This window comes from Sabethes cyaneus, chromosome 1 (assembly GCF_943734655.1).
Source record: "Sabethes cyaneus chromosome 1, idSabCyanKW18_F2, whole genome shotgun sequence".
NCBI lineage: Eukaryota > Metazoa > Arthropoda > Insecta > Diptera > Culicidae > Sabethes > Sabethes cyaneus.
The window spans coordinates 123,715,072-123,787,160 of record NC_071353.1 but is presented as its reverse complement, the minus strand read 5'-3'; the positions used below and the strand labels follow the sequence as shown (position 1 = coordinate 123,787,160).

The following is a 72,089-nucleotide window of genomic DNA, read 5'->3' as shown; positions in this document are numbered from 1 at the left end:
TTGAAGTTTATAAATAAATACGTTTGCAACTGCTAGTCTTTTGCTATTGACTTTCTCAAATATTACCACTCTGTAGCAAAACATTAATGCAGCGATCGTTGGCGTGCAAAAACATTTCTGATATAAACATGCCATTTTGGCAAGAATGGCACATTCTGGATTTGACATTCGCCGAAGAAGGACTGCGATATCGTCTCATCTCGTCGTTAACTATTCCTACTCGATCTAAGTAAGACCCTTCCAGTAGTAATCCGGCTTAGATATTGTTGCTTGGAAGGCATTCGTAAAAGCTCATTATAAATCACACAACCAAAATTATACCCACATTTAAGCCTAAATCAAAAACTTAATTCATGCTCAAGTTGAAGTTCAATTTTGAGCTCTAGCCTTAGCCCAAGCTCAAATCCAAGCCCTGGTGCAGCCCAAATGCCAGCCTTCCCTACGTACCAATAAGCATTATCATAAGCAGTAAATCAACCGCTTATTAGCATATCTGGCTTTTTTTACAGCATGTCGCAGTATATTAACTTTTTAATTGAATGTAAATACTACTACTAATAAATACTACTGTAAATTGGCATCTAGAACTCTATTTCAATTCTTCTTGTTAGTATAATCAGCTGCGAATAAGCATTATCAGCGCTATAAGAAGTTTAACAGTAAAGTAGTCGTACATTTTGCCAAAATAGTTTTTAAGTAGCATTTAAGGTGATCTAGGTGCTCATTGGCTCGCATTTAAATAGCATTGGTAATGCTTATTGGTTACATGGGTTCAGGGATGGCACAATCACCTTGACTCAATTCACATTCATTTGACAGTACCGTCTCAGTCATGCAGAATTTGTAAAAGTTATATATGGGACGATTGAAAAACTAGTTATTATCTACAACTTTTCTGAATGAAGTATTGCTGTATCCATTGTATTTACGGTGCTACAATGCTAGTACCTCTTTAGTGACTAAGTGAACGTTCATTTAGTCATTAACGAGTTACTAGCATTGTAGCACCGTAACTACGAAAGATACAGCAAAACTTTATTCAACAAAACTGTAGATAATAGCTAATTCTACAAATGTCCCATATAAAAGTTTGTGAAATTTTGCCTGGTAGAGACGCTACTGTCAAATGAATGTAAATTGAGTCAAAGTGATCGTGCCATCCCTGCCTGGGTTGTAGGGCCCAACCCAAGTTTAAGTTCAAAACCATATCCAAAACTAAATCCAAGACCAAGCTCCAACCCAAGCCTAGGCCTAATCGTAAAAAGCCTACAATTAAGTCCAAGTTCAAATTTAATTTCAAGGCCAAGGTTGAGCCTAATCCCAAAAAGAGCAAACACAAGCCAATGCCCAAGTCCAAATCTCAGTAATCCCCAAGCCCCAGCTCAATTTCTGGTCTAAACCTAATTCAAGCCCAAGCCTAAGTCCAGAAAGTCCAAGCATAAATTTATAAAGAGTTTAATCGACTCAGCTGATTCTCATCCAACTTCAACTTTCCAGCTAACGGTAAATGCAAATTAAAGTTCCAGCAGTCACAATTGAAAGGATGCAAAAGGTTCTCATTTATTTTAGTTTATTCTCAATCTTGACTGAAAACCTTTAAACTAGGTTGTCAAATTTTATTTTTGGTAAACTCCCCCCTGCGGATGTTTTCTGGCTACGCCATTATTTCCGCTGCTAACGTTTCCCCCGGTGTCTCCTTTTAGCTATTTAACCGTCTTGGCATCACTCGTTGCTCTAGTGATTCACAGTTGTAGCCGGGTGTAACCCAGTAAGCATTCAGGCGCTAAGCAGACGTTAGGCATAATGAATGATAGGCATAATGGACGTTAGATATAATGGGTGGCCCCATTTAGTTGCGTTGTAACGAAGCGATAATTTGCTCAAGTGATTATCTAGAAGAAGGCGAAGCGTTGGAAATTATGCTTAACGTCCATTATGCCTACCGTTCATTGTGCTTATCGTCCATTATGGCAAACAACCTCAATATTGCGTAGATCTGATCCATTTCCCATAAGCCCATCGCGACCATTTAAATTGCATGGAATTTAAATTGAAATAAGAAAAGATAATCTAAAATGGAAGAGCACATGCTATATAAAACTTCTTCGCGGGAAGTTGTTCGAATGGTCGTCCGCTGATGGTTGCTATCGGCGATTGTAGATCCAATACATTGAATGAACACCTTTTCAATGTAGCTCTACTTGTTTGCTTCTTGTGATCGGCGATTTCCGACTAAAATAGAATAAATTCAAGTGCCAATTTATCCGCACGTTTCGGAATACTTACTGCCTTTCACTCATCATCTGCGGACTCTAAAACACTATGTTAAACAATATTAAATGCTCTGATTAGTCTCCCCAGCTAGCATTTTCATATGTTTAAAAAAGGTAAAAATAAGCATTACGTATAGATATACATGCTAAATAAACCGTATTTCATGCGCAAAATTGGCATATCCGTACTATTTTGGAGGCGATATACGTGATTACGCATAATTTTGAGCGATACGACTATATAAGTATTTATATACGATAATATCCGATTAAGCGCGAGTCGCTCCGTACTACTCTACGATTTTGTGCTGAAAATCGTATGTATGTCAGTCATTATCATTATATACGACAGAAAATCAACTTGATCCCACTTTATCCAGTTTTAGTTACGATTTAGAGTTTTATAGGAGATATTTACGATAGTTTTCGTACATTGATATACGAGTTGGTGCTAGTTGGGTCGTCAGTTCGTCCGGCAAATCGTGTTCGTGCATTATCTGTCGTAGCAGGTCTTGAGCGTCTGAATCGTGTGCTGCTTTGAAGTCAATAAAGATGTAATGCGTGGGCAAGTTCTATTCTCGAAATTTCTGCATCGGTCGGTCATCAAGCGTTCTCGATCCAGATTTTCGAGAGCAGCCTTCACTCCTACCAATGACGTTGCGCAAAGCCAAAACGCAAGAACTATCAGACGAGTGACGAGTGGTGTTGGCCCGGTAGGATGATAGGATTGACTGCGTCGTAATCGATCGATGGGCATGCACCGGTCCGGCCACGGACTCTCAACTGCTCATTTTCATCAAGGAAAGGACTAAAGTAGGCAATAGAGCTGCTCTTTGGGATGGACTTCACCGCAGTTCCAGTCAGGCGATTACCGTAACGAATGGTGATTTCGTCAACGTATTCGCTCTGCTGGGCGAGACGATGAAGAAAAGTTTCGGCTCTAATTAATTCTTGCTGCGTCAGCGTTCGGCCTTTTCCTTTATTCGTGCTGATCATCTACTTTGAGTTGCATATGTAACGAAAAACGTGCTTCGGCGTATAGTTGTCCATTTTGAGAAGTTCTGCGGGTCAATGACAGGTTCTGTTGCGGGAACGTGCGTTAACAGGTGAGCTCAGTAGCGCTCTGATATCTTCATAGATTGGCGATTGGCCAACGCTGTTTGATAAACGAAGTCCTAAGATGCTGGCTTGCAGCTCTGAACGTGGAATGGAGAGGAATTTTAACGGGGCAACTCTCGTTTTCGTGCTGACAAATGCGGTTTCTACCAAGTCCCCTTCTTCGAAGCGGAGATACACGATAGCTGCAAAGCCACTCTCACTCGCGTCAACAAACGAGTGCATTTGAACGTTACCTCCTAGGGACGGAGACAGCCTGGACGTTGGTCACTTTCGGCAGAACCTTCAACCACATCAGCCACTTCTGGAACTGTGGCTCTTCGATTGACGTTTCCCATTCAACCGAGGTTCTCCAGATCTCCTGCAGTAATACCTTCAAGTAGATTAGCGAAATGCGAAATGAAGCCAAGTGGGTCGAGTATCATCATGAGCCTCCGAATTACCTCACGTTTAGTAGGTTGCCGACGTCCCGATCCATTCCTCCGGTAACTTCTCTTCCTTTCAGACCTTGTAAATAACTCAGTGTAGAGCCGTTACCGTTGCTAATTTGTATGCCGCTGAATAGATCAAAGTTATGTATTAGTATATCGGGTGACCTAACGCAATCGTTAACCTGCTACCCAACATTGCCTTGGAAGGGGTAACACGATGAACAAACATGGAAAGGAACGGGACTATTACCACGAGATCTCACATCAATCTCTGGTCTTGCGGATGACATGGACATCAAACCAGAGATAGTGAAGAATTAAAACAGTTGTTTCGAGCTAATGACACGCGCAAGTTTTACAAGAAGGTGAACCAAACTCGTAAGGGCTACACACCGAATCCTGACATGTGTAGGGACGAGGGATAGAATCTAATTACAACGCGCGAGCGCGAGGTTGTCGACACGTGGAAGCAGTTCTTCGTTGAGCACCCCTACTGCCAAGTTGGCGAAGGGGAAGTTAACCTAGGAATTCCCATGGAAGATAGTGATGTCCCAGCACCTGATCTCTAAAAAATCAAACCGAGAAATCGGGTTGCTAAAGATCAAAGCCGCTGGTAAGGACCGTTTACCGGTATAGCTTTACAAACATGCCCGAGAAACGCTGGCAACGGCTCTACACTGGGTAATTTCCAACATTAGAGAGGAGGAGGAGCTACGGGAGGAATGGATGGAAGAAGTGGTTGGTCCCATTTACAAAAAGGGTGATCGGTTCGACTACTGTCACTATCGCGGCATAACGCTGGTAAACGCCGCCTATCAGGTACTCCATTAGATTCTGTTACGCCGGCTGTCACCGATAGCACAGGTTTTGTAGGGAAATATCAAGCAGGCTTCACGGCTTAATTTGTTTCGAGGTACTTTGCTGGTATAACAAGCCAGTCGTCGTAAGTTCTAATCTCGGCTAGGCGGTGCCGCTAGATAGAGTCAATAGGATTGTTGCACTAGCCCCGTAATCGTTCTGTACTCTAATAGCCGGTTGTGTAGTCTGTCGATAAAGAAGGGTTAAGTCTTGGAAAAAATTTAAGCTGAAGGCTTTGCTTTTTCTATGGGGGCTCGCGTAACTACAGACCACATTTTCATCATCCAATAGCTCTTGCAGAAGTGTCGGGAGTACAACGTGCCCTCACATCACATCTTTACTGATTTCAAAGCAGCATATGATACAATCGAACGAGTTAGTTAGGGTAGATCATGCAGGAACACGAGCTTTGTGACGGCGAAGGCAATCTATGTCAGACTGAAAGCGGAGTCTATGAGGATTGGAATTTGGCTATGTTAATCAAATGCCCTCGACTCTCGTATGCAGATGACCTTAAAATGTTCTTCCAGATCCGGTCGACTGACGATTGTCACTTTCTCCAAAATCAATTCGAGGCCTTTGCCACTTGGTGCGATGTGAACCGCATGTTAGTGAACCCGAAAAAGTGTTCAATAATCAGATTCTCCAGAAAAAAAGGTCCGATCCTGTTTTGTTATGAGCTCAATGGCACACCAATCGAACGTGTTTCGCATATTAAAGACCTGGAAGTTATCTTGGATCCGCCGTTAACGTACAAGGAGCATATCTCGTACATTGTCGCTAAACCCTCGAGGTCTTTAGGCTTCATTTTCAGGATTGCAACAAATTTCTCCGATATATATTGCCTTAAGTCGCTGTATTGTTCGCTGATGCGGTCCATGGAGCAGATTAGCATAAATGTGCAACCACAAACACTGTGTAATACCGTAATGCTGAGACTACCAGTTCGTCGCACTAATTACTCTATGAATGGCGCTATCGGTGGCCTGCAGCGGGTTTGACTGTATTTTTATGTAACCATCAACAATCATTGGGGCTATTTCGAGAACGTTGATTTAATAATAATAATAATTGGGCTATAAATAAATATGTCGAAAACCAAATATATGAAAGGAAGAGGCTCAAACAGGAAACAAACGCGCGCTTCCCACGGACGGTAACCGTAGACGGTGAAGAAATAGAAGTGGTAGATGAATTCGTGTATCTGTGATCGCTGATGACCGCGGACAACAACACTAATAAGGAGATCCAGCGGCTCATTCAAGAGCGAAATACGACCTTCTCTGCCCTTCGCAAAACGCTACTATCAAGAAGCAGATGCCGCCGTACCAAACTATGTACAAACCCCAAGACAATGTACAAAACCCTTATCGGACCGGTAGTTCTTTATGCACTTGTGCTCGCTGTGATGCTATCCCTGTGATGCTGCTCACCGTGGACATACGCGTTTTTGCTGTGATCGAGCGGAAGGTGCTGCGAATGATATTTGGCGGAGTACAAACTGAAAGCGGAGAGTGGCGTAGGCGCGTGATTCGCGGGCTGTAGGCATCGTAAGGACGCCGGACTACTGTACCACGAAAGCAGTTCTCTTCAACAACTCCACCAGCACCAGGGACAGGAGGACTCAACATGGAAAATGATTTGCGACTTCTGAAATGACTGGGAAATTGGCGACGAACGGCCCATGATCGAGTTGGATGGAGACGGGTGCTTGAAAAAACACGTGCCACTCCGGCTCTATGCTGCTGGTGATGATGGTGATCGATATCAACCGTAAAGCAGCGATAGGAACCTTTTAGACCTTTTAAGTTGTATGCAGCGATATTGGGACTCACTATCAAACTGCCAAAAGGAAATACATGGTTGCTGACAGGGAACATGCCATAACTACGTACTGCAAATATTCTTATAAAGTGAAGGTTGTACAACGTGCTTGCCTACGACGGGCTGGGCATGTGGATAGAATGCCCGACGAAAGAGTAGACAAAACTATTTTCAGTGGAGAACCAAGAAAAGGTTGTAGATGCCGGAGCAGATCCTACACCGCCAGATGCGGTAAGCCATCGAGGTGTACGTACGTTCAGTTGTTAATCGTGAGGATTAAAGTCCGGCATCCAAGGGCCACTAGTACTGAAAGATCATAATTCGTTCGGCACACATAATTCGATAACGGACCACTATCACTGAAGGTAAAAATTTAAAAGATTATTATTGCTTGTTCTAACATTTGGAGCTTCCATGACACTAAACTCAGTGCGTTTGTGACATAACAAAACCTGCGAGAGAAAAGAGCTGACAAATTCTCGTTGCCAAACCTGTACTCTTAACCGCAAAGCTAATAGCATTGACAAAAGGCACGCAAACAGATAAAGTAAACTCGCATGAAATCATTTCAGCTGTGACAATCTGCATTGTCACATTATTATGAAATGAGGAGAGAGTGTATACACTCTGCACAAGTCATAAGCAATAAAGGGTCAATCCCGGTGTAGTGGGTAGCATTCAAACAAAGCAATAGCCATTCAATACTCCAGAACCAGACTTCAAACCAGTAAAGGTCTCGGTTTGTGTGAAGACCAAGCTCGCACTTTTTATCACACCTACGTTCTCTAAGTGTTACCGTATAAGTATTTATTAAATATTGTGACCGTGCTATTTAGTCAAACCACAGTTATTGATATTATGGCTACCTCATGTCACATCTTAACTGATGCGGTCTCGTAGCTTCAAAATTCCCCAACCGCAAAAAAATAACAAATGATATGCCTATTCCCAACTAATTCCCAACTAATGAGTAATTTACAAAACCCACTTTTCTTGAATTCAATGAATCAACAACAAAAATACAAGGTCAATACCTTGTAGTCATCATTACTCTGTGTTAAAATTTGGAACTGTTCGGACATGCTAAATAAAATTGGCAATGGGGTGGATAGATTTACGGTGTTAGCAGCAAATGATTTGCTTTCTGTTTCATGTTCATCACACTACCTGCATAAAGAAACATGCAGTACTAACACAAACCTGCGGGTTTGATAATTTCGCTACCTGTTGATGAATTTTTTGCCTACCTCTTTACTACCCTTTCTCAACATGTCAAAATGATTTGAATAGGGCTTTTGCATTTACCAGATTAGAGAGAGCTTTATTACTTTACAACATTCAACATCATTGCACTGTTTGTTTTTGAAAGAGAGATTTTTTACCCTACATTTTCATAGTAATTAGGTTCAATTTCAAAACTTTGTCTAATTGCATTCACGTGTAAAGTCCCGTTTAATAGGTCAAAAAAGTCTAACCATAATTGTATGCCTGTTGGAGTTCCGCCCACTGGTTAAGCTTTCCATGCCGTTTTAGCTGTGCTTTATTGCCCCACAAGAAACCGCCCCTTAATTTTAGTCAACAAACCAGGTATTGTTTGCCCATTTAGGACTGGTAAATACATATGATCTGTTAATAATATATTTCGATAGCTTTGTAGCTACCTGGTTACAACCACAAATCTGGAAGTGACGTACCACAAAGAATATTCAACACGAAGCAATAAAAAAGAAATTAAAAATTTTTACTTTATAATTATCATATATTCCTTTGCTCATTTGTGTTTCCATTACAAAACACACAATCAATCTGAAAACAATCCAATTTTGAATGCGTCATATATCAAATGACTCCTCGCACAGTAGCTGATGAAGCTCAACTTTCAATCCTCCAGGGAGAGGACAGCCTGTATCACATTCAAATCACGCAATTCCATTTGGAAACCTGTAACATAAAGTAAAACCATCACGATTTGGTTTGATGATAATGACGAAGGCGAACGCTTTATTTGCTGGTTGCCTTGCAACCTCTGAGCATCCTTTCTGCAGAAACCAATTTACTAAAATTGCTTTACCCTCATTATCAACAGCAGTACTTCTTCGGTGGTAAAACACACGTACCTACAATCCTAAAGGATAGGGTATAGCTTTGTCAATCTAATGTTTTGTCGACAGGGTAGAACAATTTCGGACCGTGATATCCGAAGGTGCGATTTCCTACGAACCGCTTTGAATGTTACATTTCGAAACGAAAATGAGAAATCGAGTTTTAAAGCGAGCACTAAGGAAAACAAGGGAAACATCTGAAAAACTCGACACGTTAGTCCCTTTACATGTGACAGCCGTGATTTCCCACCCACGATTCCGGGCACGACGTGTGGACGATAAAAATCCTAATCAGCTTCACTTTGACCTGACCGCTTCTATACGGTCGGAAAAAGGGGTTTTCTCTGTCGGCCAGCAGCACCAGCAGCAGCATGCATTGACGGTGGACTAAGTTTTTCATTTCGACCAGCGCAACGCCTGTGATGGGCGGGAAACGGAAACATCGGCAGCAAAACACCGCCAGCAAAAGAAAATTAATTTTCCATCGGTCCGTTTCAACCGGCCACCAAACGCTGTGGCTAGCAGCAGCAGCCGTGTGTGGAGTGACGGTCGAAACCGGGGGCGATTTTTCATCATTTCATTCAAGAATCAGATTAAAAGTGAAAAATAATTTCCGTCCACATAATAAAATTCCCAACGAATCTCCCACTGCATCGGGCAAATTGCGGACAAAATCCAGAATGAAGTCGGAAAGGGCTAATAAAGATTATAAAAGGATTTTCTTGATAAATACAAGAGCTTTGGACTGGGAAGATAATACCTAGTTGAGTGTGTCGTTCTGTGTCTAATTTGACCAGTTGACCATGGGGAACAATTTGATGCTTTAAAATTGTAGTCAAATAATTTAGTTTATTGATTCAATTTAAGGCTCTTATTTCAAAGAGGTATCAAAAAGATAAATTTTAACGGTATTTTATGCTTTCTGTATTTGGTATTTTATTTACACAGTCCCTGCAGCCAATTCATTATATAACAAACATAAAAATCCAGAGTTAAACAATGCAAAGACCAATTTTCACAAAGCCAAAAATCATAAAACAACACCGGTTCCCTCATCGCGTGCCACATCCTCTCAATAATGAAACATTAAAACCAAACACTTTTTCTGTCGGCGGAGGCAAATCAAGCGCTACGAAAAAAAAGTATATTTTATTATTTATGTTAAACTCCATCACCAGATCAACAACACGACGTTTTCCCACTGCATGCATCAAAGCCATCCGGCACCGACGGCGATGGTTTTCCGCGACAGACTGCAACCGCCGCTCCACTGCTGCGCTGGCTGCCCTGCCCTGTCCACGGAGGTTTGGAATCCCGGAATGTGTGTGCCACTCGTTGGGATAAACGACACGTAATAAATAAAGATAAACATTAGTTTTTTTTTTCATCTCTCCCAACGACTACCAAGTGCTATACTACTGGCCAAATGAATCTGTCGTTGAGGGAGTCAACATTCAGCCTCCCATTGGCTCTGCGACTGACGCAAAATGGGTGGGGTTTTGATGAAACCCCAGAAATGCGGAAAAATCTCCGCTCCGTTCGGCTATCATTGGACATCTGAAGCAAAAAGTGCAAGTGTAGAAAACCAGCAGCTCTGTGGATTTCCTCTTCCCATCACGGTTGGTTGGAATTTTTCACCAACCTTCGCTTCCACCCGGTTTGCCGGTTTGGCATGGCCGGATTACTCGCACACCCACCGAACGAGTGTTGGCTCGTTATATTTTCCAGCAGGGCGAGAGGAAAAAAAGTCACCAACCACATCGTTCGTGGTATTGGTGATTGTGTATTGGTGGCCACCACACCGCCATCGCAGCTTCTGGGAGCATGTACCCCGGCGCTGCTGCTCCATCGCACTTTATACTTGGACGGTTGCCCCGTCGAATGGTAGATACTGAATATGGATGACACCACAAACAGTAGCCCACTGCTGACTGTTGCGCTACTGCTGCTGAAGTTGTTGGTGTTGCTGCAGCCACAGCGAACGAAGTGTAAGGCTCTGCTGAATTTGCAAAGTTGCATTTTTTTTTGCTTCCATGACCATTCCACTTAGCTCCATGAAATGAAATATGAAATTTCAACATACAATATTTATTACTATTGGAAAATCCAATCCAAATTGGATCAAAAACTATATATTTTGTCCCCTTCAGATATTTATTTTTTGTTTAAAATACAACATAAATGCCATTTGACACTCGAAGTTTTTCATAAAAAAGTTGCTTTAGCTTGGATACTCATAAAATTAAAAAAAAACTTTAAATACTAACGGATTTGGTGTATTGTCGATTCGGATTTCAGAGATTTCCAATAATATTTTAATGATGTCAGGAATTTTGGCAAATTTTATTAAAATATATATTTAGATTTGAAGGAAAAACGGTTTTAGGTCAAATGATGGCAGTAACTATTATTTCCGAATGCTTTTTCTCTAAGCCTTTTATAGATTACAGTAATCCTCCCAATAAGGACGCTAATAGGGACCGCGTTAATGGAAACCGTGTTAATGGAGTCTATGTAGCATATGGGAATTGACTTAATTGGTTCCAACATGGAATAACTCGTGATCGTGACCATATAGACGGTTGGTGTCTTCGACAAAGTTGTTCAGTACATCAGCGGGTTTTCAGTAGATTATAGTATGGCGGAATTGTCTCACTACGTGGCGCTAGCGTATACGTAATATTTTTGTATGGGCTGTATCTCGCACTGCAGGCTATCTAGAAAGTTGCGGCCTTCGGGAAGGTTGCTCAAATGACTGCCACCTTCAAGATGGCATGGAAAAAAGCGCAGAACTGACTCACTACGTGGCGCTAGTGTATATGTAATCCCCTTATGCAGGCTGTATCTCACGCTGCTGACTATCTAGCAAGTTGCGGTCTTCGAGAAGGTTATTCATATGACTGAGACCTTCAAGAAGGATGGACAATATTGCAGAATTATCTCATTACGTGGCGCTAGCATATATGTAACATTCTTGTATAGGCTGTATCTTGCGCTGTTGACTGTCTGGAAAGTTGCGGTCTTCGAGAAGGTTATTCATATGACTGCCACCTTCAATATGGTATTGAAAATATTGCAGAATTGTCTCATTAGGTGGCGCTAGTGTATATGTAATATTCTTATACAGACTGTATTTTGCGATGATGACTATCTGGAAAGTTGTGGTCTTCGGGAAGGTTATTCATATGACTGCCACCTTAAATATGGTATGGAAAATATTGCAGAATTGTCTCACTACGTGGCGCTAGTGTACAATTAATCCGCTTAGGCAGGCTGTATCTCGCGCTGCTGGCTATCTAGTAAGTTACGGCCTTCGAGAAAGTTATTGCAGAATTGTCTCACTACGTGGCGCTAGTGTATATGTAATCTTCTTGTGAAGGCTTTATATTGCACTGCAGTAAATACAAAATATCTGTTAAAACCATGCAACCAATTCACATTCTAATAATAATTTTAATAAAGCTTATACAAATTTGTAAAAAAGTTTATGCCCTACTAGCACAGTTGTTATAAACTAGTTGTGGTAACCGATTAATGACTGATTTCAGTCATAAATAGGTTGCAGCAACCAGAAGTGACAAAAGTGTGCTACTTGCGTGTCCTGGTCTGGAAATTTTTTTGAAGAGGGGGCAAGAAAAAGATAATAACATCAGACCTTCAATAGCTAAACAAAAAAGAAAAAAACCAGTGTTTATTTTTCCATATATTAAAAATTAAATACAAAAATTTTGTACAATACTTAAATTTTTGTTGAAACCTAACAAACCAAAATTTTTCGACTCATCCTGGTAAGCATCCTGGTAGAGATGAACCAGTTTGATAATAGTAGTTCAACGGTAACCACGAAATAGTATCATGATCTAATCATCTTTTGAAAATGGCAGTTTAGGTCCCTACAACTTTTTTACATGGAACGCATCTGCTCACCGACGTGCCCAGAGGTGGGGCTCCACACTTGCAAATCAATGCTGACCTTTATGTTTATGCTATTATGTTCAGCATGCGTGTTTTTCGAAGAAACTCGTATATCCCCCACCAGGGCTGTCATTCGCTCACACTATGCGCCCAATGTTCCAATATTATGCCTTGTCGCACAGAGCGATTCGGCAACACACCTCTACAGCTAATATGCACACAGCGTACGAGCGAAAGCGGAGTGGGAGCGAACGACAGCACTCGGTGAAAATCGCCCAGTGACTGATCATCCAACCAACACTTGGTGCTGCCCTTTGCCACACTCCGTGCGGAATTAACGCAAAAAAATTGTTTTATATTTACAAATTTTCTGCCCTTTTAAAAGTCAAAATATACGCTGCACTGAACAACTAATATGGTCTATGTTAAGTTAGTACGGATCAGGCGACGCAACAGTAAAAATGTTTTTTTCAATCACACCACTTCAACTAACCCAGCGCAGGGTGTACAATCCAGCCGCGCAGAGTGCGGCTCTTGGTGTGGTAAAGCACGCAGCAAATTTATCACACTGCGTTTGCGACTGCCTTTTCTTGGTGCGCGTAAAACACGAAAGAGCGTGTTTAGCAAAAGAGACACTGAAGGGAATTTGTGGGCGAACACACGCTGCATGGCGAGTGTTGTGTTGTTTAAGAATGTGTGTCTTTTGGTCTGCGCTGCGGTTTATGCCACCTCTGTCCCCCACAGTCCTCACAAAAATAATCCATCGGATTAGCCTACCATTTATCCGTAAATGCTACTTCCTAAATGGCCAGAAAAATCCCAGCGTCATTTGAATAATCTTCTCGAAGACCGCAACTTGGTATACAGTCAGCAGCGCGTGATACAGCCTGCTTAAGAAGATTACATATATGCTAGCGCCACGTAGTGAGGTAATTCTGTAATATTTTCCATCGCTTCTTGAAGGTCTCAGTCATACGAATAACCTTCTCGAAGACCGCAGCTTGCTATATAGTCAGCAGCGCGTGATTCAGCCTGCTTAAGAAGATTACATATATGCTAGCGCTATGTAGTGAGGCAATTCTACACTTTTTTCCATCTCTTAAAGGTTTCAGTCATATGGATGACCTTCTCGAAGACCGCAGCTTGCTATATAGTTTGCAGCGCGAGATACAGCCTCCATAAAAAGATTGCAAATATGCTAGCGCCACATAGTGAGGCAATTCTGCAATATTTTCTATGCCTTCTTGAAGGTCGCAGTCATGAATAACCTTCCCGAAGACCGCAGCTTGCTATATAGTCAGCAGCGCGAGATACAGCCTGCTTAAGAAGATTACATATATGCTAGCGCCACGTAGTGAGGCAATTCTGCAATATTTTCCATCCCTTCTTGAAGGTCGCAGTCATATGAATAACCTTCTCGAAGACCGCAACTTGCTAGATAGTCAGCAGCGTGAGATACAGCCTGCTGAAGAGGATTACATATACACTAGCGCCACGTAGTGAGTCAGTTCTGCGCTTTTTCCGTGCCATCTTGAAGGTGGCAGTCATTTGAGCAACCTTCCCGAAGGCCGCAACTTTCTAGATAGCCTGCAGCGCGAGATACAGCCTATACAAAAATATTACATATACGCTAGCGCCACGTTGTGAGACAATTCCGCAATACTATAATCCAATGAAAACCCGTTGATGTACTGAACAACTTTGTCGAAGACACCAACCGTCTATTAGGTCAGGATCACGAGTTATTCCATGTTGGAACCAATTAGGTCATTTCCCATATGCTACGTAGACTCCAATAAGGACGTTCGACCGCGTTAATGGAATCACTCGAGACCGTCCTTAATGGAAACGTCCTTATTCGAAACCGCGTTATTCGGGGGACTGCTGTAACTTTCTATTTATTAGTGTATATTTTCAGTACTCATGTGACATCCATTTTACGCTACAATAGTAATCAACCAATAAACTTACTTGTCATACTCACTTTTACTCTTCACGATTTCTTATTCGTTTTATTAATCAATTCCTCCCTCCCTACCTGAAAAGAGGCGTGACAACTGGCTTCTTTGTCTTCTTTTCACCAATATTTTACAATATATTTGTCGACTGTTGGTAACTAATACTTGGATATGTCGGCTTGATCCGTCTCAAAAAATATCTAAAATGAGTGTCGATGATGAAAAGATGAAATAAATCATCGAAACTGTCGGATGTAGAGATCAAACTCGTTTCTGATAATTTTTGAGACTGATCAAACCGAAAAAAAAATCCAAGAAGCAATACTTTTATATAGTTCCCACCTTGCCGAGAAATGTTACCAATAATATGTTTGTATTTTGTATAAAAACCTTTCCGTATTTTTTCATACGTGTAAAGCAGTCCAATTCAGCCTATCAACGGCTGCTCTAAACTGGTCTGAAAACCAAAAATCTGTTACGATTTGTCACATCTTGTCTTAGTTCCCTATCTCTCTCGCTCTCTCACTCACTCATCTGCTTATTCTCTTATTCATACGTTCACTCACTCACTCACTCACTTAGTCACTCACCTCACTCGCTCACTCACTCACTCACCTCACTCGCTCACTCACTCACTCACTCACCTCACTCACCTCACTCACTTACTCACCTCACTCACTCACTCACCTCACTCACTCACTCACCTCACTCACTCACCTCACTCACTTACTCAACTCACTTACTCACCTCACTCACCTCACTCACTCACTCACTCACCTCACTCACTCACTCACCTCACTCACTCACCTCGCTCACTCACCTCACTAACCTCACTCACTTACTCAACTCACTCACTCACTCACCTCACTCACTCATCTCACTTACTCACTCATCTCACTCACTCACTCACCTCACTCACTCACTCACCTCACTCACTCACTCGCCTCACTCACTCATCTCATTCACTCACTCACCTCACTCAGTCACTCACCTTACTCACTCACCTCACTCACTCACTCACTCACCTCACTCACTTACTAACCTCACTCACCTCACTCACTCACTCATCTCACTCATTCGGAGTGGACACCTCCAGCGAATAAGTAAGTACACACTATTGAGCGGGCCTGAAGAACAATAGATTTTGACAGTAACCTAATCTAACCCGGACGCGTTGCAACTGACCACGGTAATGACACTAATGCAGCCAACTCTTTAAAGTATCCTGGAAAATGACGATTACTTGAATCAAGCATTTTTCTTGTCAACGGCCAGGCCAACTGCGTAGCATGTACCGCAGAGAGAATTCCAAGGAATCGATTGGAACCAGAAATAATATCTAATTCCATTAAACTCCTTGAAATCAAGGGGAAGGAAGAAAGCGTGGACTTCCCGTAGCAAGCGATTCCCATATAGATAATGATTTATTTACAGTCGTTGGGAATATCTTTGCTAATAATGGTTAAGTGATACTCCGAACTATCGGGATGAACTAATGGCATTTAGATCAGAAGACAGGCTGCAATTGACCAATGATGTATCGTCTTATTTTACTCTCTGAAAATAGATAAATCTACCAAAAATATTAGTTTAAGTAATATAATACTTGAAAATAAAGTTGTGCTGTTCAATGGTTGCCTAAAACTTGTAAGGTTAGAAACTGAAAACCACAGGACCTCCTAGCTTGGCTACTCAATTATACAAATTGAAGTATTTCCAGGTATGTCCATTCACTTCTCCATTTCATACCCAAGAGCTTTGTGCAATAGCCAAACGACTAAAAGTGAATAAAGTGCCCGGTCCGGATGGGATTCCGAGTGTAGCTCTCAACACAGCGATTCAGGGGAATTCGAATATGTTTTGGACGGCACTACTGAAGCACCTGTAAAAAGCGTTCTTTCCAGATATGTGAAAAAGACTCAAACTGGTGTTCCTGCCGAAACCAGGAAAGATTTTCGGCAATTCCTCGTCCTCTAGCCCTTTTTACCTTTGTTATACTATATAACAAAGGTTTAGAAATTGGTCGAAAAACACGAAATTGATCCAAGGCCCGGAGGGCCGAGTCACATGTACCAATCGATAGGGTTCGACGAACTGAGCAATGTCTGTGTGTGTGTGTGTGTGTGTATGTGTGTTCGCTCCGAATTTTCTATCGCCTGTTACTCGGAGATGGCTGAACCGATTCGACCGCTATTACTTTTGTTTGAAAGGTATTATTGCCTAGTATATTACTATTAAATGGTTTCGTGGTCTGACTTTTCGTTTGAAAGTTATAAGCAAAAATGTGAAAACTACGTGACACGGTTTTCTCCGGAACCACGCAACCAATTTTAACGATATTAGTACCAAACGAAAGCTCTTATTATTACTAAACATTTTGCTAAGTTTTATTGAAAACGGACTAGCAGTTTAAAAGTTAGCCTTGAAAAACCTGTTTTGACTAGGTACAAATGAACGCCTGTTTCTTAGAGATGGCCAAACCGATTTACGCGCTATTAGTTTCATTTGGCAGGTAATATAACCGGATAGATCACTATTGAATGGTTTTCTGATTGGACGTTTAATTTGAAAGTTATGAGCAATCGAATACACCACACCAAAATTAACAATAATTTATAATGATTTTAACCAAGATAATTTACCTAATTTCAATTATTTTAATATCAAACGAGAGGTTTTCACACTACGAATATATATGCAAAATTACATAAGAATTGGTTTTACCGGTCAAAAGATATTAACCCTCGAATACTCGCGCCAACTTTTATAACACAGTTACTTGCGCGCACGATAGCCCAAAACCAAAGAAAACGTGCGCACTAGAGTTTTGACTAGGAAAACTAGGTTTAAAGTTTATCAAACCTTTGGAACAGTTTCTTAAAATTGAAAGCTTTATCGTCTGGTAGAATTTGAATTTTGATTAATCCCCCTAAAAGTGAAATAAAAAAATTATTTTCCTTCAGTTTCAATACAACACATTGATGTGTTCTGCAAAGTTTTAGAGCATATTATTACAAGAAATTTTGCTGAAAACAGTAACCTTCTATCTCTTCAGTGAAGGTATAAAAATCTTATTTATTGTATATGAATTTGTAAAATCAGTTTTTCTATTCTAACTCTTCTTGTAATTGTTGTATGACTTTTTCATGTATTACAAAGTTGTACAAAGAATAAAAATACACAACTTTGCTGAATTTTATATACCTCTATGATTGCTTGTTTAGGAACTGTAGAACTTTAATTGTAAAAAATAACCTGATTTTGACCTCGAATTACTCGATTAGCAACAGACGGATACATCTTAAACATTTTATATTTGCTGGTAGTTTTGCTGCATACAGACACCATTTTTCCATATGAAGAAACGAGAGAAAATTCCAGTTGGGGTCAATTGCGGTACACCTCACATGCTACTTGCTTCGTTTCTGTGATGTCGGCTTATGCTAATCTTGTTTCCTAACAATTTAAAGTATTAATGCATTGAATAATTCTGACATTTTGCTCATAACAAGTTTACTGAAGAATATACGTTAGTGTATACGTAATATACGATTTGTAACTTTATAACAATATGGCATTCAAAAACCTACACATGTTGTACAAAATACAACAGCGTGAGTAACCGAAGGTTAATAAAAATTGATGAAATTTATTCAAGAAAACTTTATTGTTGTGAATCAAATAGAATGGCATTACAAGAAATTATGCATAGTTCAAAAACTTATAAACTAGACCTTTACTACGCAATGTATATGTTAAAGAATAATATTTCATCTTACAACCTGCTTTTACTTGCACTTACCCTCATTAGTAACAACTTACTCAGCAATTTCATGAGAATAGGAACTATCAAAATTTATAAGTGTATATATTTGGTTCAAATTTTGTAAACTTATTCAATTTCCAAAAATTTCATGTAAACCAAACGTGTCTATTTCTATCTCAAATAGCAAGTAAGACCGTATAACAAAGGTTCCTTTCACCACTAGGTGGATTAAATCAGGTTTTTCTTGCTTGATACGCTCAGGAAGCTACTAAAAGAAAGCATCCTCAACAGACATTTTACGAAAAGTTAAAATGGACTACATATCGCAGTTTCGGATTCGCGCAGGAAAGTTCACAGTAAATACCGTTCGAAAGGTTGTAGAGAAAGCCGAAATAGTATTTAAGCAAAAAAGAAGGACGTTATGACTATGCTCAACAGTGCAAGCTGAGTAGCCACCGCTGAAACACGACTGCTTCCGAAAGTACTTGCACACATTCGGGCACGCAAGGTCGCCCTTTTACGCTAGGTGCAGTGACATCGAAGAGACACCTCAAGACGTGATCTTCGAATGCTCTCGATTTGAGTTGAAGTAAGCGCAGAAGACTATTAGTGAAGGAACGAAAAATAATGTGGATAATGTCGTCCAGAAAATGTACCATGCCGAGAATGTATTGAATGCCGTAAACAGAGCGGTGACAGCGATTATGACTGTGGACCAGAGCCGCGCCTCAATTGTGGTACCAAGTCCGGTGTAGTACACTGTCGTAAGGGCAGAAGTTCGGAACTGGCTCAAAGCGCGGCATGGACATCATGCAAATCGAAAATTCTGCAAGAGTGGCCGTGAAGGGATGGACGTTAAGTTAGTCGTATCTCCGTAACGCGCATGTCTCAACAGACGACGAAGCAGTGCAAAGTCACGCCTGCCTCCCGAAGTAATATTTAACGGTAATTCCAGGAGGTTTTGGGTTGGAAGAAAATGAGTTGTTTAGTGGATTAGAGTTAGAGTCTCACAAAGTATCACGCAACATTAGTGGGCCAGGCATTAAATTTTTCCTCACCAATAAAACTCACTCACTCCCGACCCCAGACGTCCGTCCCAGGATCGATGTCCATAGCGAAGCAAAGTAAAGCCTTGGACTTAACGTCTTTACAGCTGGACCTTTTTTATCGATTTATTGACTGTTAGGCTATTAGAGCCAGTGCCACGACCCAACTGACTCTAGCAGCACCGCCCAGCCGAGATTTAGGCATACTCCGACTGGCTTGTTAGACCAGCAGCGTACCTTGAAGCTAACTGGAAGGCGTAAGATCCAGTTTACGACGCCCCCATGGCGAGAACACGAGATTGTTCATGAACTGGATAAGGTGCATCAGATCTGGTGAGCTCGTGCTATTCTGCTTCCTGTGTATGGAAGGCTGACACTTTCTATAAATGGTAATAAGCTAATAGTCCAGTTCCCCCCGTCCTGTTGAAGCCCTAGTAGGTCTACGGTACGTTCGGAACTGGTGAGTGACAAAGTTGGTAAATAGTAGACTCAGATGGATCAGTCCATTCCTTAAGCCGATCTTGCCCTGAACACAAGAAGCAACAACCTACGACGAGTGGAGATAGTGGCCTAGAATGAGGACTCAAAACATAGAGAATATAAACTACCAAACCAGACCTACATAACAAAGAAATGGTGCAGAACGACAAAGGAACTATTTCCTAGCAGCACTGTGGAGCTAGATGCTTCGACTCTTGAAACCGGATGGTGTATGATTCGCTCGGCCGTCAATGAAGCCGCAACCGCGGTGCTAGGTAAGGAAACCTCTAGCGCACGAAATGATTGGTTTGGTGGGGAATGCCAACAAGCGATGGACAGGAAAAAAAAGAGCTAGGAAAAACTACCTAAGCATAAGGGAGAATTTGGCCAAGTATCGACTAGTGCGAAATGAGTTGGCCACGATGCTGAGGAGGGAAAAGCTGCAGAAGGAGAACAGAGATCGTGTGGAGCCGGAACAACTATTCCGGTCTAATGACACGCGCAAATTTTACGAGAAGGTGAACCAAACTCGTAAGGGCTACACATCCAAACCTGACATGTGTAGGAACGAGGGAGGGGATCTAAACACGAACGAACGCGACAGATGGAAACAGTTCTTCGAAGAGCATCTCAACGGCGCTATAACAGAAGGTGACGCAAGATCAATTAACCTAAGAGTGCATACAAAAGATAACAGTGTGCTGGCTCCCGATCTCGAAGAGATCCGCCGAGAAATCGGCCAGTTGAAGTATAATAGAGTAGCCGGAAAGGGCCGACTCCAGGCGAATCAGACAAAAATGGTCAAGAATCGCTAGCAATGGCACTTCACTGGATAATTTCAACGATTTTGGAGGAGGAGAAACTACAGGAGGAGTGGATGGAAGGTATGGTCAGCCACGTAGCCAGAGGGAGGGCCTTGGGGGCCTTCCCGTCCCCCCCCCCCCCCCCCGAAATATTTCGACTTACATTTAAAAAAAAAAATTTAATGCAGAATAACAATACACCAAGCCAAGACTGTAGCACAAGTATATTTTTGTTGAATGCGCCTTTGAATAACAATATAACCGTCATCGTTTTGTATCTCTCATAATCTTTGAAAATTCTCAACTATGTAGCTCTCCGTTACTCGGAACATTCGGCATGGACAAAGGCGACAAAGAACATGGAATGAAGACTTGGTGCCTGGAACTGCAAATCGCTAAATTTCGTTGGTGGCGACAGGGTGCTGCTCGATCAGTTAGAACCCCGAAAGTTTGGCATTGTGGCACTGCAGGAGCTCTGTCGCAAAGGCGAGAAGGTGTACAGGATCCGTGGCGGCAAAGCCCACTTTTTCCAGAGTGGTTGATCGACCAACTAGGGAACTGGGAACGGGCTTCGTACTATTGGGCAAAATGCAGGATCGCGTAATGGACTGGAAAGCGATCAACGAGAAGATGTGCGTGTTGAGGACAAAAGGCCGTTTCTTCAATCACACCATCTTAAACGTATATTGTCCACACGACGGTAGACCAGACGACCAGAGGAAAGCGTTCTACGCGCAGCTGGAGGCAACATACGACAGCTGCTCACGATAAAACATCAAGATCGTCATCGGGGATATGAACGCCCAGGTCGGCAGGGAAGCAATGTATAGACCGGTGATCGGGCCCCATAGCTTACACACCGACACCAACGATAACGTCCAGCGATGCATCAACTTTGCAGCTTCCCGAGACATGGTGATCAGAAGCACATTCTTTTCCGAAAAAGATATTCACAAAGCCACATGGAGATCACCTGACTAACGAACTTTGAACCAAATCGACCATATTCTCATCGAGGGCCGGTTTTTCTCGAACATCACCAACGTACGCTTCCTACGGGGTGCGGATATCGACTCGGACCATTACCTAGTAGCAGTACACGTTCGCTTAAAACTATCGACGGTTTATACCTTGCAACAAAGCCAACTTCCTCGGTTAAATATTTGGCAGCTAAACAATCCACCAGTTGCCGAAAACTACGCGCGAGTACTGGATGAAGCTCTGCCTTGTTCTGTGGAGCTAGATGCTTCGACCCTCGAAAACGGATGGAGTATTTTACACTCGGCCGTCAACAAGGCCACAACCGCGGTGCTTGGAGTGGAAGACTCGAGTGCACGAAATGATCAGTTTGACGGGGAAGACCAAGCAATAAAGCGGAAAAAAGAGCTTGGAAAATCTGTCTAAGCATATCCACGTAAGAGAATTTGGCCAAGTATCCACGAGCGCGGAATGAGTTGACCATGATCCTGAGCAGGAAAAAGCGCCAGAACGAGGACAGAGATCGCGAGGAGCTGGAACAACTATTTCGGGCTAATGACACGTGCAAGATTTATGAGAAGGTGAACCAAACTCATAAGGGCTACACACCAAAACCTGACTTGTGTAGGGATGAGGGAGGGGATCTAATCACAAACGAGCGCGAGGTGGTCGGCAAGTGGAAGCAGTATTTCGATGAGCACCTCAATATATAGCGATATAGCAATAGGAGACGCAACGGAAGTTAACCTCGGAGTACCTACAAACGACAACAGCGAGCCGGCTCCCGATCTCGAAGAGATCCGGCGAGAAATTCGTCAGCTGAAGAATAGGACTATCGGTCTGATTAGCGCTTTGTACATCGTCAGCTTAGTGCGGCGTATGCTCCTTGATCGAAGCGTCTTGCGGAGGGAAAAGAAGGGTTCGATGCGAGAGTGCCAGAAGCAGTCTTAAAAATCCTGTAAAACATTCTTCTCGACAGCAAACTAATTAGCAGAAACAATATTGTACGCAAACTTTTGAAAACCATTAGAAAGTTACTTGTGTTACATGAATACTTAGTTAAATAAATAAATTAATTAATTCGAAAAAAAACATAAACTGTAACATAAGCATTAAATATATTGCTTAAACAAATGGTTTTCTTGGCCTCCCTCCAGAGGCGAGAAAACCTCTTCTCTTAGGTTTAAAACCTCTCTAATAAAAAATGCCTTGCCCCCCCCCCCCCAAACGAAAATCCTGGCTACGTTACTGGGTATGATCTGTCCCATTTACAAAAAGAGTGATCAGCTAGATTGCTGTACCCAAGTAGCACACGTTGTCACAATTGAGTCGCAGCGGCTGATAATCATCATTTGTTTACTTAATACCACTGTCTGGGCGGAGAAGATTCCAAGTACCATCAATTAAGTAAATAAACGCATTTACAAGAGCATTTCACAACCCGTGTACCAATTGTTTATCTTTACCATTAGCAATATTCTTCAGGTCTAGTTTTTCCTTAATCCGTTGTGTTTACAAGGAACAGTGAACAAATTGTTGCGAAAATGTTACTAGCCGACTTTTTTTGACTTCGTAACTGCTCGTAACGGAAAATTAACTGTTTTGCGACCAGCACGTTGATGACAGTTTGGAAAAAGGTTTCATTTGTGTCACTTGACAACTATTTGGTAACTCGTAACTGAAAGGTGACTGTTTTGCGACGACCAAGTTGTTGACAGTTCGAAAAAAAGGTTTCAATTTGGTCATTTGGTAACTACCTGGTAACTTTTTGAGATTTTTGTCACTAGAAAACTAAAAAGTAACTATTTTTAATTTTATGTAACCTAACTCGTTACAAGTATCCTAAATGTAACTGCTGTGCAACCTTTTTGTATTTTTTTATTTTTATGATTAGTTACAAGTGCTACTTGGGTAATTACCGCGGCATTACGCTAGTCAACGCCGCCTCAAGGTGCTCTCCCAGATCGTCTATCCTCAATAGCAAGTGAATTCGTAGATCTATATTAGACGGGTTTTATGGGGGCCCGTGCTACTACGGACCTAATTTTTACTCTCTGCAAATCCTCCGAAAATGTCGGGAGTGTTTGTTCGATTTAATCGACGTTTTTCGGCGAAATAAGTATGAAGATTTTTAAATACCAGTTAGTCCGGACGTTTCGAGCTACTACTGGTCTTCGCTCATCATCTGCGGACAACTTTTTCGTCTGGGAAATGGGCGACGAGTAACTCAAGATCGAACTGAATGGAGCTTAAAACAGCTCGTACCACCCTGGCTCTAAGTTGACGACGCCATCGGGGTATTACAAAACAATCAGTCCCGTATACATTCCTGTGCTCTAAACAACAGCAGGCTGTGATATTTCAAGCTTGAAAATGTATAACAAATTTTCTCCTGGGGGGGGGAGGTTTGAACCCCCAAACCCCCTCCCCCTCGTCGTTACGCCCATGGTCAAGAATCAAATATATGGTAGGAAAAGGCTTAAGAGAAAGCAACGTTTGCCTCCTACAGACAGTAACTTTTGACGGCGATCAACTGGAAGTGGTTGATGTGTTCGTATATTTGGGATCTCTGGTCACCGCCGACAATAATACGAGTAAGGAGATTCAACGACGCATTCAAGCTGGAAGTCCCCAGCAAACCACAAATCGTATAATAATGTGTGAAAATCATCTTAAATATCGCTAAACAAGCTCGAAATCGTACATAAAGCTTAATAAAGCGCACCCTAGTTTACATTTATTCGTATAAAATGATAGTAACTGATTCACATACGATTTTCGTCACAGAATGGTATAGCATTATGGAACTAATCATGTTGAGTCGGATTCCATCGTATACAAATACTTATGAATGTGAATTGTTTTCATATAATTTGCAATACGTATATCGCCTCCAAAACAGTACACATATACTAGTTTCGTGCATCGAATGCGATTTTTCTAGATATATATCAGTACATATATCATATTTGTTACTTTGATATACGTACGAAAATGTTTGCTGGGTCGAGTCTACTTTTCCCTCCGCAAGATTGTAGCGTCTTGGCGTCAAGCGTCATGAAGCATATACCGCCGCACAAAGCTGACGATGTAAAAATCTCTAATCAGACCGGTTGTCCTCTGCCGTTCTGGTCATAACTAACCCCCCCACCCCACCCCCCCCCCGCCTTTAAAATCGGGTGACAAAAAAATAATTTGTGGGATCAAAGTCAAAATTTTGTGAATCATTCAAAATCACTTACTTACTTACTTAATTGGCCTAACGTCTTATGACAAGGCCTGCGCAGTATAATTTCTCCATCTGTTTCGGTCCATGGCAACTGATCTCCAGTTCCGCGGGCACCCAGTGCTCGCCAGATCTCGCTCCACCTGGTCTTGCCACCTCGCTCGCTGTGCCCCTCTTCGTCTTGTTCCTACCGGATTTGATGCGAAAACCATTTTTGCAGGATAGTTGTCCGGCATTCTAGCAACATGTCCTGCCCAACGTATCCGTCCAGCTTTAACCACTTTCTGAATACTTGGTTCGCCGTAGAGACGCGCGAGCTCGTGGTTCATTCTTCGCCTCCATACACCGTTCTCTTGCACTCCGCCAAAGACGGTTCTTAGCACCCGCCGTTCGAAAACTCCGAGTGCTCGTAGGTCCTCTTCTAGCAATGTCCACGTTTCGTGCCCGTAGAGGACAGCCGGTCTAATTAGCGTTTTGTACAGTGTGCACTTTGTACGGGGGCTCAGATTGTTCGACCGCAAGTGTTTGTGGAGTCCGTAGTAGGCCCGACTTCCGCTGATAATACGTCTTTTAATCTCACGGCTGGTATTGTTGTCCTCTGTTGCCAGCGAGCCAAGGTATACGAACTCGTCGACTACCTCGAACTCATCCCCGTCGATTACCACGGTGCTGCCCAAGCGAGCCCTGTCGCGCTCGGTCCCGCCCGCCAGCATATACTTCGTTTTAGACGTATTTATCTGCAATCCAATCTTCTCTGCTTCGCGTTTCAGTCTGGTGTACTGATCTTCCACCGCCTCAAATGATCTGCCGACAGCATCCACGTCGTCAGCAAAGCAGATAAATTGACTGGATTTATTGAAAATCGTGCCCCGCATTTCGATCGCCGCTCGCCTTATAACACCTTCAAGCGCAATGTTGAATAGCAGGCAGGAAAGACCATCTCCTTGTCGAAGTCCCCTGCGAGATTCGAATGGGTCCGACAATCCACCCGAGATTCTCACACAGCACTGGATCCCATCCATCGTAGCCATGATAAGTCTAGTAAGCTTACCCGGAAAGCCGTTTTCGTCCAAAATTTTCCATAGCTCTTGTCGGTTTACGCTATCATATGCGGCTTTGAAATCGATGAACAGGTGGTGCGTGGGGACTCGGAATTCGCGGCACTTCTGGAGGATCTGCCGCAGGGTGAAGATTTGGTCTGTTGTAGACCGACCCTCCATGAAGCCGGCCTGGTAACTTCCCACAAATCTATTGGCTATTGGCGATAGTCGATGAAAGAGGACTTGGGACAGCACTTTGTAGGCGGCATTCAGGATAGTGATGGCTCGGTAGTTCTCACAATCCAACTTATCACCTTTCTTGTAGATAGGGCAGATAACCCCGTCTTTCCACTCCTCCGGTAGTCGTTCCGTATCCCAAATCTTGACAATCAGTTGATGCAGACAGCCGGCCAACTTGTCCGGGCCCATTTTAATAAGTTCCGCTCCAATGCCATCCTTTCCCGCTGCTTTGTTGTTCTTCAGCCGCTGGATGGCTTCTTTAACTTCCCTTATCGATGGGGGTGGCACATCTTCGTCGCTTGCTGCACCAATGTGGTCACTTCCTCCGCTATCATGGTCTTCCGCCTGCACGCCATTCAGGTGTTCATCGTAGTGCTGCTTCCACCTTTCGATCACCGCACGGTCATCAGTCAAGATACCTCCATCTTTATCTCTGCACATTTCGGCCCGCGGCACGAAGCCTTTGCGAGATCCGTTGAGTTTCTGATAGAACTTCCGTGTGTCGTGAAAGCGGTACAGCTGTTCGAGTTCTTCGCACTCCTTCTCCTCTTGGTGGCGCTTCTTTTCCTTGAAGAGTCGGGTTTGCTGCCTCCGCTTCTGTTTGTATCGCTCCACATTCTGACGGGTGGCTCTACGCAGCATTTGTACCCGCGCTGCGTTCTTCTCATCCAATATCTGCTGGCATTCCTCGTCAAACCATTCGTTACGTCGATTCGGTGCCACACTGCCTGGGACGTTCTCCGCTACGCTGTTAATGGCTGTTTTCACGGCATTCCAACAGTCTTCAAGAGGGGCTTCATTCAGCTCTCCCTCTTCCGGCAGCGCGGTTTCGAGAGATAACGCGTAGTTTTCGGCGACCTCCGGTTGCTTCAGTCGCGCTAGATTATACCGTGGCGGGCGGCGGTATCGTATGTTGTTCACAACAGATAGTTTTTGACGTATCCTTACCATCACTAGGTAGTGATCCGAATCAATGTTAGCGCCCGGATAGGTTCTGACGTCGATAATGTCTGAAAAGTGCCGACCATCTATCAGAACGTGGTCGATTTGTGATTCTGTCTGGTTGGGTGATCTCCAGGTGTACCGATGGTAGAGGTTATGCTGGAAGAAGGTACTACGTATGGCCATGTTCTTGGAGGCGGCGAAGTCGACAAGTCTTAGGCCGTTTTCGTTCGTTTGCGGGTGAGCGCTGAACCGTCCAATCACCGGTTTGAATTCCTCCTCCTGACCAACCTGAGCATTACAGTCCCCGATGATAATTTTGACATCATGTCTTGGGCAGCGGTCGTATTCACGCTCCAACTGCGCGTAGAATTCGTCTTTGTCATCATCGGTACTTCCGAGGTGAGGGCTGTGCACGTTAATTATGCTTATATTGAAGAATCGGCCCTTGATTCTTAATCTGCACATTCGGGGGTTGATCGGCCACCACCCGATCACCCGCTTCTGCATCTCGCCCATCACTATAAAAGCTGTGCCCAGCTCGTGTGTATTGCCGCAGCTCTGGTAGATGGTATGACCATCTCTATACGTACGTACCATCGTTCCTTTCCAGCATACCTCCTGCAGCGCTACGATGTCGAACTTGCGGCTCTTCACTTCTTTAGAAAGCACGTGGGTACTTCCGAGGAAATTTAGAGACCGAAAGTTCCATGTTCCTAATTTCCAATCGTTAGTCCGTTTTCGTCGCCTGGGTCTTTGCCGATTGTTCCGATTAGAGTTATTATTATTACTTACGGAGTCCATTGCTTTGGTTTTTTTTTAGTGGTTCAGGCTTGCAAAGCCCGCAACCAACCCCACAGTATCGCCGGAGAGCCAACGTAGCTCGAAGGAGCCCTCCTCCCCTGTCAGCATACGACCTTGGTTTCCACCGGGGTTGGTTACCCGATCTCCACCCGAGGTTGCTCGTATCCCGGCTGGTACCACGAGGAGGTTGGGGTAGGAGTTGCTAGGTAAGAGGCTGTGAACCACTGTGGGGTCTATTTTATGCCCGGTGCACAAGGCACCGATGGTACGCATTACCAAGCCATTTACCAGCCAAAATCATTCAAAATCAATTTCATGGAAAATGTTTTCGTGGAAAGTACCATTTCGCAGGGGTGATTCTCTCCTTACTCGCTATCGCCCTTTCGAACCCAACTGAAAGAAAGTAATAGAGGTCAGTAGACCTAAGAAAATAAATAAACCTAATTGATAGTTCTTGGTGATTTTGTTATTGAGTAATGTTTTATGGAAGAGTCTAAAATTTCTCGAGTTCGATTAGTTTTTAGGTTACTCAAAAATTTCTGTTTTATATATATGAGAGTCCTTATCCCCCTACCACAGGGGTGAGGCGACTAAAACCATCATAAAAAAAATTCCTGCCTCCAGAACCCCCCACATGCCACATTTGGTTCCATTCGGTTGATTAGTTCTCTAGTTATGAGGAAATTTGTAAATATTTCATTTGTATGGGAGCGTCCCCTTTTATAGGGGGAGGGGTCATAATTTCCCTCCTGAAGAGGGGAGGGGTCTCAATGAACATAGAAAAAGAATTTACCTCCCAAAACACCCACATGCCAAATTTAGTTTCATTTGCTTGATTAGTTATGAGGTAATTTGTTTTTCATTTGTATAGGACCCCCCTCCCCCCTCTTAAAGTGGAAGGGATTCTAATTCACCATAGAAAAAATTCTTGCCTCCAAAAACACCCACATGCCAAATTTGGTTCCATTTGCTTGATTAGTTCTCGAGTTATGAGGAAATTTGTATTTCATTTGTATGGAAGCCCTCCCTCTTAAAAGAGAGAGGGGTCATTATTCCCCTCCTAAAGAGGGGAGGAGTCTCAATTTACCATAGAAAAAAAATTGTCTACAAAAACACCCACATGCTACACCCACATTTGATTTCATTTGCTTGATAAGTTCTCGAGTTATGAGGAAATTTGTATTTCATTTCTATGGGAGCCCCCCCTTCTAAAAAGGTAAGGGGTCCTGATTTATCATAAAAAAATCATGCCTTCAAAAACACCCACATGCCAAATACGGTTCCATTTGATTAATTAGTTTTCGAGTTATGAGGAAATTTGTGTTTCATTTGTATAGGAGCCAAATCCAATTCCAGTGCCAACTTGAAGTCCAATACCAAGACTAATTTAAAGTGCAATTTTAAGTACATTTCAAAGTCCAACGGTGGTGCAATTTCAAGCCCAATTGAATGTCCCATTTTAAAGCCAATCCCAAGTCGAATTTAATTCCAATTTCAGCTCCGATTTAAAATCTAATTCAAGACCAATTTTACATACGATTTTCAAACCAATTTCAAGTCAAATTCAATTCTGATTTCAAATCTGCTTTCAAGTCTAATTCCAAGCCCAATTTGAGGTCAACATCAAGCGTAATTTGATTCTAATTTATGTTCGACTCAAAGTCCAATTGCTAAGTAACTAAGTGAATGTTCATTTAGTTACTAATGAGGTACTTGCATTGTAGCTCCGTAACTACAAAAAATACAGCAAAACTTTATTCAACAACATTGTAGATAATAACTAGTTGTCAAATGTCCTATACATAACTTGGTTAAATTTTGCGCGGCTTAGACGATAATGAATCAAAATTAAGTCAAAGTCATCTGGTTCTACTTAAATTGCGCGGTCGAGTTTCGAGCACACCATAGAGGACGTCTCATGAAGGGGTTATTTTAATACAAAAACATCGATTTTACACAATCCAGCCTTACAATACGTAGGTATTTACTAAATCATCATTCACTGTAAATATTCATCAAACTGTGAAATTACAAGACTTAGCACACTTTTTTATAGCAAGAATATTACACGTGTTCTTTTACCCGAAAACGGTCGGCAAAATAGCGTTGTTGGTTGGTATTGATTTTTATTAGAGAGTGGTTTTAAACCTAAAAGTTCATTCGCCATTCTCAAAATAGCGTTTTTTTATACTGAAGAGCGACAGATTTTTTTATTTATTTCGTTTTTGACGGTACTGGACATGATAATTTTCCTAGTTTTATTAAGCAGCAATCATTTAAGTTATTGTATTACATATTAGAAACATTAAATGTCTTGACAGATTATAAGTTACGTATGTATCAGCGAATCGTATCATTGCAAAACAAATGGCAGTTCAACAATATCAAAGACAAACTTTCACTCACCATTCAAACTGTTCCTGGACGAATCACATTACATCCGACCGCGAGAGGGCAACCCTCGGTAGGAAAGTTCAGTGCCAACCAGAATGCCACTCCCGCCACTCAAACCGCCCGCAAACAGATTTCCCCACAAATCGCTACCTCACACCACACCAGTTTGCCAGTTTACCAATGCCGCTCATGGCAGCAGCAACAACGACACGGTAGGTACGAGTAGTGCACAGAAGCAACATGGCACCGGCATTCGGCCAAGGAAAAATCTCCAAATCGGTTTGTTCTTATGGTTTTCCCTCTCCCCATCGGCTGCACGTCGGATGTGCCCGCTCATCTTGGGTCTATTTATTATTTTCGTATTATTACACATACCAAAAAGAGGTTTTCACATTGCGGCCACTAGGGCGCGCCACAATTGTGGGCGTCGTAAACTCGTGTAGCGTTTTCAAGTTCTGCTGGTCGTCGTCGTCGTCGTCATCGTCGCCACCACCACCGTCGGCCCCGCCATCCTTGCCAACGTCGTCTTGGAAAACAGCACGCAGACAAACAATTTTCATCTACGGAATGAAGGGACGGGGACTGAGTGCCGTACAACCGAAGCGCCTAGAACAGAGAGCAGACGGGGAGCAAAGGAAACCACTACAGTGCCAACCTTCACTTCTCCTATTTTTATTTTCCACATTTTCACATTTTTCCCGAGCGCTTTTTTCTCGCCACTTTTCCACAAACACATCGACAAGCTTAAAACACCCGTCGAGTTTCCCCTCTTTTTTGACATGTGAAACGTGGAAAATCGTGATTTTCCTTTACTTTTGTGCCGTTCTCCACCTATGTGGTGCACGCGATGGTACAGAACCAATACAGAAAAATCGCAGTCCGTGCTTCGCGACGGCGACGGCGACGACGACGACGACGTCGACTTTGTCTGAGATGCGGTTTTCCACTTCTCGCTTGGTTCCACTCTGAAGACCGCATTTTTCACATTCAAACTAAACAAACTGAGTTGAGATACGATTTGCAGTGTCACCTATTAGACAGCGGGGAAGCAAAATTGATGAAGAAAAAAAACCGACTAGATAGAAGAGAAATTAGCATGCTTTCTGCTAGGCGAGGCGAGTATCACCATCCACTGTACTGCCGTAAATCAGACGAGTGTCACTTTGGCCCCCACAAAGCAGCAAATATGAGCGCATATTGTGGCCGCGACCGATTGACAGCGGCCGCCGGTTTTGCGGGTTTTCCGCGCTCGATGGTACGTGCTCGGGTAATTGACGCCCACCGATGCTATGCGTATAACATAAAACTTAACACGAAAATAAAAATGTCTAATTTGTGCCCCACCGATGAAGTGATGAAGGCAGTGTGAGCCGTGTTAGAGAGCTATACGGTGATGAGTCATATTTAAGAGTTTTTAGACGACATTTTTAGGAACGTGTAATAATGACCGATACCTATCTTGGTAAATCTTTTTTCAGGATGTAAACATAAAAAACGATGCTGTTTTCATTCAAAAATTTGAATATTCACAGTTCCATCGGTGCAGGTTCGTTCTAGTTTCGTTGATGAATTTAAATTCAAATTTGGTCCAATTCAAAGCTCAAAACTTCAAAAATCTTTGCCCGATTTTATCGCTCAATATTTTAACAAAATAACGTGAAGAAATATTCCTAAAAATTACTTTAGATTTTCGACTATCATTTTTCGACTTCGGGCTTTCGATTTCGTACTTTGGATTTTGTCTTTATGTTAGACTTTGCTCTGTTTTTGATTTTTGGCCTTTGTCTCTTGAATTATAAATAAATTTTCATTTTGCATTTTTTTATTTTTTTAGCTTTGCTAACTTAAAAATACTCCATCAGAGTCAGTACAGCAATCGACTATGATCATGTGACAAGAACATTTTGTATAGCAACACTAGGAGGATTTACAGTTTTATGCCCAACTTGGCCTCCCACCTGATCGCACTGCTATATCGAATTAGACCCTACTTCCGAACATCCATTAACCCTTCAAAGGAATCTCTTTGACGTGCTGCGCAGTCCGCGACCTAAAGTAGGACCACGAGCGTGTGGATGGTTCCCGACAAAAACGCAACAGCTGCTGCAGTGTTAGCCAAAACCATCACCTCTTTTGTGCATTCAGCTCTTCTTACAATCGAGCGGATATGCAATGCACACCAGACACCACACCACACGATTACGCCGTGCGCACTTCACTCGAAACGGCTGGGTTGGTCTGTTCGCCCTGGAAGGTGCATCGAAAAGGGTCCAGGTCACCGCTATGGCATGAGCTATATTTCCACAAACGCGGTATACACAATTTGGGCTATTTAAACTAATTTACCCATTTTACGCCAGTTTCTTATGGAGAACGCTTAGAGTTCTTCCGAAGTCGGCTTGTTCCAGTTCCACAGTGTTATATCCACAGAGATCGACAGCCGAAAAATGCCATCCTCACTCGGATTTCGTGCCAACAGAAAAACGCGGTCGCCCTAGTCGTCCTTCTGAAGTGGTGTTTTCCACTCATCAGAAAGAGTTCGGAATTCGACGGTGAGCTGTGAGCTACTTGAACATGCAAACAGTCGTAGCTGAAGTTTTTACAAATCGAAATCATTTTTCATTTCGGTTCCGAAACGGCACTGCTGATGCTAGCTGCCAGCAAGTATGTGAAGTTGACTCGAGCAAAGCAAGTGCGCGGCTTTTCCGCATCTTGCACATGCAGCAGAGTTCAACTCCCATCACCGTTGCACGATGCACACAAGGCGCACAGCATAGCTCTGAAGATACAACAGCTGGATGGATTTCAAGGGTCAACGCGTGCTCTGCTAAAAGTAGTCGGCCGACAGATGAAATAAAGGGTAAGTGGATCTAAAGACTAATCCTATCTAAAATTCCAAGTGATGATCCATTTCAAACCAACTGAACTATTTTCTGATGGTTTACCCTACAACGCGCGCCAATCGGTCCCGTGTTTCACGGATGTGTGGAGTAATGGGTTCAAGAGTATAAATATAAAATGTTTCTCTGCTGTTCGGCTTAACTAAAATTAGCATCCTTTTTCGGCGCGATGATTTAAGATTGCCTCAAGAAGCGGTGCAAGGGAATGGATTTCGGATTAACGGAAGGTGCCGCTTTCATTCATTCGTAGAGCATCACTTTGTCGTCATGTTTTATTGTCGATCGACAGTATTGTACTAAGCCACTAGACGAAATGCGTACTGCATTAATAAGTCGAGGAATTTACTATGGGGGACTTACGAAGATTTTTTATTATGCACAACACAAGATTATCGTAAAATTGATCACATTCGTTGCGTCGAACTTGCGTTGGTCGAACGACATGGTTTCTTTCCACGAATCTACAAAAAAATTAATGTAATTCTGGCAAAAAATTAATGTAGCACCAATAAACAATATAAACAGTGATCAATATTTACGAATTTCAGGGATATACTCATAAATCGAGTATCGTTGAATCAGTTTATCGACAGTTTAAGAAAAATGTATCTAATAAATACATAGAAGTTACAGGAGCTCATCGTACAATAAATTGACACATTAATGATTTATCCATCTCAACAATCTTGTTCATTGTTAATATGGTAAAAATCTGATGCTCCATCAGTTTTTTTAAGGACACAGTTCGTTGATTGAAATTTTTATTAACTAACTATTACATTTCATAAAATAAACTTGACGTAGTGTTTTTGTGTTGACTTGAGGTCATAAGGTCAAATAATTCAATAATTTTTATAACGGTAATCATTACATTAGACGAAGCAAATCTTTAAGGTAGGATAAGAGGTGATGGCGACAGAGCGGAAAATTAGATGATTGCGAGGTCATTTATAACACGCTTATCACGTTACGTATTTTGCTAAGAAAGGAGGGTCCTACGGAGGCAATCTACGCCAGACTGAAAGCGGAGTCTAGGAGAATTGGGCTAAAAATAAATGCGTCGAAGACCAAATACATGAAAGGAAGAGGCTCAAAGGAAACAAACGCGCGTCTTCCACGGACGGTAACCGTTGACGGCGACAAACTAGAAGTGGTAGAGGAGTTTGTGTATTTGGGATCGCTGGTGACCACGGTCAACAGCACTAGTAAGGAGATCCAGCGGCGCATCCAAGCGGGAAATCGGGCCTACTTTGCCCTTCGTAAAACGCTACGATCAGGAAGCGTACGCCACCACACGAAGCTAACAATGTACAAAACCCTTATTAGACCGGTAGTTCTTTATGGACTTGTAGCCGTGACGCTGCTCACGGAGGACATACGCGCCCTTGCCGTGTTCGAGCGGAAAGTGCTACGGACGATATTTGGCGGAGTACAAACTGAAAGCGGAGAGTGGCGGAGACGTATGAATCACGAGCTACACACACTGCTTAGGGAGACTTCCATCGTACATCTAGCAAAAGTTAGCAGGCTACAGCGGGCCGGACACGTCATAAGGATGCCGGACGACAGTGCGACGAAAATAGTCCTCTTCAACAACCCCACCGGCACCAGGAACAGGGGGGCTTAACGTGCACGATGGCTCGACCAGGTCGAAAGCGATTTGCGACTTCTGAGACGACTAGGAAATTGGCGACGAGTGGCCCAAGATCGAGTTGAATGGTGACGAGTGCTTGAAACAGTACGCGCCACCCCTGCTCTATGCTGAAGAAGAAGAAGTAGTAACGCACGCTAAGTCAGAAGGCACTTATTATTTAACTTTCATGCATCTCAAATTTCTCTTCACAGGATGTTAGTATTGGTTAAAACAATTAATTCAGAGAAGTCTTAAAATATTCTATCTTGAAATTCAATTTCAAGGTTATATGGAGGTCATTCTTTGTCAAGTGATCATATCCGTTGTAATCGACCACCTCTAACTTCAACCAAATTTGGTATAATTGCTCATTTCGACCCCACATTCAATTTCCAAAAGTTTTGTACGGATTTATTAATCCCTCTTGCAGTGACACTTCTCCATTTTTTACATTTTCGAAAAAAGTCCTTTTTTATTGAAAGTCACTGCAAGGGGGATTGATCAATCACAAAACAAAACTGCAAAACTTTTGGAAATTGAATGTGGGGTCAAAATGAGCAATTATACTAAATTTGGTTGAAATCGGAGGTGGTAGATTACAACGGATATGATCACTTGAGAGGGATTACCTACGAAGGGCCAAAACACAAATGGCCGAATCACGAATGGCCGAAACACCAATGGCCAAAATTACAAATGGCATAATATATCTAATGGCCGAATCACAAAAGGCCGAACGTTATATTCGGCCGAAAATATTCACGGCCATCAACCTGCAAAAACGTGGGGTATATGCTGTCGTTACTCGCTGTCGCTCGTTCGGACTTAACTAAGGGATAATCCCTATTAGTCAGTATGCATGCACCTGCATGCACCTAAATAGAAATGGTTTATGCAGGGGGCTTTCCCCCCCGCAGGGGCGCTTCAGACGGCACACAGGGGAAAATAATGGGGCAAAACACCCAAAATGTCCTAAAATTATTTTTCTATGAAAGTAGACAGACCAAATAACTATATTCCAAAATTTCAGAGCACTGGGAATGATAAAGCCTTTTGGAGAATTTGTTGAATCTGAGGTTTTGTGACTAGGGTAATTTGCCAATTGTTGCACACCTAAGGCAGGAACGTTCAGTTTATCTTATCTCTCGAGGAAACTACTTCGTTACTAAAACCGAAATTTGTCCTATAAACAAAATGATTCTTTTACTAAAACATTTGGTATGTTTTCATAGCCTGGAATATTGCACATATTATGCAATTTGAGGTTTTGTTAAACAGCTTACAGACCGAATTGTTGCCCACTTGATTAATGTCCTTTGCCTAATATTGCACACCTTCAATCCAATTGTTGCACGGCAAAGAAAATATAGAATTAGGAGAAATACCAAGTACAGAAAACTGACACATGAAGAAGAACTCCTTATAAACAGATTTACCAATTATAAGTACCGTACCGTTACCATTTTGACACGCATTTGAACGTAATTCAATCTTCACCGAACAATGGTTTACAAGAACAGGTAAAAATTATTGCATTGAATTAATATATGTATTAATTAAAATTAATTAATATAATTTTGTTTTCCAGTATCTTTCCTTTTTCAAATTTAAATGCAGTATACGTTTTTGGCTGGGATTTGGTTTTTTCAAATGCAAAGTTTTTCGATTTTTTACTTTCAAGCGAATAAGAAAAACCTCGACTTTTAAGTTCTTTTAGCCACAACATAACTTTTTTCTCTGTTTAATAGAAGCTGAAGCATTGTTTTGCGTTATTATGTTCATTTCTCAAGAATTTCTCATAATAAACTTCCGCACACATTGTTCCGTTAATCGACTGTGGATTACGGATACGAACATTATTTTCTATTCACGAAAATTGTTACACGCTGGTAATATCATTAGGCTTTTGCTGATTTAGTCTCCAGAGAAATCGAAAATTATTGGTATTGTTTTAATCCGACATCCAAATAGTGGTGAATTTTCAATAAGAGTTGGATCAAGTAAGAATGGTACAGTAGGGCCTAACTTAGCGGCATTTGCGGATGGCGTGCAAGAAATGGACAACATCCTAATTTTTTTCCAATTATTAACCACTATGCATTAGAACACAAAAATAGTAACATATAGTTATTTAATTAATCAAACATTATGAATGTGGGTATTTTGAAAGGCATACGAAGTAATATGGGGTAAATTTGCTTTTTGTTGAGATCTATAAGCTTAAATTTGATGAGTGATTTCTTAATTCACACTGTAAGCATTCGACGTATTTTGGCTCTACTAAGAGTTGGATTTTATGAGGTAATTTTACTATTCCAAATATTTGTTTGCTAACAATCATGTTTACACATATTTGAAGGTAATGAAATATATTTGTGTTTTGATTGTTTGGAGTGCTGCGATAATATAGATATTCTCAGATATTATTCAAAAACCGAGAAGTGGGCAACAATTGGGTGGTGAGCAACAATTGGCAAACTACCCTACTTCCCATATTTTTCATTCAATGCAAGTTTCGAAAAACTGTTTTTAATCGTATTCTATTAGGTATTTGCATACAAAGTAAACGTGATTTGGTATTGAAATAGTTATAGATTAGCACCTTATTTTGCAGATCGACGAAAATCAAGTACACTCTAAAATATATTTAGTTCAAATCTCAAAATAGTGGCATACATGTGACTTTCAATTTTCAAAGTTGAGCATCTTTTTTTGGGAACGGAAGGTAACCGTCTTTTTTCATACTTTATGTAGAATTTAGTCTACTTTCCAAATACCATATCCGCATTTTGCGCAGATTTGCGCAAAGACTTAAAATATTGAATTTTATTGTACCAAGTGTTTTTAAGCAAAAGTAGCATCAGAATTAAAAAAATTTCAACTGCAATTTTAATGGTAATCTTTAGAAAAGTAACTTGCATTTGTGTAAAGGTTGGTATGGCACAATAATGGTTTTTTTTTGAAACGATGGTCCTACAATTGACGAAGGGGCGGTAGGGGAAAGAAATGAATTTTTTTTTGGCGGAGGAGGAGGAAGAGTGGAAAGGTGAGGAGGGGCGGGGATATTGATAGCTATGCTTAACAAGTAGTCGTTTTAACTCCTACCTTTTGTCCAATGCAGGAAGGTGCATGAGTCGGACCAAGCTATAATCTGAGATTATAACCGGATTCGAACCCACAACACCCGCCAGGGCTTGTGGGTCGCTGGTACTTGTACCTTTGAACCACAGAGGCGCTGGACAAAAGGAGACTGCAAAACTCACTCATCAAGATAGCGACGCGTCTGGTTGGGTCATAGACACAAATTGTGCCTCTTTTTACGTCTATTGTAGATTACCACCGAGCGAGAAGTTTAAATCTAACTGGTTTTTACTGGCAGGACGACGACACTCTGCAGGCTCTTACGACTTGCAAAGTACTGCACGTGACGTTGTTCGTCTGTCAGCGTGTGTTAGCCGTAATTCTCGGCGCGGGTTTTCGAGGGAAGGCCCCGTTCCTATGAAATAGACTAAACTCAAGTTTTTAGTCTTGACCTTGAAATGCGGTCATATATACAGGGGTTAGACAAAATGATCGGGACAGGCAAAATTTTGATGAAATTCAAACGGCCATAACTTTTACAAAGTTGAACATTTGTAGATGAAACTAATTGCATTCGACTGGAAAATTTTCCTAGTTTTCCTAAAATGTTTCAAAATTTGCAATAGTTTACGGACACTGGAGATAAACCGGGTTGTCTGGGGGACTGTCAAAAACTGATTTTTTTAATCGTCTGTATCTTTTTCTGTCATGGAAATTTATTAATTTTCATATTTTATCCTAAAACTAGTTTTCATTTCCAGTCGATTGGTGAAAAAAGAACGGGAATCCGGCGAGAAACAACCGAGATATGGCCATTTTAGTGAAATCAGTTCTGGAAATGTTGCCAGTAATGTTTCACCTTTATGACCATTTTAAAACATGACCAAAACCATTCCAATATGGATGTCAAACTTCAAAAATTTACGAGAGTTGAAAATCATGAAGTTTGACAGCCATATTGACATGATTTCGAATATTCCCTGAAACGACCACTTCCGCCAGGGTACCTACAACCTGCTACAGGGTTGCCATGGCACGCTGCTGACCTGGGAATGCTTCCAGTGTCAATGGCTCATAAAACCTTAACGTTTGATGCTCATATTGACATGGTTTGCGTCATGTCCTAAACTGGCCAGAGCAATAGATGTTACTAGTACTGATTTTACGAAAATGGCCGTAACTTGGTTGTTTCTCGTCGGATTTCCGTTCTTTTTTCACCAATCGACTGGAAATGAAATCTAGTTTCGGGATAAAATACGAATATGAATAAATTTCCATGACAGAAAAAGATACAAGCGATGAAAAAAATCAGTTTTTGACTTACCCCCAAATCTCCCGGACTATCTCCGGTGTCCGCTGACTATTGCGAATCCTATAATATTTTAGAAAAACTAGAAAAAATGCTATTGGTTTCATCTAAAAATGTCCAATTTTGTGGAAGTTATGACCGTTTGAATTTCATCAAAATTTTGCCTGTCCCGATCATTTTGTCTAACCCCTGTATATATTAATTTTTTTTGAAACGATGGTTCTACAATTGACGAAGGGACGGTAGCGGAAAGAAATGAAAATTTTTTTGGTGAAGGAGGGGGATGAGCGCAAAGGTAAGGAGGGGGGATTATAGCTTGGTTCGACTCATGCATCTTCCAGCATTGAACAAAAGGTAGGAGTCAAAACGACTACTTGTTAAGCATAGCTACCAATATTCCCCCCTCCTCACCTCTTGACCACAGTCTTGACCGCATTTCAAGATCAAGACTAAAAACTTGAGATTACTCTACAATAATGGGTCCCTTTTATTTTCCCTCAAATCCATTAAACCTATTGAATATTTTTTATACAGTAGGATTTCGAATTTGGCATGGTTTGATTTTGGCATGCCTCGATTTTGGCAACAAAAGTATCCGTTTTTGGCCACACAAAATATTTCCCTTACAAAATATGCTTAAATATTAGTCAGTTTTCGCATACATGCATACATGTGTGTTCATGAAAAAAAGTTTGCTGTTATAGAATGTTTCGAACAATATTTTTAATGCCGTAGGACTACGTCTTACCGCAGGTTGCCAAAAACTTACTTGCACCGGAGGGATAGCTCTTGGCGGACTTTTCAAGCATAAAATGATTGTAATCGTTGATTTACTCAATTTCGAACGCATTTACATTCAATTTTTTCATATCAAAAGAGAGTCTCGATTTTGGCACGGTTTCGATTTTGGCAACATAGGCGACACGTATTTGTTGCCAAATTCGAAATCCAGCTGTATTTATATTTTTGCTTTGTTCAGGCGTACAATCGACTGGTTTAGTAGCACAGATGACTAAATCTATTATTGAAAAATCATTTTTCCAATCAATAAGTAATATTAAAATGAAAACAAGCAGTTTACGTTATTGATTGATCTCTAACGTGATGATCTTTAAAGGGACGCATCGTAAACACAAGCTGGGATCAAACTAATAATCGTTTTCCCCACAAACACATTCGAAAAAGAGCTTAAATTTTCTCTTTCAGGTCAACATTATTATCTGGACAACATAACACCGAGTAAGAAATAATCTCCAAAAGGTTCTTCATTTATTGTGTCTAATGCTCTACTTAGACGTTTCTTCAAAACAACGTGTTTACAAAACTCTAATGAAGCACGTAAACTTCTTCCAGAACAATTTTAATGTCGATCATTATATTTTAAAAGTGCTTTTTTCGAGAACTAGAATTACAAAAAACAAGCAGTATACTCAATATATAAATTGAAACAGTTGAATAAATAATCACAATTAGAATTCTGAATTACTTTTACTGATTACTTTTCTTTATCCCTATAGACGTATTTCAAGCGGAAAGACTATTTCGGCCAATTTTGTGTATGATTTGTCTAAATATTTTGAAATTAACTATTTCAGAACAGACGCAAAAGGGCAAAATTTCCTACCGTAACAACAACTAGCTTTGAAGAGAAAGTTTCTCATGGGTTTGCACGCGTCACTAAAACTCGAGTCAACAAAAAAATCTTAAGAACACAGTATAGTTAAATTCAAGGTTGGCCACTGGCTGCCAGTTAGTGGTACCGCATTCAAGTCCACAGCGCAGGACCCGTTTGCGACGGTATGCCTTCCGTACGGTTGACGCACGAATGCAGCGTGCCATCGTAACGCTAGGCTAATTGAGATGTTTCCACTTACAATGACCAGCCCGGAGCGACCATGCAAGTTATTAACACCTACGATCGTTCAATCCGGCAATCTACCCGATCATACACATTCACGTCGACCGCCTGCCTGCAGCCTTCTCGTTTCTGCAGCTTCAAGGACGGCCTCTTGATAATTATCCTTCTTGTTTGTTGTTCCTTCGCTTATGCGTTGCTCGTCCCATCCCATCCCCCTATAATGCTAAACACAACAAACAGTTCACAGATCAAGAAGACGAGGAAAGCTTCCGTGTGCAGGACCTCTTGCTGTCCCCGTCCCTTCAACGACCTGACTGCCTCCTAGCCGTCGTCGATGTGTGTGAGAAAAAAAGCTATTTTCCACCAACACACACACTCGCGGTGCGGTTCCGTCTTGCTTGATCCTTTCTGGTCGCTGGCTGAGACACTCACATGAAGATCGTGCGAAGAGGAAAAGCCAAAAGGATGAGTGGGGGTAACAATGGGCTGCCAAAGAGAGCGAACCTTTTCGAACCGCCGAACTGCGAGCGAAAGAGAAAAATGTGCTGCTGCATGTTTTTGCATGTGGTTGTTGAAAACAACACCAAAAAAAAAGAACGTGAAAAGCGTGAACGATTCTTTTTTCGCCTCCGCCGCTGTTGCTGGCTGCGCCAGCCCGATGGATGGTGACGGCTGTGTTGTGGAAAATATAAACGCGTTCGAACACCACCGGAGAGGGCGACCGGGAGCGAGAGAGCGAGAACGAGCGAGCACGGATGGTTGGATGGGTTGACCGGTCGGCGCGTGAAGCTTTGCGAGCGAGAGCGAGTGAGGGGAGGAAAAAAAGCGAAAAGCTGGACGCAGAAAAAGTGTAGGATTTGGGCGCGCACATATACACACGTGCCTACACACACAGAGAGAGGGGCACGCAGCGGTGCGGTGTGGTGAGGTTTGCGTCGTCCGACACACCGCGGCAGCCAGAACCGGGGAGGAATTGGTGAGCATTTTTTAAAAACAGTCCCATCTGAGACACTGTGTGAATTACATGTCCTAACAGCAGCTAGAGTCTAGAGTAACGTGCTCAGATCGAAGCGAAGAGTCTTGAGATTATTAAGTGTAAGAAAGTGTTTCACGGAATCGACGAGAAGTGTTGTTGGGAAAATTCGCGTGTTGATTGAAACTGGATACGATTGACGCGTGGTGAACAAGCTACGTGTTGGAAGGCAAGAGGATATTTCGCTTGTGATTGAAAGACACACATTTGTAACGGTTAGAAGATAGTAATTTCATGCGTACGCATCGCTAAGATAAGACGGCGGGCGATTAAATGTGAAAATAGTGTTAATACTAATTTGGTTGATGGATTAAAACCAAGTAAAATTGGAGGAAAGCAGTGATTTGCGACAGCATTATCTGAAGATACGTTCGGTAGGAATCCGAGAAGTGAGTTACTAGTGTCGCGCAGATGCATCTCCCGGCTAGCAGCGAGTGCCAAAGTCCTCCGGTCTCGAAAAACATGACTGATATGTTTTCCAACCTGCACGACATGCTGCAGGAGTACCACGGCGAACTGGTGCAAACAGGATCACCGGCGGTCCTCTGTTCGGCTCTTCCCACGCACTGGCGCTCCAACAAGAGTTTGCCGGTTGCCTTCAAGGTGATTGCCCTGGATGATATCCAAGACGGTACTTTGGTTACAATCAAAGCTGGCAACGACGAAAACTATCACGGTGAATTGAGAAACGCGACGGCGATCATGAAGAACCAAGTAGCCAAGTTCAATGATCTGCGCTTTGTGGGGCGATCCGGGCGTGGAAAATCGTTCTCGATCACCATCATCATCAGCTCCTATCCCAGTCAAGTGGCCACCTACACCAAAGCAATCAAAGTGACCGTCGATGGACCTCGGGAACCTCGATCGAAGCAAAGTAAGTTTTCGTTTTAATCGCATCATACTAACTTCGATTCGGTTTTGTATTGATTAGCTGTTTTATGATCTGTCTTCATCAACATAGGGCGCCGGTTTTCCAATAAAATTTAGCTTTGAAATCGGGTGGTTCATGCCCATAAAAAGATTGATTTTGTTTGAAAATTCAGGCGCCAGTTCCCGCTAACGATGCTAGCTCGAGTTTCATCGAGCGAGGCTATTTACGTTACAATCAAACCATATGTTGCGAGCATAAATAGCCGCATTAAAAATTAATCGCTTGAAATTGAGTCTGTGCACGCTAACCGTGCTGTGTTCCTAGTGTTGTGTGCTCCCCGCATGAAAACAAAAGACATCCGGAAGTTCAGCTCTTTGATGATTTAAACATAAGTATTTGCCTCCGTCGTGGCCGCCGCACCGTATCCCTTCGGAGGCAAAAAAATCGTACCCAACAACTGCCAACTGGTGGTGGCAGAAGAAGATTCTTGTCTTTGTAAATATTTGAATTTCACACATCTCAACTTACTTTTCGACTTTTGCCGCTCGCCGGAATGTCTTGCAGCCCGCTTTTAGGAATGCCACCACCAACGAATTTTTCCTTTTTCCTTTGATATTCGGTAGAGCGTAGCTTGTTTTTTGTTTCTTTCAACCATATGTAGAGTATTTACCATCCTACTTTCTTTTCGTATTTTTTATTTGCAGATTTTGCCTACGGTCATCCGGGAGCATTTAATCCATTCATGCTGAACGCCGGATGGTTAGACGCGGCCTACATGAACTACGCGTGGTCTGATTACTTCCGTCAACAGCAGCAGCTACAAGCCCAGCAACAGCAGCAGCAACAACCATCGCCAGCACAGGGTCAAACCAATCCCGTCGGAATAGGCATAGGAAAAGGTAAGCATCCTTACTTGAGTTTCCTTTCTCGACCAACAAAGCCTAAAGAGAAGATTAAGCCTGCCATCGCGATAAATGAACTTTTCCCGTTTGCAAAGCGGTTATCATGAGTCACGAGCAGGCTATTAAAATATACCGATTTCGCCCATGCGTGACATTCTAACTGCACTTTGATCCCCTCCAATTCCGAAACCGAACGCGCGATCTAAAACCCCCATCCAATTCGAACCACTTTTCGACCATGGGCCAACTCTTGTGTGTAGCGTTCGCGTAATCCGCCGTGACACAGGACAGGACACAGCACAGACCACTTTATTGATTTCGGATTATTAAACATCGAGTGCTCCCGGAGCTCCCCGAGCCGGGCCCGGACTGGCGGACAACCAGCAGAAGCCTAACCACACACAATTTCCAATCGCGGCCGGACTTTCGCTGTCTCCTGGCGCGGTTGGCCACCGTTGGTGGTGACGATTTTGGTACGCCGCTTAGCACACATCAAGCGACCAACACACACACACGCCGACACCGACCGGGCCTTACCACTTGACACCAACCACCGCCGATGCCGATGCCGAGCCCAAAGTGCATGTACTTTTTTGTTGCATATGCACGGAAATGCATTTTAACTGTTAGTGCAAAGCTTAGTTGTTTAATAGGATAAATGGATTTTTTCGCGCTTCGGTTTTTTTCCTCTCGCAAACGTCCGAGAGCTGCCATATTTTTTGGCCAGTCGCCAGTTTTCGCGCCGATGTTGTTCCATTGGTCATCTTCGGTTGGTTGATTGCTGCTGAGTTGATTTCTGGGTAACTCCCTTTTCGAAAAGAGAAACAGCGGTGCAGGGAAAAACTCAATTAATTTTAAATTACAATGAAAATGGAAAATTGTCGGTTTTGGATTGCATAAAATTTTGTGGAAAGTGTACTTTTTTTACCACGGGTAACCCGAAATCCGAAGGCTTACTGCTGCACACAGGCATCGCGGGGACCGAAATTTTCTGCTTCGATAAAACGCCATGGTCGAGTGGCAGTGAAAGGACACACTGCCAGTGCAGGGTGAAGGATGAAAAAAAGCAGTTATGCCGGCCAGTACCGGTGGCCAATGCTGAGGAATTAAAATTGCATATAAAAATCAATTCGTAGGGGATTGATTTTTTGCTGCACACTCCGGTCGTCCCTCTCGAGCTACTGTCGAATGTCTCTTGTTTTCCGGGACGCCCCTGTTACTTCCGCTATAATCCGATCACCGGGTTTGTATGTGTTGCGATACACGGACTGAATGAACGAAGCGAAAGGAACGCTGGTCCTGCCACATTTTATGCACTTAATCTCTCTTGGCAACGTTGAAATTGCTCACCAACCATTCAACCCAATGACGGAAGATTACGATTGCTTATGATTTTTTGTTTTCTGTTTTATTCTTTAAAGGATCTCCAACGTTACCTGCACCAAACGGAACAACTGGACCGATGCTGCCAACGCCGCCGGCGGAATTTCTCCCTCTTTCCGCCGGTCAAACAGGACTTCCCAACGGTCCAGTTCTACCCAACGGAGCAACCTACCTGTCGCAGTTTCCTTTCGGTCCCCACGCTGATATGCACTTAAAATCTCCGTTCCTGCCTTACGACATCTCACCACTCCGTGCCAACGGCCTACGCACTGGCCCCCACCCGCTGACCGCAACCATCAGCATCCCACCAAACGACTTCATCTCCTCGTCACGCCTCTCGCCGGCATCCTCCCGTAATTCTAATTCATCCCCTCCGTCAACCCTAAATCAATCACAAACCAAAATCAACTCCCCGCTGGAGCTCAACTCCACCGGTGAACAATCTTCGGCCGAGGAATCCGACGACGAACACATCGACGTCGTAAAGTCCGCCTTCGTACCGATCCTACGACCGCTGCCGACTTCCTCGGCCGACACCAGTTCGGATGCACTGAACGCCCCGCTGAAATCGGAAACACCGGACTCGACGACCAGCTCGCCGAAGACCCGCTGCGATCTGAAGGCTCCCTCGTCCAAGAAGCCCCAGCTGCACGAAATCGCTCCGAGCGAACCGAGCTCGCCGGAAAGCACGAAACTGTCCTCGCCCAACATCATCCTCAAGCAATCGGCCAAAACCGTGTGGCGACCCTATTGAGAGTACCTACTGTTCCACCAAGTGGCTGCAGCGATCAAGGCTGCGTCCTGCCGACGGGGGAAGTAGCGCTTTATAGACTAATTAGTTCAGATCTGGTGATATTAATGTTAATGATAATCGGTGATGTTAGCAGTTAGAGTTTAGATCGATTGTAAATAGCGGCAGACATTGTGAATATATTGTGTCAGACATGCAGACGGTAGTACACTTACACATTCATAGATTTCTTTTTATAGTGCGGGTTATAATAAGATGAATCTAATCGGAACAAACCTTAAAAAGAGTCAAGCTCTCGTTCGAAATGTTTTCCGTTGAAAATCAGTAATTAGAGTTGTGATAGACTCAACCGAATTCCCTCGATTTCCCTCTGCACGCCTGTCTCTATTCTCTCCGTATTGTATATATAGAAACTAGTTATCTAGAGATTCCTATTTTATTTTACCTTAAGTTTAGCCAACAAAGCAAGAAACAGGTACATTTTATATAGTACAAAGTGGTATAAAATTGAAACGGACACTGAATTTTGTCAATCGTGGAAAATAAAAGATTTATCATAAAATATCGAAATTGAAAAAACACATGACTATTGCAAGCCCATTCCATTTATCACAGATGTCCCTTCCTCTCGCATCAGCATTCAGGTTCACCGGCAGGAATTGTACCCTCGAGCAAACAATTTCCGCACATCTATAAATCATACTTTCCCTTTTTTTTTCGTCGGATTCTCGCTCTTTTTCAATCGGAACAGCACACGGCGACAGCGACGACGATGACGACGTTCGTCCCTTTAATATTTACACTAACGTGCCTCTTCGCCTAACATCGTTTCCACTGCCACCGACCGTTACAGCCAGCCACCAAGGAAACAAAACATAACGGCAAGCAAGCGTATGCATGCACAGCAGGAAAAATGACGGTGATTACAGAAGAGCTCTTGCTTTACCTACTTGTATCGCATCGAAATCACGGTTTGACAACTCTTCTCTGTTAATAAAAGCTTCACCCTCTTCGGCATGTTCTGCGGGGTGGCCACCACGGCATGGCCGGCCGTACCTCTACCGAAGTGACTGCGGTAACCCGATAACTAACGAACTTCGAGTTCTGGTTGGAATTTGATTGCAGTTTCCGTTGCTGTTGTTTCTTTTTGTTGCATTGTGGATAGATACAATTTTAGTGCTTCAAATTCACTGGTAATTGTTATTATTAGAGAATAGTATGGAATTTTATAAATCCAGGTGTTAACTTTCAATCTAATGATTGTTTTTGATTCATTCCAGATTTCAATTCTGGAAACAAAACTTGCCCAATTTTATTTAAAAATACATAAATTATCTAAGCAAATATTGGATCAGACAATTTATTTGTAGAAAATTTGTTGCTCTAGTCGGTTCCTCAACAAAAAATTTACTAAGTCGACCATCCTTTTTCCCCCATATTTAAAATTTTGTGTTAATTTGAATTCATGGACATGGATTTCAAATCCGTGGAAGAGGAATAGTAGAAAACTTAATTGTACTCTAAAAGAATAGCAAGACCACGAAAATAAAAAACAGACTCTATTCTTTGTTGGTGAAAATGTTCGGTTTCCGATAAATCAGTTTCTGTTTTCGAAAAAAGATCCGAAACGCAAACATTCAGAATGCGTGCCGAACAGTTACGTTCAGAACCGAGTACTGGCCTAAGAAACGAGCCGAAGATAGAGATTAATGAAAATCACGATAAAAGTTCCGCAAGGTTGCAATCTTGGTCAAGTTGTTATTTTCAAAGTTGTCGTTGCAGCAATGTAACAGGCCAGTCTCAATATAAAGTGAAAATTCTGTAACTGAGGCAAAAGTAAATAATCCATCACAAAACATAAATAGTTTAGGTCAGCAACTGCACAACAACACGGTAGTATTCTATTGCTCTACTGTATTACACTGGCGGAGGACAGTAAGAGTTCTTTCTTTCTTTTATTTATCAATAGCTCCTCAGTTTTCGCGACACAATTGTTACGCTTCAGGCCAGAACTCCGCGACTTCGCCCGTATGGTATTTCTAGACGAACGACGCAACTTCTGGCAGGCACTTTGTACTATAAATGTGTGATTGGCTGAAATCTTATTTGACAAACCGACAGCTTTATGTAAAGATAGGATCGGCTGAATCGACAATATTCACTCCGCAGTGTGGCGTTCCTCAAGGAAGTAATTTGGGACCCCTTCTATTCGCTCTCTTCTTCAATGATGTCTCCCTGATCCTACCAAATGGAAGTGTGCTGATAGACGCGGATGATTTGAAGATATACTTTGCCATCCCCAAGTTAAGTGATTGTTTCCGTCTACAGGATATGCTGGACAGGTTTACCAGATGGTGCCGACTAAATCGTCTTGTGGTTAGTATAGCGAAGTGCTGTGTAATTTCTTACCGGCGTCTGAATCCTGTTCTGTTCAACTACACCATCGACGGGACTATTTTGAATCGAGTCGACCAAATTAAGGATCTAGGCGTTCTGTTAGATTACTAACTAACTTTTAAAATGCACTACTCATCTATTGTAGCGAAGGCCAACCGCTAACTAGGCGCCTTCATTTCGAAAATTGCTGCTGACTTCAGCGATCCACTTTGTCTTCGCGCTTTGTACTGCTCATTGGTAAGATCCATTCTTGAATTCGCGTCAATTGTATGGTCGCCTTATGAAGAAGTATGGATTTCCCGAATCGAATCAGTGCAGCATAAGTTTGTTCGATACGCTCTACGTAATCTTCCATGGACGCACCCGCATGACTTACCTTCCTATGAAGACCGGTGTGCATTGATTGGCATCGAAACTCTTGAAGATCGACACAACACCAACCAAGCTGCTTTCGGTGCCAAAATTATACGTTCCAAGATTGTCATTTCCGCACTGCTTGGTCAACTACATACCTACGCACCACAACGTATTCTAAGACCGAGACGATGGTTACAACAACCTCCTAGAAACACTGTTTACGGTAACAATGACCCTATGATTAGTGCGAGCGGACGATTCCAAGAGACATATCACTTGTTCGATTTCAACGTGTCCACAAAAACCTTTCGGCAACGTATTGCTAGTAGCTTGTGATATTTTATGTATGTAACTTTATTTCATTAAGACCACATGTAGTCAGATGATTTATTATACAATAAATTTCGCCGTTCACGACCAGTCCGGAGTGAAAGACGAGCGGCTTTGAGATCCCCTTCCCGCTGATTGTCAGCCCCAGGAGCACCTTTTTCGGGAACTTGGTATGTGAAATGAACTTCACCTCGGAGCTCACTTCCTTCGTGGGAGAAGTAAAATACTAAGTGCCCTGTCAGTCGTTGCCATCCTGGGTGAGATAGATCTCGTCGTCCATCACCACCGCCAGGTCGCGATTCGCCGGAAAAAATCGTCTTGACCATCTTTGTCATTGCCTGCGACTCCGAGACTAGTGGACGGGACTGCCGCTTTCTGACATATATGTCCATGTTCGCCAAGTACTTTTTCACTGTTTGACCCGTTGCACCGACCTCCCGGCCAAGCGCACGTAGCGATGTAGCCACTTTTCCCTCGGTCTTCCTCTTCAGCATTCTTTGGAGTTTGTTATCGCTCAGAGTCGTCGGACGTCCAGAACCGGACTTTCTTTCGATTCTCTGATTGTTGTTCAATAGTACCAAGATATTGTAGATGCCAGAACGGGCGTGTCAGGCATTCACAAAGTGCCGCACGATGTCCGTTTTCGACGCGGCGCGGTACCGTTCTTTGAACACGCACACTTCTGAACGAAGTAGCTTCACTCTTAAGCAACCAAAAGCTCGAATTTCAGGAACAAACTTAGAAGTTCAAATTAAGTTCAAATTTCGTTCCGCAGAACTTTCTTGCTGAACAACCAGACACTACATTTGTAAACCGAACTTCATTCTCAATAAAGTACCGGTAAAATCTGTAGCAACTTGAAAGTTCAACATGCAGCTTGAAAGTTCAATATGAAACATACAAAGTAACTAAGAGTTCGGATTATGGCGTCTAAGGAAGGTTAACAAGCTTTATTTCTATGGATCTATAGCTTGCTAAGCAGCTTTACTTGTAATTAATAACCGAACTTCAAAATTGTCGTGAATTCGCTGCATAGAGCGCTAAGCACCTTTTAAAGAAACTTTGTAAAAAATTTGTAAAATAGCACTTAAGTTCTATTTTTTTACTTTTCTATTTTCTACCTCCGCCTTCTTCTAACCGACTGTTCATGCGATTACGATAGAAACTTTAACTAACACCTATCGCTGCTGGATTTGAACCCGAGCGTTCCGCGTAGCAAGCCTGTCCTAATGCATTGCACCATCTCTGACGCCACTAGTGAATGACATAAATTTTGCCGATGAGTTGTTCTCGAGCGTAAGTTCATTTCGGGCTGTGGTAAATGATAAATTAGCACATCGAGTAAAATCCATCCAAATCGCATATTTGGACTACAACACTACAACACCGATTCGACTTAGAACAAGCATCAATTCTGGATCACAGCAACAAACCAACACGACTACCGATACTGGAAGTATGTCATATAATGACTACGAACAACATCAACAAACGCACCGACACAGATGGAATCAACATATGTTATACGGGAATACTAAACACACTAAAACAAAATAGTAGAAAAACAACCACAAAGGGAAACACTAGCACAGAAACGCAGGACCAGGCACAAACACAAACAAACATCACGAATACAAAACAATGAAAAGTAACACAATTGAAATCAAGCCAATAGTAAAAGTATCGTGCCCAGTATAGGAAGAACAATTCACGACAGGTTAAAATAGTTATTAATATAACGCAAACAAATGACAGTTACCAGTAATACACAATTAGAAATCGTTACTCAATTCTGATTAACTCAAATATATAGTAAACCAAATTGTACCAAAATCCAAAACCAGACAACACTGTAGACTAAAAGAATTTAGACAAAGGCGATCAACACTTTGTAAATACCAAACAAATTATAACTCAGACAACAACTGCTAATAAAAGTACCCGTTCGTAGAAGCCCTGATGAAGATCCAAATCCGGATTGAAACGTTGGCGTAAAAGGCAAATAGAACGTCTACTATAATTTAATGACTGAACAGCCAAAATCCCAATCATTCTATACTTATATCTCAGTCGAAAAATACTAGTGGATTCTCCTTATCTTTTTTATTTTTAAGATTATTGGAGTTTCTTTATGAGCTGAACAGTGTTCTATATAACGACTTAAGTGAACTTTTTGCGAACTTTCTGTTAGAAGTTGCTTTGTATTCCCTTCGAAGTTTAATCATCAAATAAGAACTTGAAAGTACGGTTAACTACTTAAAAATTAAGCAGAATAGAATTCTATTCATGATCATTTCGTTGGCTACTTGGTTACTTGGGTTGTTTCCTACCTGTAGAATTTTATATAATTACCTTCCATGGGAAATTTATCAAACTCAGTTAGCTGTCTTAGTTTTTTTTATCACCATCCGAAAAAAGTCAAATTTTTTTTCATACATACGGTAATCGTGGACAGAATTTCTTGCGCTGAATCGATTCTTGCATGTGGTATTGTAGATTGAACCTCATCGAGTATAATTTCCCATGGTAGATGCTGCGTCTGTCCCTCAGATGTATCACAATCGCATGGAGGACGCATTTGGTTGACGTGCAACCACAATAACTTCGATCGTCCTGCCGTGTCCAGTGCAGCGTAACGATGTAGTTTATAGAACCCTTCCGTTCGATGACTGGTTATGATGGTTATGGTTATGAACTCAAGACTTGGCATTGCTGCGGTGCAGTTCAGTGTAGATCAGGTCGGCTTCTTAGAAGTTGCGTTTGATAGCTCTGTGTCGACGATTGACCTGCTCATCTTATTTGCGGTTCCTTTGGAGCTTGAGTTACAGATTTAGTTTTGTTTAGCAGGCCCAACGTGTTATGCACTGGTCTTCCAAGCAACAACGCTTCACCTGGAGATATCGATTCCGGAGTATTTGGTTTTGGAGTAGAGTGATATACCGAAAGGAATGTGTTCAAATGCTCCAGTGTAGGTGAACCTTATCTGTGAAGCTATCCTAGATCGACTGATGTGCTACGTGCGCGTTTCGGGGTCACTCTAGAGTCCTTTCGAATCGTGCAGAGGGTTGGGACAAGGGGAAGGGCTGTCTTGTATGTTATTCAATATCGCTATTACAGGTGTGATCCGGCGAGTGGGCTTCGAAACGACATTCAAGCTGAAAGTCGAGCCTACTTTTTCCTCTGCAAGACGCTTTAATCAAGGAGCATACCCCGTCGCACAAAGTTGACGATGTACGTAACGCTAATTAGGCCGGTAGTTCTCTACGGATTTGAGACAGTAACTTGCCGTATTTGAACGATAGCGGAGAGTGGCATGTGAACCACGAGTTGCAGGCACTATTTGGAGAGATTCCCATCGTACACCTAGCGAAAGTTGGGAGACTATGGTAAGCCGGTCACGTCGCAAGGATGCCGGACGCCAACGAAATTAATATGAACACATTACCACGGTCGTACTGGAATGGACCCAGACTCTAGGGTTGCTTTCGATGGAGACTTTTCTGCTTCAACATACGCTCTGCAGTCGTTTTTCTGGAGCCTTTTGAGTTCAGTGTCTACTTTGAGCAGTGAAGCGCATGCAACGGGTCGCTTGAGACAGTACACAATACGTACGTCGGGCTTCAGGTACAGCTTCACTTGCGCTCTCCCGCACTTACCCAGCGTGCTTTGGAAAAATTCCGGGAACTGGTGCTTAAAATGGTTGATGAACTCATCTTTCGTTTGTTGCATGGCATTCACGTTGGTTGACCAAACTGCTAATCGACACTGACCACAGATCTAAAAGATCCATAGTCTCGATTCCTAAAACGTTGAGTTTAGTGTTGTCCAACATGAAGATGCGACCAGTTTCGTTGACGTCGCCGATGGTAATCTCGGTCTAGAACTCCGAAAGAATATTTAGGTTACATCCGGAAGCTGTGACTGCAGACTCTATCGTCGCTAGGTTGTTTAATGTTGAAACCCCTTTCGTTCGGAATTTTGGTGTTGTCAGACGCCGAGTTATGTTGAAGTTTGACTGCTACAGGAACTTCCGCTCGCTTTCGATGTAGCAAACTGTGGAAGTGCTTCTCGTCTTGTTCTCTTTGGGCTTGCTACTAAAACAACAGCCTTCCTTGTGTCCTTATTGCTTGATGCTTGCATTTAAAACAGATGTGCGAAGGGAACAGACAGCGTTTCACTCGAAACTAGTCAATCTGTTTTACTTGAATGACAAATGTCCGTAGTATAATAATTTCACCCGATATAATTGTATCGCATTCAGATGAGAAATTCGACGGAAAGTTTTTGTACACATATTTTCCACATATTAGAAATTGCCAGGAATTTGAAAGTTTTAATTGAAATGTGGGGTGTACAGAATTAGACGCGCTTACGGTGATGAAATAGGACAAAATGTTGTAAGTAGTTGTAAATAGTTGTAAATTCTTTAAATAAAATTAATACAATATAATTATATTATAATCAAAACCTGAATATGATGTAATCACCATATTGACTTTATACTATACCTATTAAGTACGATTGCGTGTGTTTAAACCTGATCAATTTGTCAGTGGAAATTCTACATGTTGTGCCAACTTATCAAAGCATTGTTCACTGAACTCAGGAATGTACAGATGCAGGACAGTGTCGGTAAACACGAAATAACTACAACGCTGTGCACCAATCACCGATTGTGTAAATTTGGCCATATGTACGAACATGTCAAGTAACGGCGGAGTTCCCGACCGGAGACTACCCAATGAAAATGGGCTCACCCACCGAGAACAAAGCACACTCCCGGGACTATATCGGTGTGAAGTAGTGAAAAATCTGATTTGTAAAAATTCACCTCTATCGCAGCGAAACTTACAACGGGCCAGAACTCTTTCACTTTCAATTGAAACAGGACCCGATCCTGCGACCGGAATCCGACAAAGCAGTCGATGCACTTTACCTGAATGCAACCCTCTCTTCCCATCGAACCCCACCACTATTCGATTGGCATTGATGGGAAACAGTGGTCGGGTTGCGGAATACAATTGATGGAAGTGAAAATATGTGCATGCTCAAACACACACACGCGCGCACACACAGTCGATTTCCAAGTGGAAAATATCGAGTAAATATTGACATTAATTTTCAATAGTGTTTTATTTCGGTAGGTTCTCCATGCCAGAAGAACTTGAAGGGGTGTTGACACAGCTAGAGACCGTGCACCGGGGAATCTACACGGAATGGTTCAGTGTTCGTTCGTTGGTTGCGCACCGCGGGAAAATGTCTGGAGGGCCTTCGGAACAGATTACCACCGGTGGTGGTGAGTGGTGACTTTCTGGAACCCGGGCATGTCCAATTTTCCCAATGTCCAACGTTTCTTTGTACCTTCTAACATCAGTTGCAAAAACTGTTATGGTTCTGTTTTCAATGTTAGTGCTTTGTTTATGGCTGTAAAATAGAAAAATGATAATTAAAAAATTTCCAGCAAAATTATTTCTACCATATTACCATTCAAGTGTTTTGTAGGGAAATTCTATGAAATCAACCTTTCCGATTTCAATATAACTTTGACCGTGATTGCAATGCAAAATAGCATTTTAAATTTTCATAAGACTCTTTTTTGTGGACCAAAAAGTTACATTTACATGAAATGTGATATTCGATATCACTGTTAGTAATTACATGAAATTGAACAAAATTTAGCAATTATTTCTTTAATGGAAAATACTGACTTTGGCTAAAATGAAACTTAAAACAACAGCAAAGGATTTTGGTTAAACAAAAAGCTTTGCTATTCAGTTTTTAAGTCGATTCTTAAATCGAGCTCAAAAATATAGTTTCGGCAAGGACTATATCTAATGAGAGAATAACAATGAACCAATGGAAAAATTAATTTTTTGTGTGCTTTAAATACATTGCACTAGCATGAACGCGGCAACTTCAACAAGTTGCTCTCAATATCTGACCTTGCATTGTATCCCTTTTCTTAAACGCACCGGAGCGGAGACCAGACAAATCGATCAGCAAGCCCAGCGACATGTCAGACCAAATTAATCGAACATCAATCAGCAGCAGCAAATCAAAGCGAATCCACCCCGGATAACGTCACCGGTTCCCCCAGGGAATTATCCAAAAAAGATCGTTATAAGTAGCATCCTTAAACAATCCCCTCCTCCTGCTGAAGTTGCAGAACGTGCTCTCCATCCGCCCGCAGCCGACTACTTCTGGGCCGCACGGTAACACATGTATAAAACATGACGCAAATGTTGCTTCTGCCGTTAAGATTTTGTGCCAGTCCCGCAAGTGCCGTGACCCTTCTTGCTAGAATCGAACGCCATCGGCGTACAGCGGAAGCATAAGACGTAAAATAAAATATAAATTATGCAAATTTTATTATTCATTTCTATAAATTTAGCTCATCTTCCTCTCCGGAGGCTGATTGTGTGCTCTTCCTTTACTTTGCGTTTTATACGACTCGACTAGATTGACTCCCTTACGGTATTACCGATCTGAAGACTTCTTACGAGTACGAGTACGACTCCACCAACCATCCAACCAACCAACCAGCCAGGAGATTGATTTTCGATCTCAATGATAGGCTTACCGCTTCTGTTTGCCCTGATTGCGTGTTCCGTTCCGAGTGAACCGTATGCAGTAATGGTCGGGCTATGCCACTTTCTTGCTTCCCCCAAACGAAGCAAGACCAAATGCGGGAGGTTTCTGGTTTGGTTTTTGGGCTTGCTCGGCGACAGCAAAGACATCATCGGTCCCAAATCAAACCGAACATCTGGGTCTGTTCGGCGGATGTCTATCCGATTTACTCAACACCCTCGCATTCCCCGACGGGTTTCCTCACTTTGCCGTACGATTTCGTTTGCTTACTTCGGTTGAAGGACCGGGAGAGAAGGCGCAAGGTTAAAAGTAAATAGAGGAAATTAAATTTGGTTGTATTTAAGCTGATGACAATGGTTTCCCAGTTTGCTGCCGGAGTGCGTTGCCTTTTTCCTTGCCCCGGTGCTACCGGTGGTGGTAGGTCGTAGGTGACAATGATCGGCACGGGTGATGATGATGATGATGATGAGGATGAGGCAGCAGACTGATTGGGAGACTTTGTAGTATCGTTGCTATCGGAAAGGGATTGGTGCATGAAAGAAACATAATCAAGGGCGCGCGTGTCCTGTGCGGGGGAGTAAAGCCACTGGGACTGCCCGATGTTGCTTCTTTAAGAAGTGCCTAATTCAATTTTGAGGATATTTACATTCGAGATTTGTCACCCTAGTTCGGTGGTACTTTAGAGGTGTTTCTGTACATTAGTTTGAAGGTGTTTAGAGACATGACTTGAAATTTGAGCTTGGCGAAGCTTAATTTTATTGCGCTCTTGTTGAGTATTTTTACTGATTGACAAGGCTTAACAGTAATGTAATGAAATTTTAAACTAATGAACGCTTTGTAGTTATTATCAAATCAATTGCCGAAATCAGGCTTTATGTCACTTCTCAACTGTACGTGTGTTATAAAAAGTGCAATTTATCCATAATGTGACTTGACAAGAAACGATGTGAGGGTCACAGCTCCAACCTCCAGCTGTAAAGTCTATCAGAAGGATTATGATATATGATACGCTCTGTTTGTGATTTTCAGTTAATAAGTTACTCATCTGATCCACACTAACTTCTTACTTTTAGCACTATAGAGCCGGGGTGACACGTATTGTATCAACCAAAACTTACTTTCCACTGTACTCGGTCCTGTCCAGCAAACCACAAATCGTATAATAATGTGTGAAAATCATCTTAAATATCGCTAAACAAACTCGAAATCGTACATAAAGCTTAATAAAGCGCACCCTTATTTAGATTTATTCGTACAAAATGATAGTAACTGATTCACATACGATTTTCCTCACAGAATTGTATAGCATTATGGAACTAATCATGTTGAGTCGGATTTCATCGTATACAAATACTTATGAATGTGAATTGTTTTCATATAATTTGCAGTACGTATATCGTCTCCAAACAATACGCATATACTGGTTTCGTGCATCGAATGCGATTTTTCTAGACGTATATCGGTACATATATCATATTTGTTACTTTGATATACGTACGAAAATGTTTACTGGGTGGGCTCCTCGTCGCCAATTCATTAAGTATCTCAACACACGAATATCGGTTCAACCTGGTCGAGAACTTTTTTTCACCTTTTTGGTTTCAAAATATTAAAGATAAACCAATTTCAAGTAATTTTTATGAAGATATGAAACTTCTGCTTTTTACCCATTTTCAGCAATAGGCCTTTGTTTATATACGACCCCTCAAATCACATTTCTTCTTGTAACATGTTTATTTCAACAGACAGCTCGATGTGAAGTTCTAGAAAATATTTTGCACATAAAAGAGGAATATTTTTGCTTAAGACTGTTTTGCTTTATATGCATTAATTAATAAGATATAACCCAGTAAACATTTCCGTACGTATATCGAAGTGGAAAATGAGATATATGTACCGATATATATCTTGAAAAATCGCACTAGATGCACGAAATCAGCATATGCGGACCATTTTGGAGGCGATATACGCACTGCAGATTATACGTAAACAATTTACATTCATAAGTGTTTGTATACGATGAGATCCGACTCAACATGATTAGTTCCATAATGCTATACAATTCTGTGATGAAAATCGTATGTAAATCAGTCGTCATCATTTTGTGCGATTGAATATAAACTAGTGTGCGATTTAATAAGCTTTGTGTACGATTTCGATTTTGTTTAGAGACATTTAAGGTTATTTCCATATATTGATATACGATTTGTGGTTTACTGGGAACTGATTTTATGTTAAAACCGTCTGATGAAAAATCCGAATATCTTAGCCACCTGCAAGTATCTGCAATTAGTTTGCATACCAATTTTTAGGGAATTGTTAAAGTTATCTGCCCAAATGTGTATTTCAGAGAATACCTGGGAATACCTGGGAATAGTGCGGATTTTTTTTTTCATACATTTTATAACTTAATAAATATGCGTCCTAGCATCAAACAGTCTTCACAGAAAAAATGTATTTTAACATACTGAACAACTTTGTAGAACATTTGAAAACAATAAAATAATCGTGTGCAAAGTTATTGAGTGTAATTGATTTTTAAGTGCTCTTCTTTAACACATCATTATATTTCGCAACTGATAAGAGATAGATAATTACTTTATTCAGTAAAGTTGCTTATTTTAGTATGTTCTGCAATTTTTGGGGAAAAAACTTTTTTTTAAATTACTTAAGAAAACAAAAGTTTCTATCACCCTAATAGGTGAATTCATGGTGGTGCGCTATATAGGTGCAGGAAGGTGCGCTATATTTTATTATTTTACTTCTCCGAATACACCACCCTTGAAAAAATACACATTTTTCATCAGACTAACCTGAAATCAGTAAAATCATTAATAAAATATTAATTAATGCAGAAAAATCAAAACAGTCTTCAACAAAAAAAAATCAGAGGGGTTGTGTACAAGACACGACCGCATATATAGGTGACGCAGGACTACGTAAGCTCATTTTCCAGTTTATCGCCGTCAATAATCACAGTGTGTGGGAGGTGAAAGTTGTTTTCTCTGGGGCCTCTTCCTACCATATATTCGGGTTTCGACGCATTGACTTGAAATCGAATCTTCCAAGCCTCCGTTTTTAACCTGGCGTAGATAACCTCTATCGTCTTAAGCCGAAGTACCATTGAAGGTTTTATTAGACTCTTATGACGAGTTTTATGAACAAAATTGGTTAACTTCCTGAAATCAGCACAAAACCGAGAATGGTGTTCTGTGGTTTGGCACATTTGGCATGGCTACAGACTCCTCTAATCGCTAGGACTCGGCGCTGGATTCTCTTCTGTGTGGCAGTACAGGGCACCCTTTTCTTGCGGTTTCTTCTTTACGAGTGACGATGACCCACCTGTGAACTGGTGCGCTGGCAAGCCAAGTCCCAGCCTTCGCAGATGACCTCATTACTAGAAACCTTCCCAAGTAACAGTTTGTTTTATTGCACCACACAGAAGAGAATCCAGCGCCGAGTCCTAGCAATCAGTGGAGTCTGTAGCCATGCCATTTGTGCCAAATCACAGAACACCATTCTCGGTTTTGTGCTGATTTCAGGAAGTTAACCGACCGACTAGGTGTCGTCGGCGTACAAGAGCGACTGACGATTAAGTGGACGGCCGACGTTCCACGTGAGGAAAGGGAATCTCGGCGAATGAATGTTAGGGCGTCGGGAGTCAGTGACGGTGCCAACGCAAAGCTGTTGCTGCGTAGTGTCCGGACAGTTGGAAAGTTAATGCTACCCTGTCAAAGACTGGATGCTCAGGACCTTGCCGCGCAATATCCTCATATACGGGACTTGCCAATCGCATCATACGACGGTCAGCCGAAATCGTTAATCGGATTAAATAATATCCACACGTTTGCTCCGATAGAAGCGAAAGTAGGGGCACCCTCTGAATGCTGAACGGTTCGCTGCAAACTTGGGTGGACCGTATACGGGCCAAGGCATTCTACTTAGGTTGGAACTAGTAATTTCATCGGTTACCACCAAGTAATAACGAAAGCCACTACCCTCCCGTAGAAATACCACAGGAATCATCGGAGGACATTCGTGCCCGGGAGATCCTCGAGCGGACAACCAAACAAGAAGGTGACCGTTTTGAAACCGGTTTACACCCAACGAGTGCGTGGTCTACCTCGAAGCCGACGACCTCGCCCGGGTTTATGGCATTCGGGCTAGATGTTCAGCCCACTGTAACCGTCGGCGCTTGATCAGCTTCACAATGTCAATGTCACAAGTGCTATATTAAAAAGTTGGTTAGAGAGTGCATCGCCTTGTTTCAATCCGTCTAACGTCACGAATGCATTTGATATTTCACCAGCTATTCTGACGCTTGATTTTGATTTGTCTAGCGTTGTACGACACAGTTTTATTAGCTTAGTCGGAAAGCCGTGTTCGAGCATTCCCGAAATTTGTCAAGGATTTGATCCATAGTCGATCTTCCGTCTCAAAACCCATACTAGTAATCACCGACAAAGGATTCTGATCGCTCTCAATCTGTTGAACATAATACGGGAGAGTACCTTATAAGCGGAATTTAGAAGTATTATGCCCCAATAGTTACTACAATCGAGTCGGTGTCTCTTCTTGTATATCGGGACAGTTATCTCATGGCCGTCGAAAGAATGAAGCAACTGAAAAATTGACTACAGAAGAATCCTGAGCTGCAGAAGAACGTGAACAAGTAAACCGACGAGTATCAGGACAAAGGGTACGCCCATTTAGCTACAGCGGAAGAGCAGACCAGAGTTTCACCCGACGAGGTCTGGTATCTTCCACTCAATGTTTTGCAAAATGCGAAAAAACCTGAAAAGGTGTGCTTGGTATAGGATGCCGCAGCCACTATGTCAGCAGTTTTTGCTACTAGAATTTGCTACTAGTAAAAGTACCAGACATGCTTGTTCCGTTGGTGAAGGTTCTATGATGAGGGTTCCGAGAATGGCGACTCGCGGAGATGTGAAGCAATTGTTCCACCAGATGAAGATTCGTCTCCAGGATAGACAAGCAGCAGCGGTTTCTCTACAGGCCTTCCGAACGATCCACCGAGTATCTACTTCATGGAACTGGTTGCCTTTGGGTGGACATGTTCCCCATGTTCGGCCCAATTTGTCAAAAACAAAAACGCAGAGGAATTCGCTGGTCGATATACGGAAGCAGCCGCAGCGATCACTAAACGACACTATGTCGACGACTATTCCGAAAGCGTATAGTCCGTGGAAGAGACCATACAAATTCCACGTTGCAACATCGGCAATGCGAAGTGCACGCACCGGCAATGCACGCTGAAGTCGAGTCGTTGGAAATACACATCTTTACCGATGCCAGTGAACATGTGTACGGACTACGGATGTGTGGCGTTTTTGCGAGCGGTGGAAAAATTCACGGTAGGGTAGGACTGTCCAGAACGCACCGTGGGGGTAGAATGGCCCATGGTAGTAATTGCTTAAAAACGCGGAAACTATTTGGTAAAATTATGAATGCGCATTTTATTTTGGTGTAAAACACGCTAATTCATAATTATGTAGCATGTAAAAGCATCAAACATAGCCACATCCAATAAAATCAAGCGATTATCCGCGATCTCATTCCACATGTAAGAAATCACGGTTTTCTCTTAAGCTTTTACCACTAGTTTGTGTGCAAATTTCATAATAAATACAGTCTATCTAATTGATATACTGTCATACTCGATGATTCATCACCAAAACGGCATAAACTATGCATATTTTTCACATATATTGCAAAAAACTTCAAAATACAAAACAGGGGCAGAATGCATCACAGCAGGATCGAACAGTTATAAAATATTTTTAATTTGCAGAACATCTTTTGTTTCGTATTATTTATTAAAAATGTAGCATAATATTGCTGTATTGTATAGGACTTAGAATTTGCCTTAAACCTAATTGTACATTGTTTAACTTACAATATTTCATCACACATCAGTTGGAGAAAAGTAGATGATTAAATTTGATTGCCAATTATGTTGAGATATAAACCCATTATGTCCCAGTAAACAAGCGTTTGCAACAAACGCTATAACGAACGCTTTCGCCATTTCGGCAGCCTAGTTTTAGGAGTTTATCCAACACATGATTGAATGGTAAATTTTTTGGTTGCGTTTAACGCCTAGCTGGGCAAACTTAGTGCGTTTTGTCCACGGGCTTTGGCGTTCTGGCTCACATAATGATTTTGACTCTTGCCAAAAATCGTCAAAAATAACAAAAAATACTGTTTTTTGTTAGGAAATTTCACCAGGAGTAAGTGTAAAAAAGATCCCAAAGTCTTCTAGAAGTTGAAAAACGTGGAACAAACACGCCGTTGCTCTGCAAAATTATGTTTTGCTTAGGCGGTGCATTCTGCACCACCTTACCCTACACTACAACCTGATGATGTCTCGAGCGAAGATTGCACCGATAAAACGACAATCAATTCAGCATCTGGAGTAAATGGGCGCAGTTCTCGAGGCCTGTTTCAGTCAGTCGGTTCTCGGAAACCATTCGTACATAGGGTTTATTTCTAATTCCCGTCGTAGTAAATAAAGCTATTCTAATTTTCATCATCTGTTGGATGGATTTAATGAATACTCCAAAAGTTCATGGGCTGATTTGACTAAGATACACTTACCTTCCAATCCGTGAACTTTGAAATCACTGAAAAGCGATTATTAAAGCATATTATTGAAATTACGCAACTGACGTTATTTCTTAAATTCGTCGTACCGTTTTAAAATCCGTCGATCAAAATTTTTCATCATCCGAACTAAAAATCATAACAATGTTTACGAAGCTAACGCGCATGTATTTGTGTAGGACGGCATGACAAATGTTTTTCTGCAAAATTTCTGCAGGTCAGGCAAGTTTTCCTGACTGTAGAATAACGACAATGCCTTCTTTTCATTTATGAATTACGAAAATTAAAACGATTAGTCGACATTTTCTTCTTCGTCGCACGAAAAAACGTAGGGAATTCGGCTGGTAGGACTTCCTTAATGATAAAAAGCCTTTGATGGCTGAGATCTATCAGCTCACTTTGATTGATCGTGTATGATAGACAACAAACTAAAATATTAGGGAATAACTAGTTTTGCATTGTGTGACATAAAAATGCTGATATTTTTAATAATTTGTGTTGGATAGGACGGGAATAGGCGATTACGACGAAGCAGCAACATACCCTATCTTACATCGTCTTCTGGACAGATGCAGCTGGATTAATTACGACCAACATCGCTGCAAGCAATTCGTAGCATTCCGCGTTGGTAAATTCCTATAGCTCACTTAGGTATCAGATTGGCGATGGATACCAACTAAACTCAACGTAGCGGACGTACTGTCGAAGTTGGGGCAAGGCCCGCCGCTTCAAAGCCATGCTGTATGGTACAAAGAACCTGAAATTCTGTACCGGCCAGAAAATACGCAGTTTTGTTCCACAACGCGGTGAATGTATAAGCAATTTCTTCTTGGACAAGACTTCTACGAGCTACGGCTGCAGTGCGGCGTTTCATCGACAATTACCGACGAAAACGACGCGACGGGTCAACATCGAATACTCGAGAAAGCAGTGGCAAAAGATGTGGCGGGTTCATGAACTGAAATTGTACAAATTCTCCTCAAGCAAGAAGAACTCAAGCGAGCAGAAAAAATCTAGTGGCGTTAGGTGCAATGGGCCTGTTTTCCGGATGGGCCTGTGTTGCATTATCATGAGCAATTTACAACGTCAACCTGAGCAGCCTTTATAGAAGGTCAAGAAGAATAGCCTCATCTACAAGGGTTCACCAGTGACAGACAATGAAGGCGTGTTGTGTATGAGAGTCTAGCGCATTCCGAGACAGACGAATCCCTTTCAATGAAAAGTATCTGATCATCCTATCGCAATCGCACGAGATCACACGGTGGTTGAATTCGACGAAATAAGGCAGCGGTTCCAAATTTCAAATCTGCATGTAGAGTTCCAGAAGGTAGCTGATAAATGTGTATGGTTCAAAAGGAATAAATGTCTCTCTCCCGATCGCTCAGGATGTCTTCCTTGCCAGTAGATCGGGCTATGCCGAATCGACAGCAATTCAACTCTGTATGCATTGATTATCTGGGCCCGGAGCAGGTAGTCGGACGGCAAAAGGAGAAGCGTTGAGTGGCCGTATTCACTTGTTTGACCGTGGGGCAGTGAACCTTACTCTGACTACGGAGTATTGTCGGATGGCCAACTCTCGTTTCCGTGACAAGTTCGGCGCGCCGAGTCATTTCTTTGCCGACAATGCTACGTGTTTCCAGGAAGCAAACAACGAAATGACTGGGATGACGAGCCTCAATCAACAGTGTGCTGAAAATATGGTCAGTCCCTCTACCGCTTGGAACTTTACTCCTCCTGGAACGCCTCATAGGGGGGCCTTTGGGAACGCAAGGTGCGATCGGTCAAGGAAGCGATGTGAGCACTGGATGATGGAAGCAAGCTGGCGGACGAGATTCTGGCGACAATTCTTGTGGAAGTGGTCGATATGATCAATACGCGTTCGCTAACCTACCGTTTGATTTAAAATTTAGCATATTTTATTGGCTTTTGAGTGCCTTGTGGCTCTGTAGGCTGTAGTCTCTGTACCCGAACCCGAGGTGTAGCGCGTATCGGTTCTGCACGCTCGAGAGTAAACTATTAAGATGCAGCGAAAAAAGTCAGCGTTGCGCAATTCCGTGTTCAGAAACCGAGGAAGATAGTTAATTTGAGTTTTAAGGCACATGGTTGTACGAGACCCTATTGAGAAGCGAAATGTACAGTCAAAGCAATCCCCAAGGATGCTCCACGATAACTTGCTAACGAAATGCGATTGCATCGTTAAGGATGATGCAACGTACTTTAAGGGCATTATCGGATAAACTCCCGGACAAGACTTTTATACCAGAGAGATTGGTAAAATGTCCCGAAAGACTGCCAAATAGACAAAAGAGATTGAAGTTTACTACGCTGCCGTGAATCATTATGAGGACAAAATGAAACTAACCAGAAGTTAGGAATCCCCAGATAAACGAGTGAACCCAAAACAAGCGCTTCCAACGGCGAGTTGCTGACTACACTCACAGTCTCTGGGCGTCTCACTAATTCATCTATAAAACGTTTAGAGTATCTTGCTTGTAAGACGGTGAACCGTTGTTTATGTGAACTCCGCCCAAAGAGAAGTGCGTAGTGAGAAATGAGTAATGAGTAATTTAAAGGGAAAAGTGAGAAGTGAGAAGTAAGAAGTGTGTAGTGAAATGTGAGATGTGACTGGTGAGAAGTGAGAAGAGAGAAGGGATTAGTGCGAAGTGAGTAATAAAAAGTAAGAGATAAGTACTTCAACATCACTCGGTCTCACATTCGAATCTACCCAGCCAGCACCAACTCGTATATCAATGTACAAAACCCGATTTAATCCACCTAGTGGTGAAAGGAACCTTTGTTATACCATCTGATTTGGCATTCGATATGGGCAATTCAAGCCTAAAAATTATTTTTAATTGAAATGAGATTTTGCTGATATGTTGGATACCACGAAAGGATCCATTTCCCATTAAACATAATTTTTCGCCAAGAATAATTTTTCAAAAGGACGTATTTAGAAATAAGATTATTTTTTAAATTATAACTGCTGATTTGATCAAAATGCCGTCAAAGAAAAAGTTGCTGTATTTTCTGAAAAAAAAATCACTAAGCTTCGCTAAATCATGATTAAATTAATAAAATGTTAATTTTTTAAAATATCCCCTCCTATTTGCCGTTTTTAAAGTTAGCTAAAATTATGCCTTAAAATCTGGGAAAAAACTATTTATGGACACTCTTTCTGGTATATTTTGAAAACCCTTTGAAATTTATATTTTTTTTGTAAAACTAATTCTAAACGCATTATTTTGAACTAAATTATTAAATATAAACTTTTTCATAGGCTCAGACATTTTCAAGTTATTGCAAATGTGAAATCTAAGACATATGTATTAGGGTCAATTCACGCAAAGCATACGATAACTGTGTAATCGACCTTCACGAATTTGAACCAAATTTTGTCAGATTGTTCGTCTTAGGTCAGAAAGCAAAAATCCTAAATTTGGTATGGATTGGTCCTCCCCACGATTAATGGTAGTACCTCTGCTTTAAAAGGAAAGACCCGTTTTATCAAACCTTTTTATTTTCGTTTGCTTATAGATAAAATATGGAAATAATAAGTTTAGAAAGAAACTATTTTCACATTCCAATTCCAATCAAAAATAGTCGAGTAAAAAATGGATTTTTTAGCGTTTTAAGCTGGAATTGCTCATTTAGAAATCGACACGTCTTCGGAACATAATCCAACTGCTTGTTAACGCTGTGTTAGTTATCGTCCATAAGCGATAAACAATCTTCAGAGTGCATTTTAACCTACTTTGTAGCAATACAAATAAAGCTATTTGAAATCTCAGTAGTATCAAATCGGGGACCATGATTACTATCAATGTGCACAAACAATTCGTTAACCTTTCTACAGCCATCGGGACCCACCTCCAAACACAGGCAATTTACAACACTAGCGAGTGGCGCTTGAACTCTGTGATACTTCTTGCATGCAAAGCATAGAAAATCATAGTGCAGATTTTCCAAACAAAAGCATAAGCTTCCATTGAAGTAGCATGCCCAATGAAGACCCACAAACCAAAATTAAACCAAATTGTTTCCAATTTTTTCCGGTCATTTTTTTTCTCGCAAACTCAACGGACTCCATTTTAACTGCCCAGTTGGAACCGAGTGAGATCGGACAAAGTTCGCTTTCGAAAATTAACATTCCAACGTGCATCCAATCAGTCTAAATGTTTGAGGCGAAAATGGTAACCCACGGCTGCCGGTCCGGTGTAGGTATCCGGTTTCGGAGGGATTGGTGGAGAGTAAAATAATTGCTGAAAAAGCCCTCCGGAATTCATTATTGAAATGAGCTCATGGTGGCCATGTATTGATTGGGTTTTTGCCGACACTCACAATCCGGTATGTTGTGTTGGTTCCCTGTTTAGCCTTCCGTGGCCGGGATTCATTGAAATTTGCAAAGAGTCAAATAACCATTAAAAGTGCGGGGGGGTTTCAACTATGCGTGATCAGTGTATATCACAGAAAAGGACCTGAAAATTACAATTTTAGTGATACATAGTTTTTTGTTGAAGCTTTATGGCCTGAAGTAAGCCTGTTTATTTTTTACTCCTCGCTCGGTCAACACTGGCTGCAGAGTCGGCGGCGGTTCGGGACTTTTTTTCTGCCTCTGTCATCATATTGAAATTGTGAGGGAGATCAATCCTGATTAAGCCGATGTGTGATATACAAAGGCCTTTGGAATATTTCGATGAGATTTCATATGGGATAGGTGGGAGTGGGAAATTGAAGCATTTGTTTAGTTTTGTTGGGAAACTTATTTGGTGGGTTCATCTCAGTGCGTTTTTGTTTGATCGGGCGGGAACGGAGGGTAAAATTTTCCTTTGTGTGCACACCCTCGGACCGGAGCTGCTGCTGGTGGACTATGAAAAAATTGGAAAAACTATTCCGCATGTGGCACACCGAAAGCACCGGGACTCGGGCAGTTCGGTTTTGATTTATGAGCGGAAAGCGGGTGCGTACAGAATAATTACTCGGATTAAAATCACATGGACGCATGGATAGGGGACCCAGTTCGACCAAATATTGCAGGATGTCTGTGTGTGTGTATTCGCAACTCAGATGTTTTCACTGTAGACAGATTTCGTAGCCGAAATATAATTTAGTGTGAGCTTAGAAGATTTATTGATGGAACGTTAAACAGATTGCGTTAAATTGTTTGATGTTTGTAACAATAATTAATTTATTTTAAATCTTCAGTCAACAACGCATAAAGTTATAGTGATGAATGGATATTATTTATTGCTTTAATTAAATTGTGTGCTATACTTATATTGTAACGATCTTTGAGTATAACAAGCTATGATTATAACTAGCATCCGTCGCACACGGTGATCTAGTGTGCTATGCGTGATGTAAGAATTCATGCAGTTTTCAGATTCTAATTCAACACTCAGCACGATACGTTTCAAATTAAATGGCAACGAAACTAAAAGAGCTAAGCATTTCGGAATAAGAGTAGAGTTTCAAATTGGTACGTAAAGCAAACAATTTTCTCACATTTTTTTAGGAAAAATTTGATGAAATCGCTTCGAAAAACACTTAATTCAAAGCTTTTTACCTTTGTTATACAATATAACAAAGGTTTAGGAATTGGTCGAAAAACACGAAGTCGATCTGAGGCCCGGAGGGCCGTGTCACATATACCAATCGATCAGGTTCGACGAATGAGCAATGTCTGTGTGTGTGTGTGTATGTGTGTATGTGTATGCGCTTCAATTTTCAATCGCCTATTTCTCGGAGATGGCTGAACCGATTCGTCTACTATAACTTTTATTTGAAAGATATTTTTACCTAGTATATCACTATTAAATGGTTTCGTGGTCTGACTTTTAGTTTAAAAGTTATAAGCAAAAATGTGAAATTTACGTGACACGATTTTCTCCGGAACCACATAACCGATTTCATCGATCTTAGTACCAAATAAAAGCTCTTACTATTGCTAAACTTCACGCCAATTTTTATTGAAAACAAACAAGTGGTTTGAAAGTTATGCTTAAAAAACCAGTTTTGACAAGGTTCAAATGATCGCCTGTTTCTCAGAGATGGCCAAACCGATTTACGTGCTATTAGTTTCATTTGGCAGGTAATATAGCCGGATAGATCACTATTGAATGGTTTTTTGATTGGATGTTTAATTTGAAAGTTATGAGTAATTCAATACACCACACCAAAATTAACAATAATTTATAATGATTTTAACCAAGAAAAATAACCTAATTTCAATTATTTTAATATCAAACGAGAGGTTTTCACACTACGAATATATATGCAAAATTTCATAAGAATTGGTTTTGCCGGTCAAAAGATATTAACCCTTGAACATACGCGCCAACTTTTGTAAAACGGTTACTCGCGCGCACAATAGCCCAAAACCAAAGAAAACGTGCGCACTAGAGTTTTGACTAGGAAAACTTGGTTTTAAGTTTATCGAACCTTTAGAAGAGTTTCTTGAAATTGAATGCTCTATCATCTGATAGAATTTAAATTTGGATTAATCCCCCTAAAAGTGAAAAAAAAAAATATTTTTCTTCAGTTTCAATATAACACATTGATGTGTTCTGCAAAGTTTTAGAGCATATTATTACAAGAAATTTTGCTGAAGACAGTAACCTTCTATCTCTTCAACGAAGAGATCTTATTTATTGTATATGAATTTGAAAAATCAGTTTTTCTATTTTAGCTCTTTTTGTAATTGTTGTATGACTTTTTCATGTATTACAAAGTTGTATAAATAATAAAAATACACAACTTTGCTGAATATAGTATACCTCTATGTTTCCTTGTTTACAAACTGTAGAACTTTGATTATAAAAAATATCCTGATTTTGACCCCGAATTACTCGCCTACCAACAGACGGATACATTTTAAACATTTTACATTTACTGGTAGTTTTGCTGCACACAGACACCATTTTCCATATGAAGAAACGAAAGAAAATTCCAGTTGGGGTCAATTGCGGTACACCTCACATGCTACTTGCTTCGTTTCTGTGATGTCGGTTTATGCTAATCTATTTTCCTAACAATTTAAAGTAATAATGCATTGAATAATTCTGACATTTTGCTCATAACAAGTTTATTGAAGAATATACGTTAGTATATACGTAATATACGATTTGTAACTATATAACAATATGGCATTCAAAAACCTACATATGGTGTACAAAATACAACAACGTGAGTAACTGAAGGTTCATAAAAATTGATGAAATTTATTCAAGAAAACTTTATTGTTGTGAATCAAATAGAATGGCGTTACAGGAAATTATGCATAGTTCAAAAACCTATAAACTAGACCTTTACTACGCAATGTATATGTTAAAGAATAATATTCCAGCTTACAACTTACTTTTACTTGCACTTACCCTCATCAGTAACAACTTACTCAGCAATTTCATGAGAAAAGAAACTATCAAAATTTATAAGTGCTTCTATTTGCTTCAAATTTTGTAAACTTATTCAATTTCCAAAAATTTCATGTAAACCAAACGTGTCGATTTCTATCTCTAATTGCAAGTAAGACGGTATAACAAAGGTTCCTTTCACCACTAGGTGGATTAAATCAGGTTTTTCTTCTGAGAACTTACTAAATTTCATGAAGGCTTCAGGATAATTTTCAGTTCAAAATTTTCTTTTCATACTTTTTCTACTAGAGCGAAAACTAAAAGTGTTTAATAACTCTGTAACAATTCCGATTTGGTCATACATGAAAAGGATTTTTTTTCGTCAAATGTGGTCTTCTATCACCCCCTGAAATATCTGCACTAAGCTTCCTAACACCCTGCATATTTATAGAGTAGAAAGGCAAAAAGCGTACGGGGAAGGGGTTTCAACAGCTAAAATGCCTGGATCAGGGGGAATTCGACAGCCGAAAGCCACCGTAACAATAAAAAGAATGGCCTGCGATTTCAAGGGGAACCCGAATCTTGTGAATTAAAAAACAAGCCGGACTCTCGATTTAGAAGCAGGTAGTGACTCTAAATCGCGACGATAGACTAAACAAGGAGGCCTAGCCCGATCCTGGAAACTGTACACTGTGATGCTGACGAAGTTCGGTTGTGTGGTGCTGAACGACGAACTTGGACTTGGACTTGGACTTGGACTTGGACTTGGACTTGGACTTGGACTTGGACTTGGACTTGGACTTGGACTTGGACTTGGACTTGGACTTGGACTTGGACTTGGACTTGGTGGAACTTGGACTTGGACTGGAACTTGGACTTGGACTGGAACTTGGACTTGGACTGGAACTTGGACTTGGACTTGGACTGGAACTTGGACTTGGACTTGGACTGGAACTTGGACTTGGACTTGGACTTGGACTTGGACTTGGACTTGGACTTGGACTTGGACTTGGACTTGGACTTGGACTTGGACTTGGACTTGGACTTGGACTTGGACTTGGACTTGGACTTGGACTTGGACTTGGACTTGGACTTGGACTTGGACTTGGACTTGGACTTGGACTTGGACTTGGACTTGGACTTGGACTTGGACTTGGACTTGGACTTGGACTTGGACTTGGACTTGGACTTGGACTTGGACTTGGACTTGGACTTGGACTTGGACTTGGACTTGGACTTGGACTTGGACTTGGACTTGGACTTGGACTTGGACTTGGACTTGGACTTGGACTTGGACTTGGACTTGGACTTGGACTTGGACTTGGACTTGGACTTGGACTTGGACTTGGACTTGGACTTGGACTTGAACTTGGACTTGGACTTGGACTTGGACTTGGTGGAACTTGGGCTTGGACTGGAACTTGGACTTGGACTGGAACTTGGACTTGGACTGGAACTTGGACTTGGACTGGAACTTGGACTTGGACTGGAACTTGGACTTGGACTGGAACTTGGACTTGGACTGGAACTTGGACTTGGACTGGAACTTGGACTTGGACTGGAACTTGGACTTGGACTGGAACTTGGACTTGGACTTGGACTGGAACTTGGACTTGGACTTGGACTTGGACTTGGACTTGGACTTGGACTTGGACTTGGACTTGGTGGAACTTGGACTTGGACTGGAACTTGGACTTGGACTGGAACTTGGACTTGGACTTGGACTTGGACTTGGACTTGGACTTGGACTTGGACTTGGACTTGGACTTGGACTTGGACTTGGACTTGGACTTGGACTTGGACTTGGACTTGGACTTGGACTTGGACTTGGACTTGGACTTGGACTTGGACTTGGACTTGGACTTGGACTTGGACTTGGACTTGGACTTGGACTTGGACTTGGACTTGGTGGAACTTGGACTTGGACTGGAACTTGGACTTGGACTGGAACTTGGACTTGGTGGAACTTGGACTTGGACTGGAACTTGGACTTGGACTGGAACTTGGACTTGGACTGGAACTTGGACTTGGACTGGAACTTGGACTTGGACTTGGACTTGGACTGGAACTTGGACTTGGACTTGGACTTGGTGGAACTTGGACTTGGACTGGAACTTGGACTTGGACTGGAACTTGGACTTGGACTGGAACTTGGACTTGGACTGGAACTTGGACTTGGACTGGAACTTGGACTTGGACTGGAACTTGGACTTGGACTGGAACTTGGACTTGGACTTGGACTGGAACTTGGACTTGGACTTGGACTTGGACTTGGACTTGGTGGAACTTGGACTTGGACTGGAACTTGGACTTGGACTGGAACTTGGACTTGGACTGGAACTTGGACTTGGACTGGAACTTGGACTTAGACTGGAACTTGGACTTGGACTGGAACTTGGACTTGGACTGGAACTTGGACTTGGACTTGGACTTGGACTTGGACTTGGACTTGGACTTGGACTTGACTTGGACTTGGACTTGGACTTGGACTTGGACTTGGACTTGGACTTGGACTTGGACTTGGACT

At 41.8% G+C, this 72,089-nt stretch overlaps 1 protein-coding gene across 1 annotated transcript; it reads left to right on the top strand.

Moving 5' to 3' along the window:
* Positions 1-42,421: 42,421 nt before the first annotated feature.
* On the top strand, positions 42,422-45,920 carry LOC128742396 (segmentation protein Runt). Its single transcript, XM_053838748.1, has 3 exons — positions 42,422-42,884; positions 43,586-43,780; positions 45,205-45,920. Exons 1-3 carry the CDS (start codon positions 42,422-42,424, stop codon positions 45,918-45,920), a joined length of 1,374 nt encoding a protein of 457 aa, XP_053694723.1.
* The last annotated feature ends 26,169 nt before the right edge of the window (positions 45,921-72,089 follow it).

What these genes read in the sequence shown, in the direction of transcription:
- LOC128742396 (XM_053838748.1), top strand. Translation starts at nt 42,422, where the DNA reads ATGCATCTCCCGGCTAGCAGCGAGTGCCAAAGTCCTCCGGTCTCGAAA. An exon ending in GGAACCTCGATCGAAGCAAA is followed by an intron (nt 42,885 to 43,585) that starts GTAAGTTTTCGT and finishes TTTTATTTGCAG; the next exon opens with ATTTTGCCTACGGTCATCCG. An exon ending in CGGAATAGGCATAGGAAAAG is followed by an intron (nt 43,781 to 45,204) that starts GTAAGCATCCTT and finishes TATTCTTTAAAG; the next exon opens with GATCTCCAACGTTACCTGCA.